The following is a 61,605-nucleotide window of genomic DNA, read 5'->3' on the forward strand; positions in this document are numbered from 1 at the left end:
ACCAACACAACTACGCATACATTGAAGTTGCGGTCCGTGGTGACAAAATCACCACCATTATTGGCTCCAGAACCACCTTTGAGTTTTTTTGTTGTTGTTGCAATACTCATTTATTTTTTTTCATATTTAGCTTTAAACTCTATTATATTTTCATGCACCTTTCATGTTTAATTAGTAGTTTAAGAAAATATATGTGGAAAAATAAAAAAACTCATCAGGTCACGCAATTGTTTTCCAATGATTTATATAATTATAATTCACATGTCTATTTATGGACTTTGTAAATGGTTCAATAGTTCCGGCCATTGTTGCGATCAAAAGCAATAAAATTTTTAATTTATGTTGCGAATTTAATCTGAAGAGATAATTTTATACTGTTATACGTGAAGGACCGATTTCTGAGGAGACGTGCATGGCTTTTTCTTCCATTTCAGATGTGGCGTATATAATGTAAGAATTCAGCGGTGTAATCAATACATTAATTGGATGATCCATTGAAATATTTATTTATTACTATACTCTCTCCATTTTTAAATATAACAAAATTTCAATCCATTCACATAGTTTAATAAAATTAGTTATTCCAAATAATTATGTCTGAAATTAAAATGTTGAACAAAAATTCATTGTAATAAATATTTACTTTCTTCCTAATTTAATGATATTAGAATGATATCCATTTATGAGGGATAATTTGAAAAAAAATGTAATTGGTGCTTCTTGAAATTTATAATTGCTTAAAATAATAATAATAATAATAAAATAGAATAGTTTTCTCTCATATTTAAAAATGAGGGAGCAAGTCTAGCTGATTCAAATGCGGCTAAGTTATTTCTCATTCTCTGAATTAAGTTAGCAAAGTCTCCTATACCTGCTAAGCTACTAATGACTTATCGGTTTCTGATTCTTTTCCACACTCTGCGCGCGCGCGCGCGTATATTAAATATACATGTAGTGGTGTGTGCTTCGACTGGTTGAGAGATCGAATCAAATCAGCTTATTATTGTGAGGTTTCGAGTTCAAGTTCTAGAATATTTAGCATGTTGAAAACATTCCTGAGGTACTTGTGAGATTACCATTGGTAAAAGCAGTCCCATATAGTGAGATTTGAATTAGTTTCAACAGGTGGAGATGATAATACTCTAAAATTTTTAGGATATTAAACAATAAAATATTTTTTTTTATTATCGAGGAGTGTTTGGTTCAACTAATTAAAAAAGTTGAATCAGTTTATATTGAAGTGTCAAGTTTAAATCTTGAAATATATAATCTCGTTAAATAAATATGTTAAAAATATTTTGAGATATTCATGAGGTCACTGATTGGTAAACACACGTCATAGTTTTCAATCCTCCATCAAAGAAACAACTGCACGATATTGTAATATTACCTATTCATGTTATCTACCTTTCTTTCAAACTTTTTTATTTCAAAACACTCCAAACCTCACCCCCTGTTTTGAAAATGAGAACTACTCATTTAATATGCTGAAAATCTCATGAATTTGTGAAAATACATTTAGGTTTTGCAATTTTGTAGGATTTGTTTATAAATAAGTGTCTTATATGGAACCTATTTATAATTTTCCCAAAATCTAATGTAATTCATTTGACATCAAATTTAACTCATATAATGTATTGATCGTAACATTGAATCACAAAACATTATTTAAAAATAAGTTATTCATTTATTAAAAAAGGAAGAATGACAATTAAATTTTAAAGAGACTAAATAATTCAAGTCTCAACCAATTCTAAAGTGCAACAAATTCCCTTAGTTCTTCAATAGTAAAAAATTAATAACTTTAAAAATTTGCAAGTTCAACTCCCAAATTTGGAATCTATTGTGATGCCTTTATAACTTGTTTTTCAAATTTAACAAGAAATAAACGTTCATTTTTAAAGTTGAAAAATATTAAGTCCTATAGCTTAAGAGATCTGCAAATTTAGTTACTAATTTTACAACTTTATTATGTTACATTTGCAACTTATTTTTTAAATTTTAACATAGATTAAAAACGTTCATATTTAATTGAAAAATAAAAATGTTTAATAAACAATACTTATTAAATTTCAAAAAAAATTATAAATTCTTCATAATAAAATTATAAAATTAAGAGTTGAACTTAAAATTTTTTAGAATTGTTAGACTTGATATTTTATCATTAAAAGACCAAGAAATTTTGTTAGCACTTTAAAATTGGTTGGCATTTAATTTAAAATAATTGATTTCACTTAGAACCTAAGTACCGTTCTCCTTTAATAAAACAAAGAGGGAGAATCCAATTGAAGTAATTAATTGACAGAACTGTCAAGCCAAAATGATGGGGTTGCCAAGTACTATGTCTTTGATGTTGAGGACCTCATGTGGCACCTCAATTTCATGGATGATATCATCTTCTCTATAAATTACCCCAAGTGTTCTGCACATTTTCCAAAACACCTCTCTCACATCTCTTGGAATTACACTTCCTTCTTCCTTCACCACTAATCTCTGCAACTCTTTCCTTTTCTCTTCACTCTTCCCCTTTATCTTCTTCTTCATCTCTTCTTCACTCATTGCCTCACTCCCATGAATCAACCTCAAGCCAACTGAGTTCACCAGTTTCCCTTGTTCTTTCTCCCTCTGCAAGCAAACACACGCAAATCTTAATTATTCACAAGAAAATTGACAAATTGTCAGGAATAGACAGCGACTACCTAAAAAATTAAGGGGGGGGGGGAGAATAAATGAGTGAAAAGTGGTAAAAGAATATCATATCTTAATTTAAAATCCCAAAACTCAGGTCTATATATAATCATCTTTCTCATATTAGTTCAAGGCCACTCAAACTTAAACATCAGAACAGAAAAGGAAAAAGACTCATCTAACCTTGTAGCCGTTGACATCGTTGAGGTATCGCCCATATAGACTAACAACCTCTAAAAGGTAATTCCATTCGGCACATTCAGTGATAGCTTGTGGAAGCTTGGCTCCGAGAAGGTACCCTACTGACATGATAACTGGTCCTAAGGCCATTGAGGTAATTCCATTTCGTTCATATTCTTCTATGCTTGGCACACACTTGCTTCTAAGCCATTCTGCTTCCTTTAACTCAGACCGCAATAAATCCACCCACTGAAAACAAAGTAGACATTCACATATGATTAGCAAACGCATTATTGAATGATGATAACTAAACAAGAAAAATGGATATTATTGAGATCATGATTATCATTACCATCTGAATCAAGTGGTTCAACACGCTATGTCCTTGAACCTTAAAGGCTTGGGTTGCCGTCTCAGTTATTGTTTTCTTGAGTACTAAGAATAATATCTTTACTGTCTCAGAACAATTTTCACTGTTGACATCTACGTCCCACCTGTGCGGTTCGACGTTAAAAACACAATAATCTTCAACAAAGTAATAATGCAGAGAGAAACTTTGACGTACGTACGTACTTGTCCATTAACTTTATGAGGTTCATCTGTTCCTCTTCATTACTCCAGACATCGAAGAAATCATCAAACACACCTGTGAGAAGGCCATGCTTTGCCCATGCTAAACGTGCTTCACGGAGTTCGGGGGAGGGCAATGTTGCTGCCACAGACAAGAAGGAATAGACAACATTTGCTTTGGAAATTGGAAAATGTAGCTTTTCCATTCCACTCTCCCTAAGCCATCTGATTATTTTGAGATATGATATAATAATTAGTGATAACAGTAGAAGGTTGCTTGGAAGAAAAACCACAAACACATATAATCACGTGGCCTTGGCCTTTGAAAAAACTACATGTTTTAGCGTATGAAGAACTGTTCTAAAGAAAATAGAAAATAATTTCTTAAATTTTCAATGTATATGTGATCAGCTTTGGATGCTTGAAAAAGATATTCACCTGTTAAATAGCTCGATTTCTTCAAAAAATAATAATTGGCAGTGATTGAAGTTTTCCGCTCCCAGTTCCAGGCATTCTTTACTTGCAAGGTTCAAAGAACTGAATAAGAAGAGACGTAGAAAAAGAAGTGATTAATTGATATAAGTAACTCAAGAAGCTCCGATCCCATGCATGTGGGTACGTGGCATCAAGATATAATAGAGTAAGTTGCGACATTGTGATGTACCTATATGAAGATTTCAAAATTCTCTTTTGATCCACCTTGTAGTGCTCTATAGATCTTCGGTGTAGCATCAAATCCAAATAAGCGTGATGAGGAAAACGTAAAGCAAAAGAAACCTGAAATTTTGTGATATGAAACTTTTTAGTTTTTCATATGCAGCACATTATGGTCGATCATAATTCTCGAAATGTAGATATATAAGTTGAAAACCAAAATAAAATTTGAGATTACTATGTTTGAATACCGCGTCATCATGATTACAAGGTTTATGAGTATTTTTTGAGGAAGCGGACAAATATTTCTCAAGAAAGTGTCCTGTCCAGGAGTTTAGTTCCTCCAAAACTGAATCATTTGAATGCGACACTATTTGTGAAGCCTTATGTAACTCCAAAACACACTCGACATCCTTCAAATAACCCTGAAGGGTATTGCAGAATTTGCTTTCTGAGAACCTTTCAAGTACGTCTGAAATACACAAGTATCAGGTTTAGCCATTTCTTTCATATCGTTAATTTTTGAGCCACAAATGAATTTGTGTCAAGAGAGAACAAAACCTGAAGAAACATCATATCCATGCAAACGCAGTGACCGAAATGCCATGGCACATGTGGTGGGCTCTAAAAATATATCATCATCTTCTCGTTGCCACATTCTGTTTAAAAATCAAATAGAAAATTGAAATAGATTAATTATATTCTGTAGTCTTCTTTCTCCTGACAATACAAATTATTTTCATGTTCAAGCTTGTCGTTCACACAAATCAAATTTGGAAACTTGAATATTATTATATTACCTCCATATATCATCCATTAAATTTCCAATTTCCTCATTAAAATGTCGATCAATCCCCAATTTTTCAAGACTATCAACCATGTGGAGTCGAGCATATGCATCAAAGGGATGTATTGTTGGAACTGAATAAAGAATGAATTTACATATAAGCGCAACAAACCTTAGTCTAAAAATCTACTTGATGTCAAGAGAAAATGAATCCAACAAAGTTTGAATGGACAAATTAATTACCAGCATTCCCAAATTTCTCCAACAATGAAGCCAGATAATTAAGACAATGTGCATTGTTAATATGAGTATATGCTGCTGCACTGGTGGCCGGAGAGTTAAATAAAGATCCATTCTTTCTCTGAAATTTCAGAGCCATTTCCCAATTCTGGGACTTCCCAAGTCCTTCTGAAATGTAGGCTACATATGCTTTCCATCCTTCTGAGTTGCTTCCCCAGCCACTGTAGTTTGTGATATGAAAGAGCTCATGTAATATATATTTGCTTTCAGATTCTTTGAACGAAATATGACTACTACGCAGGAAATTTTCTGTAGGAGCGTTCACAGAGAGCATCAAGATGAGAGGAAAAAGGTGCGTACCTTTTGAGCTCCAATTCTCGCTGTTGGATCAGTTTCTCGAAGCGTTTTTCTCCAAGAGAAACATTAAGATCCAACTTTTGGGCTTTCTCGAGTAAATGAGAGAAGATAATGTCAAATCCAATGGGTGAATGTTGCTTACCATCAAAAGCTGAAGCAATGTTGGACTCAATATATTGAAGTCCTTCAATAACATAGAAGATATACAATCATTATCTTCAAGTACAACATATTTTTTTTTGGGAGGGGGGTGTTTTTGAGGATTCTGTGGCCTCCCAATAACATGTGGACCCACAAACCCTTTTTTTTTTAATCTCTCTACCTCGACACAAGTGCGGAACTGCGATGCTCATCGGGTAATGAATCAGGACGATCCATATTTATAGTGTTTTTTTTATTTTATATTGATTAAAATAAAAATTATAAAAAATTTGATGTTAAGTTTGGACTACTATTTAAAATATATCTATCTAGAATATGTAAAAATTATAAAAAAATTAATATTAAATTAAACCTTTTAAGTTAAATCCAGACTAGATTGATAATAAATAAATTTATTAAAATCTATTATTATTTTTCATAGTTTTTTATTTGAATAAAAATATAAAATAAATATTTTAAATCTAGTCCAAATCTCAAAAATTAAAGTCGTACATCTAAAAGATAGAAGATAGATTAAGAATATATATAACTTAGGGTGTGTCTAACCAAATGATTTAAGTTATTTTGATAAAGTAAACTATTCTCAAGCATATTTAACATAAAATGTTTAATACGATATCATGAGCCATTCGATCGGGGACCAAAACAAAAAAAAATTGAGAAAAAGAAAAAATTGAAAGAATGAAAAGATGAAAAAAAGACAAGAGATTCAAAAAGAAAGAGAGAAGAAGAAATTGAATAGACTTGAGGCCTATAAGACTAAAGAGTAGTAAAGATAATATTTGAGATAAAGAAATCAAAGTCCCATATCTTGAAGATAGATTAAAAATATATAAAACTTAAAGTGTATTTAATCAAATGGTTTAAACTATTTTGATAAAGTAGACTACCATCAAACATACGTAATATAAAAAGTTCATGTGGTTTTGATGTCAATGATGAGCACCGTAGCCATAACCTTCCAAATGTACTCGGAAAGAATCTAGCTATATTCATTAATTAGATACTTAGATTCAAAGATAGATGAAGGAGGACAGAAAGATGATGATATCAATACCTCCATTAGTTTGTTGTTCACCAACACCCCATTGCTTAAGTGCAACAACACAAGCCAAAGTTGATAGAAGAGAGTCTTTGGTCAATAACTCATTATGATCAGGAAAACCCCATGATCCATCCCTGTGCTGGTTTTCTAATAACCAGTTCAAGGACTGAGGAAATAAAGGAGCTTGTGGAGAAGAAGGTGATGGTATCATTGCTACCCAAGCTGTGTCATAACTTGATACAGACAATTCAACCTTATCAAACATCTTTTTATTATTTCTTTATTCCTCTCCAACACCTGCATTTAATATATACAGTTCACCATTTTATTATTTTCTTAAAAACTATTTGGCGTATTATTGAAATTATATCTACGTAGATATATACAAGAAATGGAAAGGTTTAATATTTTACGTTGTTAGATCTGCTCTGAACTTTATCCTTTGCTATGGATCCAACTGAAGTTGCTGGGACATATATGTAAATACGAAGAAAGGCATTAGGTTTCTGTAATGATGTAAAGGAAAGCAAGAGGAGGAGGAAGAAGAACCTGGAAAAACCGGAGCAGGCAAGTGAGGGCGAGAGAGAGACATGCTCGTATGTGCAAACATCATAAATCTATTTTTCGTAGGAACAAAAACAATGTGTCTGGTCCTCTCTCTATCTCTCACTTATCGATATATATAGGAGACACAGAAAGAATTTCTTTGAATTTGTATTCTTTATTCCAGCCGATAAAAATATCAAACCTATGGAGCCTAAAAAGACCTTGTAAGTTGTAACGTAGTTTCTTCATCCACAATATTTGAACCCCCAGTTTTGCTTAAAAAACATTGAATATTTCACCCTGAATACAACCATATGAATATGTTAGTTGTAAAGTATCGAAAAGTTTTGTCAGACATATGGTCACATAATACGTACGCAATTAGATCTGACCTTCAACAAAGAATTAGAAGGTAAATCATCCACATACCTGCGGGTTAATTTGTTGAGTTTAGCAAGTTAATATTTTTAATCGAGAAAATGGAACCACATATAAACCTGTTCTTTGTGTAAAACTCGGTGAAACTGAAACTCCCTCTTGACTCGTTCAAACTCGATGAATTAGCTGTTTTTAAACCGGTCGAGTGAGTCAAAGAGATATGGTGTATAACGTACACTAAAACTTGTGGATTGAAAAAATATTAAAAACATGCAGAAAGTAACATTTTAAAAAAATTTACGAACAAGCCCCCTATTTTGACGGTCACAGCTTGTAATTTTCTATGTTGAATCATAATTCAAATTTTAGACTTGAACGATCCAAGCCCTCTGGATTGAGAGCAGAGTGGAAGACGAAGAGAGGAAAACAGAAAAAACAGAGAGAGAGAGAGTGTTAGAAAAGTAGATACTATGAGTCGAAACAGTCGGCTTTCAACTCACTGGACTGATTTACTTCTTTGACCATAGGAAGAGACAACGTTATAAAGGGTTGACCATATATTGGGTAATTAAGTTAAAGCAAAAGGTCATCCTGACAGTCAAATACTGTGTTTTTTTCTCGTGTGCAACTTTATGCAATTATATAAGAATGTTTTTTCTGGTCCACCACGGACTTTTATCCCCGGTTTTATTCAGTCAGAGGCGCATCTCCATCTACAGTGAAATTCCGATAACGCCTTTTGGTTGGAAGTTATTCTTATAACCTTTCTTTTTCTTTTATTTTTTTTAACGAGCAAATTATCTCTGATTTTTAGATTCAATAATATCATAAATTTTATATTTATTTATTATGTAAATTATTGTCTCAACTTTTAAAAATAATGTAATTTGACCTTTATCGTTAATATAAGTTAATTTTAATTATTAGTTGACCACAAAATGACTTAAAAATTACAAAACATGACCAAAAAAATTTTTGATCTTTTTTTTGTAATTTTCTGGATTCTTATCTGTAATTTTTGAGTCTTTTATTATAATTTATTGGTTTTTTTTGTAATTTTTGATATCATTTTCTATTATTTTTTGTCAACTAATGGTGAAAGTTAACTTTTATTAATAACAAGAGCTATATTATACTATTTTTAAAAGTTGAGAGAATAAATTGCATAATAAATGAGTTCAAAATCTATGATGCTACTAAATTTAAAGTTCAGGAGATAACTAGCTCATTTATCCTTTTTTTTAAATATTTTGTTACTCTTAAGCACGTTAAACTTAAAAATATAAAGTGTCTTGTTTTATTTATGAACCTATCACTCATATGTTAAAATTAAACCTTTATAGTCTATCCAAAAAAAAAACAATTAAACCTTTATAAATAAAAAATATGCTAATATAGTAATAAAAATAAATTTATATAAAAATAGAAAATGTCTGTAGTTAAAATCAAGTATGTTTAATTTTAAATTTTAAAAAAATGAAGAAAGATAAACATGACAAAAAATACTACTAAAATAAAAAAAACACTAATCTGACGGTGATTATATTTTACAATTTATTACTTTAATACAAACTGAAAATATAGATGCTTTATTTTATTTCCAATAATTCTATTACCTGGTCCAATTAGTAAGGGTTTGTCTTATAATTCATAAGGTTATGAGATCAAATCTTATTTCTGATATGAAAACCTTGTTAGTGAAAGATTACCTAACTCACCTAATTTTTTTTTTTAACCAAAAAGACGGAGTAAGCATTTTGATTATTGAAAGTCTGTATAAACCCTTCTTTAGAAAATACATCGCCCGGGATGATGGATCACTAGTCAGATGCATTCAGTCCGCCTTCTAGAAAGTCCCTCGCCAACTATCCCATGCAGTGATGTTTAAAACGTGCCAACATTTTTATCTATTCTTGCCTTCTAATGCTCATCCTATTCAGTATATAAGCCATCATAACTAACTAGAAAAGACGTGACGTGACTAACTAGAAGACATCGCCGAGAGAATTATTGCTTAGATTCTGAAAATCATGATTAACAACACTTGGACTCTTCCCCAAGTTATCATAGTAAAGCAAAGAACCTCAACAAAAAAAGAGAGGTCATTCCTGAAAAGTTTGTTTGAAACATATCTTTCAAAAATTTTAATGATTTCCAAAATAGTTTGTGGAAAGTTATGCACGAATCTGTTTCAAAAGTTTAGAACAATCAATCACATTGAATTCGAATAAAGAAATTATGCTTCAAGAGAGTTAGAATAACAAAAGAGGCGAGGCAAATATCGTATTCAAGTTTATCAAATCCTTTTGGCACTTTAATGCAAAAAGATACTCCCTCTATTAAAAAATGTAAGGTATTTTTAATTAAATCTTATCTCCAATAAAGTAATTACATATTTTAAAATTAATTTTATCTTTTTATATTTACCCCTATTAAACACCCTATAATAAATATAGAGTTATTATCAATAGGGACACTTTAAAAAATAATAATAATTACACCTCGAAAGATTAAAAATGTCTTACATTTTTAAATATTTAACTTCTCAAAAAATGCTTTATATTTTTGAATGGAGATAATACTTTACAAATGTAATATATTTTTTCTTTCATTATATATAAAGTAGATCAACTTTAGACTTGTTAAGAGAGAGAGAGAGAGACTTTAGACTTGATCAAGCATCATGAACAACCTTTTGGTTTTGAACTTAGACTTGATAATGAATCATGAAAAGAATACGCGGCATAATCTTTTTGTATTTTAAGTATGGGGAGAAAATTAACCAATCTAAACCATCGTTTTATTAGAAGACGTACATAGAATAACATGTCATACAGTACAGGGATTATTGCGAGTTTCTCACGATATCAACATGCGATTATTCATGCACTAAATGACTCTCTCAAAGAGGACTTTTTCAATGTGAGAGTTGATAGTGTGTGGATCACTGTGAGCTGCATAGTAAAAGCTTTTGGTCACTGTGAGGAATGTCTTCTTCATGTTGAGATCCATGCCATTAGAAGACAGCACCAACTGCACCAGCTCTTGCATTTTTGCCCCAATTTCTGGGCTGCAGATGACGCTTGTGTTGGCCTTGAAGCTTCCATTATTGTTGTTTTCCTGATAATTTAAAAAAAAAAACACACACACACACACACACACAAGTGAATTGTGGCATGCATGTATTACCATTAAAAAGATATGATAATCTCATTTGTTAATGATGCTTAATGATCGAAGTTGGTAATTAAGCAATCACCTTGGTGCTCTGGAGAGAACGTAGTTGATGGCAGAGTTGATTAGACACTTGGACCAGTCTCTGGTACTGAGGATTGAGTTGTAAGTCATGAGAAAGTTGGTAACCACCATTAATATTGATCATGTTCACCAACAGCTCAGCTTCTCCTTCCCACTTGTCTCCTTCGCTCTGCCATCCCAATAGCCACTTTTTCCACTGCATGCATTCAATGGATCAAAGTATTGCCAATTAGTCAATCCTGTTTTTAATTATTATCATCGAAAGTTGATGAATAATGGTTTCGTTAACAAGAGAGAACCTACTGCATCATGAAGAATATCAAAGCTAGCAGCTATTGAGCTCTGAGATAAGCAATGCAAAGTTTCTATCAAAGTCCTCAATAACCCCTCCCTGCTCCTATTTCTATTCAGCCATCTGCAACGCATACAAGTACGTTGAATAATGATTTTATTAAGTCGAGTGGAATTATATATATATATATATATGAACAGTGAGTGTAATTACCGATCATTTAAGGAGGTGCTGCAGTTATTGAATTCTTGCACAAAGGCTGTTCTTTGTTGTAGATCACGATATGTGGATGAAAGAGTGTGAATAAGAGCAGAAGTTTTGACCCATGCAACTCGTTCTTGTGATCTCTCGGGCTCAAATATGTTGGCCACAGCCAGAAAATATGCCAAAAGAAGTCTTTCTATGCTCAGTCCTAACCCTTGTAATCCAAATTCTGAGTGCCACCTATAACAAAATATTATTTATTTATTAGAAAGATATTTCCAGTATTAGAAATCAAGGGAAAGCAATTAGGCTTTCCTGCTTACTCTTGAATCCTTTTCCATTCTCTGCGATGCAAGTCTTGGCACTTGTTAAAATCTAATTTTCCAAGTTCAAGGTTATTGTTATTGCTGACCTTATGCAGCCTGCACCAAAAAAAAAAAAAAAAAAACTCATCTTTTCAACTTGAAAACAAACTACAAGTGAGTTGAGTATAAAAGTTATGGTAGAATATCTGAAAAACAAAATTACCTGTAAAGGGTTTTGGAGATCCAGACATCATCTCCACCACCATATTGTTCCAAGTAAAATCTAGTCTCTACACGAGGAAGACTTGCGTACCATGGAAAATCCAATGCATAACTAACCTGTTATTGTTAAATAAAGAACTTAACGATTGAAAAATACAAATATTCTATATCTTCATATCATTTTAATTTTTTTTTCGTGGTCAAAAAGATTTAATCCAACAATCTTCATGACTAATTAGATTCACTATTGAGTAAACCTGACAACAACGTAACATATATACCTCGCCAGGTAGATCTTTGGCTATGATCCATTTATCAAAAATCTGATTAGCAGCTCGTTTCTCAGTCAAGAAATTGGATGCAAAGTTGTTGCCTTCATCAAGAATAGTCTCTCCTGGGAATTGAACTTGAGTTGCTCTGTAAAAATTAAACATCACTGATGCCCCTTCATCTGTTTGCCCAGGGAAGCAGTCAAACCCTCCATCTTTCTCAAATGTTTTAAATACATCTATTCAGTACCACACCAAACCAATGTCATTCATTAGCATTTTTCTTTAAATTCATTTTAAATATGATCATATATAGATATTTATAGAGAAAAATTAATAACTAATTACTATATATATTTGTAATTAATTTGACAAACGGTATTATTACTTACTAGCTGAAACATCGTAGCCGTTCAATCTTAGTAACCTGAATCCCATACATGTATCGTCTAGATCTGGCAAATCTGAGTATCTTGTCCATCCAATGCCTCTCTCGTTCCAATTTCTGAAAAAGTACATTGTTAGCCAGCATTGGTCAGAATTCTTTACTTATATTGAATTAGACTAAGAGTACGTACACATAAATCTTTTAAAATAGATCGTGAGCCTATGTGTAGATAATAAAATCCTCAGAACAACGTAACTCTTGTTAATCGAAAAGAAGAGGTAGTTATACCTGTGAACATAATCCAAAATCTCTTTTATCTTTGGTTGAAAATATCTTGCAATTCCCAAGCGTTCCAATCGATCAACAATCCATAATGGCTCAAAAAAATCTACGGGGAAAGAATCTGGGGCTACAATTTCAGAAAAATAAATAAATAATAATGTCATTATCATTCATAATTTGATGCCAGGCGAGGTTTATACTAATTAATTTCAGTACGTTGCATAATTAATTATATACGATTCGTAATAGTAACCAGAAAACCACTTGGATTTGTTTGCTCTAGGTTGACACACATACACACCTCCGCCGTTAAAGTTCTGGGCGACGTTGTTTAAGTAATTGAGGCAATGAGGGTCTTTGCTTTCGGCAAAAGCAAAAGCAGTGGAAGAGGGACAGAACAAGTAAGAGCCATCTTTGCTTCTCACTCTTTGAAGCTTTTCCCATTGAAGCCCTGGTATTGCTTCCAAGCTGAACAGCAGCGTTGAAGGTACACTATGCAACACCTCCATCGGTATCCTATATATATAAGTTCAAAACCATGAGTTATTGTCATTGTGATTTTACACGCTACTAACACTTTCTTTAATTTGAATAAAGCATGATCGATGGACTATGCTGAGAATTCTCAAATCCTAGCTACCTTGATTCTTTTTATTATAATTAAAAAAAATAGTAGTGGATATGTTATGTACCTTTTGAGCTTAGCATCTCTCCTTGCTAGTATTCCCTTGAGGGTAGGGAAGTCATCGGGCAGATCAATTTTCAAACTTTGTCCCAAATCAAGAAGTTTTGGCAGAATCACTTCAAACCCACATGTCATGTGCCCTGTGTTTTCTGTTTCCAATCTGTTTACATTCTCCTTAAAGAATTTAAGCCCTGTATGTATAAAACAATTGCATATATATAAAACATTTGAATATAAATTTCTCGAGCGTTTAATATACATGAATCCAATATATATATATATATATATATGAATATTGATCATTCAGCTACCTTTCTCGACTTTTTCAGGATGAACGTTGTAGTGTGTTAACGCAATAACAGAAGCTAAGGTGCAAATAAGCCTATCATAAGCCAAAAATGTATGAGCATCTCCCCAGGATCCGTCTGGAAGCTGATTGTCTATTATCCATTGAAGAGATTCTGGGAAATGGGGTGCCCCACTCCCATTCACATCTTCTACCAGAGCCACCAAAGATGTTGTATAAGCTGAGGGTGATATGGTCTTTTCCCCTTTACTTGACTCTAACTTCATTCTAATGGCTTCCACTCTCGTTCTGATCTCCTCATTCATTACAGAATCCTTTTTCAAACCGAAACGGCATGTGCATGACACCAAAAACTCACCATAAAGAACATGCATGGCATCAAGATTATATTATGGAGAATAAATGTTTTAAACTCCACGTACCTCTAAAGCTTCCTCATCTTCTACTTTAACCTTAATCCCATTCCAATTACATGTTGGAATTGTCAATCCTTCAGCTTGTGACACTTCTGACGAAGTTATCTTCTCAGCTGATATGCTACTGCTTCTTCTTTCTCTAAAATCTGCTATGAATTCAGAGTTTTTTGCTGAAACGATGACTCTAGCCTTCAACCGCGAAACCCCTATAACAGCATAAGCGATAATACTATGTAAGCTTTTGTAGAGGAGGATAGATTCGCGTGTGTGTGTGTTTGTATTCTTAAAGTGATCGTACCATGAAAGGTCACGTTAGAGGAATGATGGATGGGGAGAGAATTAATGGGGCAAGGAAGAGAGTGGTTGGATAGGTGATGAATGGTGGAGTGAGAAGCCATCAGTACTGTTTGCTTATTCCTTGTGGGACGTTGTTGTAGTAATCCTCTTCCAATGAATATGGTTGTGGCGATATTTGATGCATTATTTATAAGCACGAGAGGTTGGCAATTATGTCAAGTTTGTACAACGGTTTAGTTTATTTAACATTTATTTGATGTATATTGTAAAGTAATAATGTAATTCTAAAATGAGTAAAACTGAAAATTTTATGTAGCGTACTTTAGATGGATAGATTTGACTTATTGTAGGTTTAAAATTTTACACTTAAAATTTCTTGTATTGTTAATTTTAAAACTTCCAGATTCTAATATAAAAATCCATAAATTTAATATTTTAAATTATGACGGAATTTAACATAATGAAGAGAAGGGTATTTCAAATAACAGGGATTTAGAGAGTATTACAAATTATGAAGTAACGATGATAGAAAAAGAATTTGGAACTGGAATTAAATCCAAATGTATATCCATGAATTTTTTGTTGCCCAAACAAGCAGTCGGTTTAAATCAAAATCAGCATGCATCCAAACGCAACCACTAGTGGCAAAATTGGTTATTTAACTTTTAGACTTTTAATTAAAATATTTTTTATAAATTAATAATTATAATATTACTATTTTTAGGATACATTACGGGGGTTTCAACTTTAGACCTTCACTTCCCACCTTGTATCCTCAGAACTAGCCACTAGTGGCAAAATTGAGATTAATTTTGTACTTCGGTTCACTTTAAAAAATAGTATTATAATTAATTTCATACGCCTCTGATTAAATAAAACAGGAAATAAAAATCTCTGTGGGCAGATATGGCCCACGTTATTTTACTAATCGTCGTCGTCATCTTCAAATTCTCTATCACAATTGCATAAAGCCGCACTAAAGGATGAAAACGTTGGAAAGAAAACAAAGTATTTGACTATTACGTTAACTTTGCTACACCCAGTGGCCAATAGTTCATAGCATTTCTTCTAACTCCATGGTCTTCTTATTCAAACAAGTAATTTCCCTTCTTCCTTTGTTTTTTTTTTTATTCTCTCTATTCGTGTGCGACTCTGCTCTCAAACCAGAGGGCTGAATCGTTCAAGTCTCAAGTTTCAACCGTGACTCAACATAGAAAATCACAAGGCCTGTGGCCGCGAGAATATTCAAAGTATGGTTTCAGTTAAACTCCATCCTTGAAATTTTATGTGCTTGGGTTGCAATCTCACGATAAAATCAAGAGAGCAAAGCGAGGGAGAGTATAGGCCTTGGATGCTTTCTACATATCCTTAGGATGCTCAGTTAGAGGCATGAAATCATCAGACATATTCAACGTATTTTTAGTAAGCCAATCTGTAGATTAGTTTCCTTTTCTTAAAGTATGCATCTCTTGAATCTCATTTTGATTTATTTACGGTAACTATAAGCTTCATCTAATTTGAAAGCTTACTGTCAAATGAGAGCCTATGAATCCAGAACGATGGGATGGTTGAGAACTACATCTCTGATGTTAAGCAACTCATGGGGCATTTCCTTTGCATGAATTACATCATTTCCTTTGATAAATCACGTGAAGTGATTTGATCATTTTCCAGTGCACATATTTGATTTCAGCTGGAACCATACATGCTTCCTTCTGCAACACTAATCTCAGCATCTCTTTCCTAGTCTTCTCAATCTTTCTCTTAATCTTCTCTATCACCTCTTCCTCACTTGCCGTCCCGGCCTTACGAATCAAGCGCATAAGCTTATTGAGTTGACAAATTTCCCTTGCTCTTTTTTTCCCTCTGCACAAGCGTAATCAATCTCATTCGGTTATTGAGTTACAACTGTAGAAAAACAAAAAATCAAGAGTCATCACCAGCTGGTAGCCATCGATGTCATTAAGGCATCGTCCACCGAGACTAATAACCTCAAAGAGCTGTGATTGCTTTCATCACATTCTACGGTAGCTTGTGGCACTTTCTGTCCAACAAGATACCCTGCAGGAATGATAATTGGCCCCGAGGCGAATGATAAAATTTCGTTCCGTTTATATTCATCTACACTAGACACATGCCTGCTTCTACACCCTTCTGCTTCCTTAAACATGGACCGTAGTTCATCCGCCCACTGAAAACAACAAATCATACAATAATGCAGCACCAAATGTTACCCATGTTCTGTAATGGTTAAAGTCTGAAAAAATAGCAAGGGGTCTATTTTGATGATTGGTGCAATAAGTTGTATCAAATAAAACAACATCACCAAAATAAGCATAATCTATTAGTATCTAAGGATTAGCCCTAAACACAATTGTTATTTGCTCATTAAAATCCATTTGACAAGCATGAAAAAAAAGATAGATTCTTTGCCAACTATTGTTGAAAATATTTTAATAAAGATCCAGCTTCTCCATACTTCATTTCTCGTTACCTCTTAGCCCTTAAATAGCTTTTGACATCCTCTCTTGTAAACCCCATATTAGCTCTACCTCCAATTTGCCTACTCATCAAATTAAAGGTAGCTTTTTGTTGAAGCCCAACATCATTTGCAGTTTCTATTTTATTGTCTTGAGCTTCACCTATTTTACATTGGGACCATAAAAGATGCAATGAATTTGGAGGGTGCAAAGAGTGATTATGCTTACTAACAAATTCATTTCTCATTACCTCTTAGCCCTTAAATAACTTTTGACATCCTCTCTTGTAAATCCCAGATTAGCTCTACCTCCACTTCCTACTCATCAAAATAAATATAGCTTTTTGTTGAAGCCCAACATCATTTGTAGTTTCTATTTCCTTGTCTTGAGCTTCACCTATTTTATATTGGGACCGTAAAAGATGCAATGAATTGGGAGGATGCAAAGAGTGATTATGAGCACTAACAAATTCACTCTCCATTTTCCATCCATAAGTTTTACAATCATGTTTGCTTTGCAATCCATTCTAGTATATGCACAAAGATGTTTCATTTTATAATCTCGTTTGTCTGGCTTTTGCACTCCCTCCTTACTACAAACATATATATAATAAGCAAGGACAGACTCATCCCTCTTATTGTAAGTCAAATTATACTTTCTAACATTAAAGCTCATTTTACCTCCATGGCTAGTCCAAAATTGATGTGCATTGTAACATCCTAAAAATTAAAACTCCTATTAATCAAATTAATTAAGGGTAATTAAGTGAGATTAATGTAGTATGTGGACAAACAGGACTAACGAGTGCTTTATGTTGTGCTTTCAACCTTTGATACGAGTTAGGAGCGAGGTTGGGTCACCCAAACCTTAAAATGAGAGAAAAATAAGAAAAAGTGGCTTTGTACCATATGCCATGACGTAACAAAAACATGAAAGAACCCTCTTTGTGCCACATATCGTGACGTGTGTGACATGCACTGTGGTGTATGAATAAAATATGACCGTAATAAGTCACAAAATAGACTAAAAATAGAGGGAGATAGACAAAGGGTGATGAAGAAAACCCAAGTTTTATGAAGACTTGAAAGCATTTTAAAGTTTGCAATCACTTAGGGTAAGTTTTCGAAGCCCCATTCTTCCTTTCTCTTCCATTTTATAGATTTTTTAGGTAAGGTTTGTGTTGGAAAAATAATTTTTGATTCATAAAGGCTATAGGTCCAAATTCATTAATTTGAATAGAGTTAATAGGAGTTGTTTGAGGTATCTAAACCTAAGATTTAGGAGTTTGCAAGTTTTAGTAGTTGGGAGGGCATTAATGCCTAAAAATTTGAAATAAATGGAGAAGTTGGAATTTGTTGGGAGCCATTAATGATGGTTTAAAAGTTTAATTAAACTCATGAGAGCTAAAGGGAGTTAATGAGCCCAGTAGCTAAGCTTAAATGTTAGACATAAAGGCTTTGGAATATTTAAAGTATCAAAATAGGAAATTAAGAGATTGTAAATGATGTTATTGATGATTGTGGATTTGATTAACTGTAGATTAATTATCCCTAGTAGTAAATTTGGCTTAACATCAAGCTTTGAAAGCAACTATTGAGGGATAAACCTTTGACTACTTAAAGGTTTGAGGTAACTAAGGGAATTTATTTTGTGTAATTATGTTTTAATTAATTTGAATTCCTATGTAATTTGTTTTCAATATATAAAGTAGAAATTTCTAATTGCCATTATGAAAGATGTTATGGCACAGAAACCGAACAAAAAAAGGCACACTCATTTATTCACTAAAAATTAGCTGCCATTACACTGAAATTGTGCCCTCTTTATACTGTCATTACCAAGTAAAAACAAAAGGATTAAAATGGAGGTTACACAAGTTACAAATGGATTTTAATGCTGTTAAATGTGGGATGTTTCTAAGATGTGAATGAAGCATTCATACTTTCATTTTTGCAACTCTTATTTCTATTTCATCCTCCTAAAGTTCGACAGAACTCACCCTCTAGTCAAATTTGGCATCATCGTAAATGTAGGAGGATAGATCAACAATATTAAAGGTGGTAAACACTCCATAAGAACTAGGTAACTCTACCTTATAAGGATTGTTGTCGATCTTTTGCATAATCTTGAATGGATTATCAGCTCTTGGGGACAGCTTGGCATTTGATTATTTAAGAAATCGCTCCTTTCATAGATGTATCTAAACTGAGTCTCCCATGTTAAAAGTTTGATACTTTCGATGCTTATCACATTGAGTTTTGTATCTCAAGTTCTGCTTTTATATTCATTCACAAACTTGTTCATATAGCTTCTTAATTTCCTTAGCCCTTTGGTCAACATCAAAACTATATTGTCACTTATCCAGTGAAGGGGTCAAGTCTAACGAATTAATGGGATGAGTGTCATCAACAACTTCAAACGAACACTTCCCATTTGCTTGGTTAATAGAGTTATTGTAGGTAAATTCAACTTGAGCAAGAATGAGTCCCACTGCTTCAAATTCTTCCCTATAAAACTATAAAAAAAATTGCCAAGAACCTTGTTTATAGCTTTAGTTTGACCGTCCATCTAGGGATGACTAGCGCTGCTAAATTGGAGTTTAGTTCCTATCTTCTTCCATAGCGTCTGCTAAAAGTGAATGAGAAACTTCATATCACGATTAGAAGTGATAATTTTAGGAATGCCATAAAGACGAACAATCTCTTTAAAGTATAAATCTGCTACTTGAACAGCATCATTGGTCTTCTGACATAAAATGAAATGAGCCATTTTTTAGAAACGATCCACAACTACCATGACAGAATCTTTTTGCCTTTGAGTCCATAGTAAACCTAAAACAAAATCCATGCTCACATCTTCCCAAGGTGCTTTTGGAATTGGCAAAGGCATGTATAACCCTGTATTCTGACCCAAGTGGCAAATTATGCATCTCTGTATATACTTATTTACATCCTGTTCAAGTCAAGGCCAGTAAAAGTTTTCCCTCACTAGGTTGACTATTTTATCTCGTCTAAAATGTCCAGCTAATCTACTGTCATGTGCTTCCTAAATTATGGCCTTTCTTAAGGAACCCTATGGAATGCATAGGATTTTGCCTCAAAATAGAAACCCATCATATTTGTAGAACTAGTGAAAAGATTGATTTACAATTGCTTCCCATACTCTTCAAAAATTAGGATCATCCTGGTACAACTCTTTAATAAGTTCAAACTAAACAACCTTAGCCTGCATTGTTGTAAGCAATATATGTCATTGGCTAAGAGCATCAGCTACAGAGTTTAAATTTGTAGCCTTATGTTTAATAAGGAATGGATAAGACTATAATATTTTACTCCAATGAGCATGCTTGTAGCTGATCTTTTGTGAAGAATTCAAATACTTAAGGGCCTCAAGATTAGAAAAGAGTATGGTGATTTTGTAAGTTATGATATAAATAAAAGAAATGGAATTATGTGTTGTGTCATGATAATGAGGAATTTACAATAACAAATTGAAAATGATAAAATGTGTAATGGTATATGTATGTGATGAAAAGATGAGATATAGAGGTATGTGTTGATCATTGTGATAGAATGATGTGTATCTAGATATTATGCTCATATGTCATACTCAATGAATATCTGTAAATGAGCTTGCTATTATGATTGTACACATGTAAATATATGAGCATGAGTGATTACATAATCGTATTGATGGGAGTTCACCTAGGGAGGGGAGTAGTGATAAAATTCACGTGGTATTGGCTACTTATCATCAAAATTGAAAGCTAGCCTGGCTACTTGCCATTGGAATTAGGAAGTAGCCACCATCCCACAGTTTGTTAAGGGATTAGAACCTAACTATCTCTACATGTTTGTTAAGGGGACTTGCTTAAGGTTTATGACATCTTAGGGATTTGAGAATGAGGGAAGCCATGGTTTGAGAGTGAGAGTAGTAACTTTAGCCCTATTACTCCTCATAATTGGTGAGTTTAGATAGTGCATTCTTACAGATGGAGCCCTATTTGATTTATAGCCCATAGTTTCAATTGAAAGATATAAGGTTAGTTTGATCATGCACATTATTCGACATGCCAATTGTTAAATTTATAGCAAGTCATGATATTTAAGTTGGTCATTGTCACATAATTATTAGTATTATGGCAATATGCCTTATGATTTGATTTACGAAGAGGTGAGATTATGATGATTTATATGAAATTACATTAGATATTTGTGAATTTGAAAGTTATGTGATTGTATGCATTATATATAATTTTTTTTAAATGTCAATTAATACAATTGCATAAGGTAGATAAACCTTAGTTATTGAGTGATTATACTCACCCCTCTCTCTTAACATTTTTCAGGTTCTAGTTTGATTGTTAAAAAGGAAAAAGCTCTGAAAGTTTAGGGATCTTATTCTTATTATAAATCATCCTACTTTATATTTTTGATGTGTAATTTATGATGATTATGCAACTAGGATCATATTTTGATCTTTACTTGCACTTGTGATTTGCATATCACTGATTTATTATATTTTGGAGCCCTAAAATTATTGCATAATCTAGAGTAAGTTCTCTATAAAGCCAAAATACTAGTGTAAGTAGAAGGTTATCTAAACAATTGCATATGATAACTATTATGTTAATTTATGAGGGTTGGACTCCCCTTTATGTTTTTATGATTCAAGGGATTGAGTTGATAATGCGATTTAATTGTAATTGATTGGCTGTGGTGTGTTGCATGAGTTCATTATAATCCTTTGAGTGTGGTTTAAGGGTTAGTGTAGGCTTTTGACACTTGAATTATGAATTGGACATCTTAGTTGTGTATTATAGGGTAAAAGGAGTGAATTTTGAATTAGGTGTCCAACTTTTGATGAAAAAATTGATTTGGGTTTTAAATTGGTACTATTAGTTAAAATTAGGAAAAAGCTCTCTATAAACATCTAAAGCACCTTAATTAGACATTGAATGAAGAAACAGGGAGTGTCAGAAGTTCGCCCCCAAAGCTGTCTTATGATAGCAAAATTGTTATCAAATTCGTGCAATGCATCGTGACATATGGCACAGAGATAGATGACACATCTACAGTGAGCCATAATGCATCATACTGTATTGTGCTTAAATGTAAATTTTATACTCCAAATTCAAATTTAATGAATATCCCATATTTCTATAAACCTTTCGTACTCTGATTTGTGAATAATAAAGGTATATTATGGTTTTGAAATTTAAAAGGAAAAATTAATCATTTAATTCTTATAGTTTTGACCCAGTTATAACACAGTTCCTTAACTTTGACTCTTTATAGCTCAGTTCCTAAAGTTTTGACTCGATTATAAATCAGTCCTTCAACTTTGCCTATTACAATGTAGTCTCTGAAGTTTTAATCTCTTAAATATTAGTCCCTACATTTTCTAAAAAAATATAAAGATTAAAAATATTTTAAAATTTTAATATTTATAATATTTATAAAGATTAAAAGGGTTTAATAATTTAAGATATTAGTCATAAATTTTAAAATATTTTTAATCTTTATAATTTTATTTTTTTTAAATATAGGGACCGATATTTAAGAGGTGAAAACTTCAAAAACTAAATTGCAATAGGCAAAGTTTAGAAATTGATTTGCAACCGAGTTAAAATTTTAAGAATTGAATTATAATGAGTCAAAGTTTAAAAATTAAGTTATAATTGAATCAAAACTACAAAGATCAAATAATTAATTTTTACAATTTAAAAACATTGGGATCCCATTCTTGCAATTTTTTTCAAACCCCGGTGATTCTTTTGGGACTAGTCTCTTAATTACCTTAATTTTGGAGTTAGTAGAGATTAGTAAGGAAGATTTTACATGCATCACCTAATCTTTCAAACTCAAGACCTATTATAGGTGTAAATTCAATATCCATCCGAGTAATCTACATGGAAATCAACATTAAAATTACATTTAAATATTACACAAAGGCTATAAAACGAGAAAAAAGATTATAAATATGCACAAAAATTGTTAAGAGCCATAGTCGTTCAATACTACTCATCAAAGTTTGGAATATGAACTTGCAGCACCTACATTTAGACAAAAACACACTACACACTACAAATGAAGTAGTTCAAATTGGCAAACCAAAAGGGATAAAAATATTATAAAGTATTTGTTCTTAAAATATTTTTAGAAAAATATTTAAGATTTGAAAATTATTAACGGCATTCTGGTAGAAAACACTGGTTTCAAATCTTTTCTTGAAAATGACCAAACTAAGTTATTTATACATTTGACAAGAACAATGCTAGAAGATTTCAATAATGAAGACACTGGACTAATACAAACTTGATCAACACAATAAATATAGCCTAGAGAAATCTTTGAAAAAAAAATATAATTAACACCATATGTTAAGCTCTAACAATGAACAAAACAGTAACTAATACACCCAAGCACCTTTAACAGCTTTTACCCACGGTCTCAATAAAAACTTTAAAAGATAAGTTTTTTCTCATATTATAACCTATTTACAACATTTTTGCACTGATAATCCTTAAAAAAAAAAGCTACAAAAATCAAGCTTGATGCCTTCCACATACTTTTGTAATGTTTCATGTGCTTGGTGACTCCCTTAAGTGTGCTTCTTCTCTACCAATGTGATGACGAAGATGATGAGTTTAACTTAAAAACCATGAACAACTAGGATTGAATGTTAGAATGAATAGCTAGGATCTGATATGCTAAAACGGCGAACTTTTTCTTGATGAATTGTTTCTAGCCATTAGATGAAATAAATGGCTGTGATCAAGTGCATCGAGGGGAACATCACCAAAAGCACATCAAACGCCCCTCTCCCAACACGCACAAATGCACGGCCCATCATCTTCATCTTCTTCTTCGTCTCTTTCTGTCTTCATCTCATCTCTCTATCATCCAGAACACACAATTTGATCATCAGATATCTGAGCATATTCCACCATCATGTTCCACTCACCATCCCCAGCAAAACCTCACTAATTTCATCTTCATCCATAGCCAATTGAGCTACGCGATACACTCCATAATAGCTGCCGTGGTCGACACTCTGAAGATTGCTTCTGAGTCTTCTCTATTGGAGTTTATGCATGGCTAAGTTTTCTACTCTTACCTAGTTAGTGGAAGCACTTTTGAACTTCAATTTGTAAAGCTTCTTGACCTAATTTCACCTAAATTTCGTTTGTTAATCTGGAGCTTATTGGCTATTGCTTCTGATATTACATTTGAAATCTTCTAGTTATATTGTTAGCTAGGGGAGGAATTTCGGTTGATTAGATTATGATTCAGTGTGTACTTCATGCTCATTGAATTTCTATGATTAATTTTCAATCCCTTGTAGTATTTGATTGCCTATTTAGCCAGTATGTAGTGTTAATTCTTGATTAGGATTAATAACTTGTTAGCTGAATAGTTAAATTCTTAATAAGACTTAATTTAGCCACTGTTAAAGCAAGGTTAGGCTAAATTAGAGTTCAAATCAACCAATTGATCAGATTTTTAAATAATTAAGTGACTTAATATCCCTAACTGGCCACTAGGGAGATTAATAACTCGATTATCACTTAGGAATAACCTAGGTTTTTAGCTCAATCATAGTTTAAGAAGGACTAATCTTTAGAAGCAAGTGTAGAGTGTCACATTAAGTAGGTGAGATCCATTCACTCGTTAAAAAACATGAAACATACTTTTAGTATTTTTGTTATTTTGAAATTTTCATAATCCTAACTTAAAATCAAATAAAAATTATCCTAAATCTTGTTAAATTCGATATAAACCCTGAACTGAATCTATGTTGTTTATTGCATAATTCCATTTAAAGTATAAAGTGTCCACGTGAATATAATTTGGGTTGAACATTAATTACATTAGAGTTTAATTTTATTGAATTTGGAGCCAACACTGCTAAGACTTGCCATCAGGTCGAAACTTCCAAGCTTTATTCCAATATTGAGAATGCCTTCCAATGTCCAACTGTTGATGGTAACCTTAGTCTTGGGAGGTATATCGTATCCATTGAATTGACATATCTCGCTATTTTCTCTTGGGAGTAACAAAACGAGAGGTGGGTGTAACCTTAAAGTTTCAAGAATGACTGCAGTTAAATATTTCAACTGATGAAGTTCTGACTCATCCACGTTTCCCTTTTTTCCATAGACTAGTCTCAGTTCTTCTCGTGCCTTCCTCATTACTTCTGGGTTTTACCATTTCTGCCATTGCCCACTCTGTTGTTGTTGCTGTTTCAGTTCCACCCAGAAACATGTCCTGAAAAAATATGAAAAAATTACATCTGGATTTTACATAAGAGAATTTATTACCCAAAGTTCCATAAAATTTATAAAATACTTTTAAGTCTTAAATCTTGCACATTTACAGTTTGGGTTAGAGCATTTATAATTTTCAAAGGAAAATGACAGCTTGTATTAGCAAGTTGTAAATGTCTTTTACCTAATTGTAAATGTTCTTTTTAAATTGTAAATGTATAGGATTTGGGACTTGAAAGTATTTTGTAAATTTTATGAGAGCTCTTGATAATAAATTCTCTTTGGAGGGACCTAGATTTAATTTTTCTCCAAAAATATATGCTCAATGATTAAGTAGTCAGTCTCTATTTCATTAACAGGAGGGTAAAATGATACAACAACATAATTAGTGCTTCATTAAAGTTCAAAATTAAAGTCACAATCTTTTGGAAACAAAACCACAGCCTAAAGTGAAAATTATTGGAAAACGATGGGAGATAGTAGTCATAAATAGTTACGACGATCTGATAAAAATATATGAAATGATTTTTACACGCTACTAATTATCACTTTCTTTAATCTGAACAAAGCATGATCGATGGACTATACTGAGAAGTCTCAAAACCTACTACCTTAATTCTTTTTATTGTAATTAAAAAAACATTATTGTAGTGGCTGTGTTGTGTACCTTTTTAGCTTAGCATCTCTCCTTGCTAATATTCCTTCCTTTGAGGGTAGGGAAGTCATCAAGCAGATCAATTTTCAAACTTTTTGCCCATGTTGGCAGAATCACTTCAAACCCACATGTCATGTGCTCTCAGGTTTCTGTTTCCAGTCTGTTTACATTCTCCTTAAAGAATTTAAGCCCTATATATGTTTAAAGCAATTGCATATATGAAACATTTGAATATAAAATTCAAGATGGACGTTGTGTGCTAACGCAAGAACAAAAGCTAAGGTGCAAATAAGCCTATCGTAAGCCAAAAATGTATGAGCATCTCCCCAGGATCCGTCTGAAAGCTGATTAATTGTCTATTATCCATTGAAGCGATTCTGGGAACTGGGCCCCCGCACTTCCATTGACATCTTCTACAAGAGCCACCAATGATGTTGTATAAGTAGAGGGTGATGTGGTCTTTTCTCTTTTATTTGACTTTAACTCCATTCTTATTGCTTCCACTCTCTTCCTGATCTCCATGTTCATGACAGAACCTTTTCTAAAACCAAAAAGATACATGCATGACATCAAACTCATTACCATAGAGAACAATTGTAATATTCCAGGAATTTAAAATATATATTTATGATAATGTATTTTGAGTATATTTTTACATATAATTTTGGGAAGAGGAATTGGCGGTTCAGTTGAAATTTTGCGATCTTCTTTTCATGAAGTTTTGGGTTCGAATCCTGCTTGCCTGAAAGAGAGATTTTATTTTTCTGAGTTATAAAATTACCAAAATACCCTCTAAAGAGAGTAATGGCATATCGGATATTTTTTCCTTCTTCCCTCTTCATTTGGTGCTGTCGGATGAAACCTAAGGGGCAGGGAGACAAATCTGAACCCTCTCGGCATCCCTTTCCTTCGCCTTCACCCACCACCGTTTTTCTCTCATTGCCGTCGTGGTGACCGTGGCCGCGACAGGATCCTCCTCTTCCTTCCGTCCCCTGTGCTTTCCCCTCTGTTTGTGCTGTCGTGTGATGCATTCAGATCTTCCCCATTCATTCTCTGCTCTATCTCCTCTCTTCGCCGTCTATCAGTTGATGGTGTACGCAGAGGCTGAGGGTCGCTGCTGTTCTGGCATTTTTGATTGCATCATGGCTTTCTTTCTTTTTTTTCGTCCTCCCCTGATTCGCGTGACCGAAGATGCTGCTCCTTCCTGCTGTATAGTGCTCGAGCTGAGGTGGGGAGCTTCATATTCTTCACTGCTTCGCTGATGTTGTATGGGTGTGTGTTCTATATGTCTAAAGTTATAATTTTTCCCTTCCCTTCGTTCCATATTAACTCCTTTTGCAAGTCGAACTTCACCCCCTTCTATCTTGGTACCAATTTCTATATAGTTCGATTTCCTTGGCAATAGAAGAATCATAGCTCTTTCAATTTTGGGCATAGTGTTTTAGAATTAGGAATTAGAAATCTCATTTTGTTCAGTTAGCAAAGAATGCACACTTTGTGGATCAGAATTTGAAACTGCTTCTGGACGTTCCTTCATGGTGCCGTGATATATTTTGCAAAGATACGAGGCTACGAGCATACGCTCTAGTGTTTTAGCTGACTTAGACTAAATGTGTATACAAGCTTCGGATTGCTTTTGAGTCTCAACAAAAAACAAAAAGAAAAAAAATTGGAAATCTCATTCTTTTAAGTCAAGTAAAAGAAAAAAAAAATCTGAAATAAAGGTTATTTTTATAGAGCTGTTGTGGATTTATTTTTGTCGGGGAATTGACTTTTGTTGAAAGAAAAAATAGAGAGAGCGGATTTGTGAAGATTGGAACATTTAAATATTGGCAATGGAAATTTTGGGAAGAAATTTGAAGAGGAAAGAGCCTAGTATTAGTTTGAACTTTAATGCATTTTAGGTGTTCGATAAAATTTGAAGAGTTGGATTGGAGTAATTTAGTATTTTCAATGTATCAATGACTAATATTATGGATTTAGGTTCTGTTTTTAATGGATATATATTTAATTTTGATAAAGAAATGAATTTACATAGGTGTTTGGAAAATATGTGGAAAAGAGGTTGGTTGTTGTTTGGTTGAGAATTTGTGGACTATGATATTGTTTCATGATTTGATTGTGTTGTTTTTTGATTTGATTTTGGGATGTACTTAAGTGTTTAATGAAACACGATTGGTCTGTGGTAGCAAATAAAGTGTGATAAAGGAGTTATTGTTGATTAAATTGTTTGAGGCAATTATTTTTCAATAATGAAGGATTAGAAATAAAATGAAAGAATTTTGGAAAAATATTTGATTGATAATGCTGGATAAGTAAAAGTTGTCTATTTTCTATGAAAATACTTGAAAACTTTGAGTATTGTTTACATAAGTATTTTATATATTTATTGATTAAACTCCACTTGTAATTTTATTGTGAATGGTTAAAATTGACTTTTTTTTCAATTCCTCTAGATTATCTTGGATTGAAAATTTTGAATTTATAAGTGCATAAAAGATATGACAATGGTATTACTTTGGATACTAGAAGTTTAAAGAGCATCATAGGTGTAAGAGGGCTAGTTAGAAGTAACTCGCATATTTGGAAATGTATAAAGTAAGTAAATATCATCGTAACTAATTTTTTCATAAACTTATTTTTCTAAAATGTTATATTTTTATGTAGATTATTTTAATAATAATTATATTAAGTATTTGATATTTTGTTATTTAAATTTCTTTATCTTGTGAAATTATAAAGTGATGATGAAGAATAATTAAATTATGGCATGTGTTTGCATTTTTCCTTATGAAGTATACTTTCAAGATTAATGAAATTATTTTTTATTAGCTTTAGATATTTTGGTTACTCCGTACATGCAAACATGGACATTAGTTATAAAATTTTATTCTAGCAAGTTTTGATACTTAAAATTATTGATGCGAGTTTGATTTTGAGAATAAAAATTAAATTTTTAATAATAATAATTTTCTCACATATTTAAAAATGAATTTAAGAGGACTTTATATAGAACACTGGTTACTAATGGCAATTTCGTTAACTCTTGACTCACCATGACTAAAAACCTAGCTAGCTTGGTACTAATGAGCATAGTAGTCACATTTGATATTCATGAATATTGCACTCATGTTTGTTATTTGTAGATCTAGTGTTTTCGTTTGATTTCATGGCTTCAAGGCATGTTTAGTTAGTATTATTTTTGTGGACTGTGTGTCTACATTTATTTCATAATGCAAGCTATATTTGGTCACTTACCCTTGTAGACTATGTGTCTATATTTGTCTTTGTGACATAAACTGTGTTTGATTATTTATTCTCATAGACTGTGTATTCATATTTGTCTTCATGGCATAAGTCGCGTTTAGCTACTTACTCTCGTGGACTGTATGTCCACATTTGTTAATTGTTTTGATAAGTCTCTAGAAACATGAATTTGATTATTTGATGATTTCATACCCTATTGGTTTTAATTAGAAATGTCATTGTATTTATTTTTTTTTCTTTTTGAGATTAAGTGATAAGGATATTTGATATTATAATTTAATGATTCAAGGTTTTATTGTAAGGCCATATACAATCTATTGATTCCAAAATGTATTAAACATTTTACAATTTTGTCTCTTTAATTTATATAATCATTGTAATTTATTCATTTTATTCTTTTAAACATTATTATTGGTGGGATGTTATTCACTAAAAAATATTTTGACCTCAGATAAAAGTTGGACCTATATCTATTGTTAATCACAAAGAGCTTTATCGCTGAATTGAAATAGATGAATTTTTCTAGACAAATCTTGATCTAAATGTGAGCTTATGGATTATTTTTATAGTTTGTTTATATACTCTTCTTTAACAATAGATAGAATATTGACCTATTGTATGCGTTGACTATTTGTTGTTGAGAAGCGGAGCTCCTTGTGGCTGGATTGTTATAAATTTATTTTTGTAGAAATTTCTAAAGGTTTTGTCGAATAAAAAAATATGATTCTTTTTGTTTATAAAAAAATGGTAAGAATTTATAATATTATTATTAACGAGTTCAAAGTATTAAATTAGAACTTTCTTGAACTAAATCTTAAGGAATATGGGTTTTACACGCATATATTATGCCCATCACACCTTATTTTTGGGGCATGATGACAATATGCATGGCATGCATCAAGATTATAGAGAAGAAAATGTTTTGATCTACCTCCAATCTTCTTCATCTTCTTTCTTAACCTCAATCCCATTCCAATTACATGTTGGAATTGTCAAACCTTCAACTTGTGAAACTTCTGACGAAGTTATTGTCTCTGGTAGGCGACTACTTCTTTTAAAATCTGCTCTAGAATCAGACTTTTTTCGCTGAAAACATGACTCTAGCCTTCAACCGCGAAACCCTTATGAAAACATAGGCAATAATACTATATATGTAAGCTTTAGTAGAGAAGCATAAATGCTTATACACACACACATTCTTCAAGGGATAATGCATGGGAAGAGAATTAATGGGAGAAGAAAAAAGCATGGGGAGTTGAAGAAGGACATGAAAGAAGAGAGTGGTTGGATTGGTGATAGATGGTGGAGTGGGAAGTCACTGATGATGTTTGTTTCTTCTTGCTGGGTGGTGGTGTTGTAATCCTCTTTCAATGAATATGGTTATGGCCATATTGATATTGATACATTATTCATAATCACAAGAGAGTGACACGTTTGTAAATTATATTCCCTTCATCTTAAATTATAAGACATTTTAGAGGACATTTTGTCATCTCAAAATACTTAAAGAGAAAATTTTTTTGGGTCCTATTAATAAGTTATGTCATTAAATTTTTATCATAAATTTTTTTGTTATCCTCCATTTAATATTAAAGAGAGAAAATATGTTATTGAAATGTTTATATTTAATAGAGGTGAAATTGAGAGCTTATCAAATTTTAAAACAGAGTTAATAAATTTTAAAGTTTTTCTTGATATTGGTGAAATATGTTGGAAGTAGCTTATAAATAGGATCAGGAAAGTATAAGATACTTTGAGAAAATTAAAATTTCATTAAATAAACTTATTTCGATGTTACCCTTTCTCTCCCTCTATTTAATACTAATTAAGTATAAGTTTAATGTTATTAAATGAAAGGCATTTTTGGAAGTTTATATTTTTATTTTAAAAATATAATATTTTTAAGTGTATTTAATAAAATTTACTAATATGTGAGATTTTGTCTTATAGTATCTTATAATTTTGGATGAAAATAATAATTATTACCTGAGCTATCCTTAGCCACCGAAGGTGAAATTGATGTTATTTTGTAATTGGGCACTTCGCTTCATTTAAAAACTAGTTTTATAATTAACATATAATTAAAAATGAAAAAGATGCACCCTTCACATTTCATCTAGGTATAATTTTAGCATGGTGTTTGGTCAAAAAAAAAAAAATTTTAGCATGATGCATCATCGCAACACCAATTCCTATTTCTTTCTTTAAAGGAAAACAAAATCAATGACACAATGACAATAAAATTTCTTAAATTATATAAATAATAATTTATTTTTTCAAATATCATAATTCTACTAAAATTTTTAAGAATCTTTGTGTTAATAAATTTTAAATTAAAAAGATCATTTTACCTTGATTAATAATTTATAATTTCTTGTTCAATTCTTGTAATTCTTTGAATAAAAGTTGTTATTCCTTAAACCAAAATTGTGATTGGGGTTTGTTATTAAAAAAATGACAATTAGAAACCCTCTAAAAATATTAATTTTAATTAAAGACCATAAGATTTTGAAATTTAAGTTAAGAACAATGATCCTTGATTGGGATAAAAAAATGTAATTTTTAGGGTGATATTCACTAAAGCCACTTAGGATTCACCAACCCAACTTAAAAAAATTATTAATGTATATTGTGAAAATATGAAATCTCACTTAGAAATTAATTGTTTAATAAAAAGAACCACTTGATAATTCATTAACCCGACTTGAAAAAAAATTCTAACGTATATTATGAAAATATGAAACTTCACTTGGAAATTGATTATTTAACAAAAAATCCCAACTTAGACAAGTCGCTTTTTGCTAGACAATCAATTTTCAAGTAGGGTTTCATGTTTTCACAATATACGTTAGCAATTTTCTCAAGTTGGGTTAGTGAATTTTCAAGTGATATTAGTGAATCTCACATCAAAAACTATATTTTTTTTATCCCAATTAAAGACCATGGTCTTTAACTAAGATTTCAAAATGTTATGATCTTTAATAGTGATTAATGTTCTTAGAGAGTCCTTAATTGTGATTTTCCCTTTGTTATTTTCAAAGCTTGTTTTTTAGTAATAAAAATTACACTTGATAAGTTGTAATTTTTTAGTCAATTCTTACGATTTATAAAACAAAAGATGTTATTCCTTAATAAAAAAGATGTTATTCCTTATTCAATTCTTATGATTTCTTATTTAATTCTTGTGATTTATAGAACAAAAGTTATTTTTTAAGTAAAAGTTGTGATTAGAGCTTGTTATTTTCAATAAAGGTAAAATGATCTTTTAATTTTAGAATTCATATACACAAAAGTCCTTAAAAACTTTACGCTATATTTGGATACATATGAATTTGGATTTGAGTCAAATCTATTGTTTTGGAAATTAAACATGTATGAATTTGAATTTGACCCAAATTCAAATTCAAGTTTTACCTCAATCTCTTTATAATTTGAAATCTTTTCTAAACCCCATGTTATTTCAAATCCTAACTTAATCTCTTTTGTAATTTGACCCAAATCCATAAAGGTTAATCAACCCGCTAACAGTAATTGGACTGGACCGTCGAAGTTGACAGAAACAAGCCGCCACCATTAACTAGGACTGGACGACCAACTTTTAATGGGATAAGACTGACGCAACCATCGAGATCAGACGATTGACTTTCATTAGGACCAAACTAACGGCCACTACTGGGATTGGATGGCCAACTTCTACCAAGACCAAACTGATGAAGAAGATAGGGACCGAAGGTCAACTTCTACAAGATTGGATGATCGACTTTCACCGAGATCGAATAGACAACAACAACGACAACCAAACAGCCAATTTCTATAAGGACTGGACCGACGGTGACCACTAGGGCAGGACGACTAACTTTCAATAAGACTGGATAAACCATTGGGACTGAATGGATGGCGACTACAAAGACCAAACAGCTGACTTCCCCTAAAATTAGACCAATAGTAAAGATTGGGATCAGACGACCGACTTCCACTAGATTGGACCGACAGCAACCACCAAGAATGAACAGCCTACTTCCATCGAGACCAGACCGACAGAGACCACCTAGACTGGATAGCCAACTTTTATCGAGACCAGACCAATAGCAACCATCAAGATTGGAAGGTCAATTTCCATCAAGACTGAACCGATAGCAACCACAGGAACTAAATAGCTAACTTCCACAGGGATCATATCGATGATGACGATGAAGACTCGACGGCCAACTTTTACTAGGTTCAATCTCAATAGAAGTTGGTCGTCTAATCTCAGTAAGTCTGCTGTCTGATCCTTGTCATCTTCATCAGTATGATCCCGAAGGAAGTCAAACGTTCAGTCTAGGTGGTCGCCATCTATTTGATCCTGAGGTCGCTGTCAGTCTAGTCGCGATGGTTGCCATCAATCCAGTCTCGTTAGAAGTTGGTTGTCCAACCTTGATGGTCACTGTCTATCTAATCCCTATTAAAATAGGTTGTCTAGTCTCTGTTGTCACTATCGATCCAGTCAACTAGTTGATTCCCATCATCGCCATATGGTTGGTCCTGGTGAAAGTCAGCTATCCTGCCTTGATGGTTGCTATCAGTTCGGTCCCTGTGGAAATTGACTATTCGATCGCCATCATTGTCATATGTCTGCTCTCGATGAAAGTTGGCCATCTGGTTTTGGTCATCGCTTTCAGTCTAGTCCCTGTAGAAGTCAGCCTTCCAATCCCGATGGAAGTTGACCCTCCGATTCCCATTGTCATCATTAGTTTGGTCTCAATAAAAGTCAGCCATCCCGTCCCTGTGAAAGTCGGCCGCCCCTGCTCAGTGATCTCCATCAGTCTGGTCCATATAGAAGTTGGCCATTTAGTCCAAGTGGTTGCGATCGATCCGGTCCTAGTGGAAGTCGATCGTCCCTTCCCCATGGTCGCCGTCTGTCCGATCCCTGTAGAAGTCTATCGTTCAATCCTTGTTATTGTTGTCATTTAATCTTGATAGAAGTCAGCTGTCTCGTCCCCATCATCACCGGTGCTATTATCCCAATCAGCTTTAACTGTCTAATATTAGTGGAAGTTAGCCATTCGGACCGTCAATTTTAGCCAATTTTTTAACTTTCTTTTACATTCAAATATAGAATTTAAAATTTAAAATTTTATTTTAAATCCAAATAGAAAAATTTAATATTATCATTTAAAATTTTTTATATCATCTAAACAAAGAATTGAGAATTTATGAATTTTAAATATGAGATTTTCAATATAAAATTTTAAATTTAAATTTTTAACTTAAATTTACATATCTAAATGCAACCTTAGTTTCAATTAGTTAATTTCATGTAATTATTACTCAATAGCATGTAATCGCCAATTGGCATATCTCCCCTCTTTAATTTGTAGACGTATCGTGATGCGCCTTATATTGAATAAAACAGAAGAATAAAATCTGTGTGGGCCGAAATGGATGGAAAGCTACCTTGGGGTGCCCCACCTTTTTTTTTTTTTTTTGGTTAATTATAATATAATGATCATTGTCTCCGTATTATCTTCAAATTCTTAAGGGAAAATTGGCCATTTGGACCAAAAAGCTTAAATACTTGGACGTAAATAAGTTCCAAATGTATTAAAAAACCAAAAATATTAATAAAAAAACCCTTCCTTTTTCTGCACTCATCTACCAGAAATCCAGAATACATATGATTGAAGATTCCGGAACAGATCAGTACAAAATAAAGTTTATTTCTGCATTTAAGACTTTTGCCCAAATATTTGAGCCTCCTAGTCCTTGTCACGAATTTTCCCTAGCATTTAGTATCACCATAATGTTGGTCAAGAGGAGCAAAAAGGTGCATAACAGATTATAAAGAGGGCAAAAAGGTTGGAGAGGAAGACAAAGTATTTGACTGTCACCACCCACCATGAACTTTGCTTCTAATTTATGACGTTCCTGGCTACTTCCTCCCCTCTTCACTCCCTTTAAATCTTTAAATAATAATACAATATATATAATATTTTATTTCAGGAAGTAAATCAGTTTTGTGCGTTGAAAGTCCACTGTTTCAATCCATAGTCATAAACAGTACTATTTTCTCTCTGCATATGCGACTCTGCTCATCAAACCAGAGGGCTGAATCGTTCAAGTCCAGAGTTTGAACTATGACTGAGCACAAAAGACCAGAAGAGATGCAACCATCAAAATATGAGTCTACAACCTTAAAAAGGTAACTTACTATTTTATTTTTAAATGTTGGTTTATGTTTTTAATTTAATTATTTGGTCAAAATTTTATGACTTCACACATATCACGTACGTCGGAACTAGCATGCAAGCGTAATCTATCATGGGATCTTAAAACTTTGCCTGCATGGCTCAAAATCAATTTGCTTCGATGATTGGATTTTCTTTTAACCTCCCCTCTAAGTGTCAAATATTGATTAAATTTTCTCGGTTATTCTTTTCCTATGAATTAATGTTAATTGGTTTGTGATGCATTGAATTTGAATTTAAACCAAATCTCTCATCTGAATATATAAAAGTATATGGATTTTAGATTTGATATTTTTCTTATAACTTCTTAATTTCAATTTTCCTCTGAACTCTAGGTAGTTGAAATTTTAACCACTCTAACTCTTTCATTTTTTTTTTCATGTTTTCAATGTTAATGTCTCCATTGTTCTTACTTTTTCTCTCATCTCTCACCGATTAAATAGTAAAGATAAGCTCTCTTTTTTTCCCTAATCTTCTATTTTTTGCTTTGAATATAAGCTCATCTCTTTTCTATCTTTAAATTTTTTTCACAATAGTCAAATAAATAATTTTAAATAGTCAAATAAATAATTTTAAATACATAATCTTAAATTAAAAATTTAAATTTAAATTTATCAATCCAAACGTTATCCAATAGTAATTCATATTTGTTTATCTAATCTGGTTGAATATCTGACCAAGACGATATTCTGTTCAAATAGCTGACCTGTTTGGTGAAGAGAGAACTCACTAATATATTTATTTCATTTTGATTTATTTTTTTAATACTTATTTCGATTTTTTTCATAATAATACTTATTTCGATTTAATTACGACAAGTTTACGAACCCTCAGCATACATATGAACCAATTAGTGAACATTTCGGTTCCTTTCAATGGACCACCAAAGAATTATCTCCTTTTTTATCGTGCCTAAAAAAAATACCCGCCACTGCTATATATGGTCACTTTCATTAGAAAGGTCCAAGTTAGCCCAAAAAATGAGGTCCAACACTTAAGACCCGTTTGTTACAGGAATCTTTTTTGGGCCAATTGTTACAGGAATCTTGGCTCATAAAATAATAATCATGTCTCCATTTTTATTTCTTATCTCATCCATGCTTAGTTGCTTGTAAGAAATATGGAATGGTCTTCTTGAAAATATAAATTATCATATTTTTAAGAATGGAGAAACCTTTGAAAATGAGAAGAATCATGTTACCCACCTTAAATCCAATATATTTTTACCAAAATGGTCCTGTTAATTACACTCATCTTTTTTATTTTTAATTTTATTTATTATTTTCTCTTTACAATATTTTTAATCTTATAAAAATATTTTTTAATAATTTTTTGAATTTAGTCAAATTTTAAATTTGATTCCCTGTGTATCATATTTATATATCTTTCTTAATTTTTACATTTACAAAGTAAAATTTAAATTTTAAAAAAATTTAAGCACATTAATATATGTATGCGTGTAGGTATGCATAAATCTCTGAAAAAACTTTTGAACGAAAATAAAAAAAAAGCAAGTTCATTAAGATAAGAAAAAGGTAGTTGTTACCTCATTATCGTAAGGGTATTATGGTCTTTATATTTTAATTTATATTTAAAAAATGATATAAATAAACTCTATTTCGACGTAGTTAAATATTCCACCAAGCAAATTTGTAGTCATGATCATTCCATTCCTTTCCATTTTCCATCATTCCATTTTTTTCCATTACCTCCTCTTCCAGGAACCAAATGTCACCTTAATATAATATAATGGTCACATTATAAAAACAGTTGTTTATTTTACTGCTGGAGTGGTAATTGAAAGTGTGTGTAACAAGGAGTGCACGTGAGTGCTGAGTGATTATATTATTCAACTTGGATAATAAAGCTAAGGGTGACATGCAATGGGAACTAGACACAGGTCATTCTTCCTTCTTACTACAGCACCAAAGTGCTCAGTCATGTCCAACTCTTCATGATTTTGCTCATCAGGAAGCTTCCAATCAAAATGATAAAGCAGATTTGCAGCCATCAGTTCTAAAATTGGGAAAGCAAACGATATGCCAGGACAAATCCTCCTTCCTGCGCCAAATGGAATAAACTCAAAGTTGGTTCCTTTGAAATCGATTGAGTTGTCAATAAACCTCTCAGGTCGAAACTTCTCAGCTTCATTCCAATGCTCAGGATGCCTTCCAATGGCCCAACTATTGATGATAACCTTTGTCTTGGGAGGTACCTCATAGCCGTTGATTTGACATATCTCGCTGTTCTCCCTTGGGAGTAACAAAACGAGAGGTGGGTGTAACCTTAAAGTTTCAAGAATGACTGCAGTTACATATTTCAACTGATGAAGTTCTGATTCATCCACGTATCCTTTTTTTCCATAGACTCTTCTTACTTCTTCTCGTGCCTTCTTCATTACCTCTGGGTGTTTTGCCATTTCTGCCATTGCCCACTCTGTTGTTGTTGCTGCTGTTTCAGTTCCACCAAGAAACATGTCCTAAAAAAATATCGGCTCAATGATTAAGTAGTCAGTCTCTATTTCATTAACATGAGGGCAAAATGGTACAAAAACACAATTAGCGCTTCATTAAAGTTCTAAATTAAAGTCACAATCTTTTGGAAACAAAACTACAGTCTAAAGTGAAAATTATTGGAAAATGAAGCGATAGGAGATGGTATTAATAAATAGTTATGATGATCTGATAGAGAGAGAGAGAGAGAGAGAATATGTATTATAAACTTATAAGACTGACCAGGATGACAGCTTTGATGTTGTCGAGAGTCAAGGGGATTTCAAGGTCATTCTCCTCCTGAATCCTGAGAAGAACATCAACGAGATCCTCCTCTGCTTCTCCCATATTGCCTTCCTTCTTTTCCAAGTGGTCGCTGATGATATTGCTAAGCATCCTATCAATATCTTGACGAGCTTTTTCGACTTTAGCTTTCATCCCACTAAGCGCACGAAGGAATTCCAACGAAGGATAGAGATCATAGATTGAAAAGCCACCTGCAAGCTCTATCATATACATTATAGTCGGCGTAAAATCTTCTATGTTTTCGGTCTTTCGACCAAAGGCTGCTTGAGCAATTATGGAACTCGTGAGTGGGTAGAGTTTCTGGGAGAGATTCATGACAGAACCGACATGTTTAGAAATATCCTTCACTAACGTAGAAATTGCCTCTTCCCTTATTCTTCTAAATGTCTGGACCCTCCTGGCAGACAAAAGCTCTAAAGTACAAATCTTTCGAAGCTGCCTCCAATAGTTTCCATAAGGAGAGAGGGCTATGTCTGTGCTATTATAAACCAAGATTTCGCCGGCATAAATTCTGGGTCTGTTGGCGAAGATCATGTCGTGGGTTTTCAAAACCTCTTTCGCCACTTCTGGTGAAGAGACTACAAAGTGGGACATCTGTCCCAGTTGAAGGTGCATTATGGGTCCAAACTTAGTTGCAAGGTCTCTAAGAGATCGGTGGGGTAGTGATCCAATCTGATGAAGGTTTCCTATGAGAGGTAGTCTCCATGGTCCTGGGGGTAGGGCTTTGAGGGATTTCTTAGAAGTTGAAAGCTTGTGTATCATAAAGATGAAGCACAAAAAAGTGAAGAGGATGGAGTATGTGAACTGAATCTCCATGATGATCTGTAGCTATGAAAATGGCGGGGGGTGGTTGACGTGTGGAAGAAGATGAAGTGACGTGGCTTTATAATGAGCCATCGGATGAATAGTCTTCTATTATCAAATAAATAAACGAAAAGGTCAGATCACTCTTGTTATAGTTTTTTTTTTTTTAATACAAAACCATAGTAAAACCGTGCAAGAAGATCCAAATCAAAAATTCAGGTTGTGTCAGAAGTCAATAGGCTTCTACCGTTCGTTAGTAGTGTATCAAAAAAGCTAATTTCAAAATGATCTCTTGAAGCCTTGTGGACTAGAAGATCGGCGCACTAGCCGGCTTCTCTGTAGACATAATCAAATGTGATCTCCCAGTTCCTCATAGTGATGCTTCTGATATTCCTAATAATTGTTAAAAAAGGATGGCTATAATTGAAGTTACTATTAATGAGGGACAAAGTCTTTGTATATAGAATCAAAGTAAACATTCATTCTGAAAATCTTAGCATCCCAACACATGTTGAGCCCTCTTAGAATTCCTATAAATTCAGCTGCTGTGCTAGGTTGATAACCTAAATTTTTAGAAAATCTCTTAATCCAGTTACCTTTTTTATCTTTGATAAGTCCTCCACAAGCAGCTACACCATTATGTTTAATTAAGCCATCCACATCCAGTCTAGCCCACCCAAGATTAGGAAGACTCCATCTAGCTTCATGTCTGGTATCGATTTTATTCAAAAGGTCAAGTTTGGATTGAAGCTTCATGTTGTTGGTAATTTGGTGTGTACTGGAGAAAGCAATATTGTTGTTCAAGCTATCATCTTTAGAGTAAACTTTGTTGCATCTAGATTTTCAAATGTTCCAACAGGCTTAGGCAAAAGTTTCTTTCAGGGCAATCTTCGTATAGACAAACTTCCTACTTTATTTTTGGCATTCCGTAATATCTAATCCTACACATGAAGCGAAAAGAAAATATTATGTTTGGAAGAATTAACCAATTTTTCCCATACCTCCCTTGCATTATAACAGTCTCATAAAATATAAATAGAAAAGTCAGGAGAGTGGGGCTCTTGTTATAGTTTAAATTATTTATTATTGTTAAATGGTGTAGCTCACTTGCGAATTCCACACGTATAGAAAATTAATGTATCTAATAACCTTTGAAAAAGAAAGATCACCAATGAATGGTTCACATGAGCAAAAAGTAACGTCAAGAGAGATGTGGTTCTCTGAATGAGAGATTAAGAAAAATATTTCAGTGAGTGAGATTAGTTAATATTTCTTAGAAGTGATTTATCACACAAATAATTTTCACATATATAATCCTTAAAGGGGTGAATAAATAAAATTTAATAAGTAAAATAATATTTATATTTGGGTTAAATGGTAATTTGGACCTTGAACTATAAGTTTCAAGGATGATTTGAATTATAAACTTATATTTAGGATATTTTAAACTCTAAAAAATTAAATTTAAAGCAATTTCGACCCTACCATTAAAATGAGATAAATGTTTGTTACTTTTTGTAATTGAAAATAGCTAATTTGCCTCTCGACACTTGAATTAAAGAGGCATTAGATTTTTTTTATCGGGTTTAATTTTGCAAAATTGAAAAATTAATTTTGTATAGTATGCTTATCCGAAAATCTTTAAATTTGGTGTTTCAGAATTTAAATCCCTTAACCATGTTTTAAATGCCCATTAACAAGAGGATGTTTTCTGGTTTAAAAAACCAAGGCTAATTTCTTAAATGTTTTAAAGTGCCAACATTTAGAAACTCTGAAATAAAATCGCATTATGTGGCTTTAGGTTTTTAAAACAGCTCCTTAATTGTGTATAAAGGCCAACTGGAAGTGCAGTTGCTTTGAATCTATGAATACCTAGATACCCTATGAGTTCAGTCTTAGCTCTTGAGATTTCAAGACAATTCTCTCCTTCTCCTTCATGTTGAGTTGTGTTGTGTGAGTTAATTTTTATAACTTTTTGCTATTATGTGGCTCTGACTATTTTGCAAGATGAATCTGTTTAATCTTGGAGAGTTGTTATAGGAGCAAATTAATGTGGTGGAATAACTCTTAAGGACAATATTCTTTAGCATGACTCAGCCAAAAATTAAATTTCCTGATAATTGCAACATTTAATGCATAATCTTGAAATATAATTCTAATCTACGTTTTCTTCCTATTTTTTGATTGAAATTTAAAAGTTAACAATGCTACAAAAATTCAATCATTAAATATATAATATTTTAATCCAATAAAATTGGTCCAATTGATAAAAAGTTAGCTTGATGTCTCAGAATGATGTGGATTCAAATCAAACTGCTGATGTAATTTTGTTGGTACATAAATTACACTAAGCCATAAGATGTTTTTATTTTCTGACCTCGAAGAGCCTCAAAACAATCGCATAAACTTTCTATTTATTGAAAGAAAAGATATAATTTCTTTTTTGATAGAATTTTTGTGATATATTCCATCTGGTTTTATTTATAATGCACTTCTAATAAAAAAAAATTTGTATCATATTATTGCCTAATATCTAGCTAATAAGAAAGAAAAATGAGTAGGAAAGGACATCGGATGGGAAATAATATGGACAATAACAATGCTCATGTCCCCACAACTTTTTCTTTCCCTGTAAAATTTTAAAAACATGGAGATTAATATTTTGAAGAGAAAAATATCTTTTCAAATTTTCCCATATTTTTTTTTCATTTCTTGCCTGCATTTTACATCTTCTAAGAGTAGCAATGTTTTATATTAGATGGAAAAACAAATTGATCTTTAAATCATAAATTTAGAAGCATCTGAAATCCTAATTAAACTTATTTTTGTTGTAATATTTTTCTTCAGCTTTTTAAAATGATACAATCTAGCCCATAGTATTAATAAAAGTTGACTTTGACCGTTAGTTAACTAAAAAATAATAGAAAAGAACCTCAAAAGTTACAAAAAATGGCCAATAAAAATTTTATGATCATTTTTTATAATTTTTGAAGTCATTTTCTATCATTTTTTGGTGATCAAATTAACGGTCAAAGTCAAATTTTGTCAACAACAAGGATCATATTTCACCATTTTTAAAAGTTAAAAAAATATTGCATTATAAATAAGTTTAAAATCCTCAACACTCTTAAACCTATAGTTTAAGAGTCAATTTGCTCTTCTACCTTTTTATATTTGGTTTTATATTAAATCTTTAGATTTTTTTCTTTTACCCTTTTATATTTGGTTTTATATTAAATTTTAGATTATTGTATGTTTAATAGTTTTAGAAATAAAATTAAAATTTGATAAATAATTTTCAATTTTATTTTTCCACAATATGGAAAAATATTAATTTTTAGGAGGTGGCGTGGCTTTATAACGAACCACTGGGTTCTATTATCAAATAAATAAACAAAACAGCCTGGTATCAAAAATATTAATTTACAACTATCATTTTAATTTGTTATTACTGTAACTTTATATATATAATGTAAAAAGTTAAAATTATAGCTATAAAAAGTTGAAGTAATAATTGTAAATTATTAATAAAGTAATTATAAATTATTTGATTATTATAATATATTTTTAATAAGGGTATTATTATCTTTATACTTTAATTTTAAATTATATTTAGGTCCCAAGAAACCTGGCCGTGATTTCTAAATTTTATGAAAATTATTTATAAATAAGTCTACTCTATGAAATATATATGTAATTTTTCCTTAAAGATTTTTTCTAATACTCTCTCTGTTTTTTTTTAAATTTGCAGTCTAGTCAAATTTCTTTCATGTACATAGTACGCCTTTTTGGATCGACTTAATTTTTTCCTTTATAAAAGGATTCATCTGTTTCTTTTGGCAGTAATTATTATATTAATTGATGGACTTTCTTGGCGTAACAAAAACGCTACATTAATTGGTCACGTGGATGGAGTATGGAGTTGATTATTTTTCATAGTAATACAGATGCTTCAAACACTGATTGAATCCGAAATAGGGGTTGTTTCAGATTTGAATTAGCTAATTAATTGGTTAGTCAAGATGAAGGCGTTCAAATGTGATCCCCTCTTCAAACATGAAAATAATATTGAATTTCGTGATTTATTTATTTTCTAAAATAACCATTGTTTTCTTTATCAATGATGGGCTATGAGAAATTAATTATTTCATAGGAGCTAGACAAATGCTTTAGAGTCTAGACGACAGGTCTGGTTGAATTCAATGGAGGTTTTGATTTATTTATATATGGTTACTCAAATCGAAACTGCTCAGGGCCCCAAATAGTCAAATGTCCCCTTCAAGAAACCAGCTTAGTCAAATTATAAAAACTGTCGTCATTTCTTTGCTTAATGAAAGTATTATTCAGGCCAAAAACAATTTTAAGAAATGATTCAGTCAAGTTTGTGAATTTAATTTCTAGTTTAATTATACTCCCTTTTCTCCGTTACTATTTAAATATATATATATATATATATATTGAAAGTTATTTCTCATCGTCCTAAATACAAAACTCATTTTTTAAAAAAATGAACTTTTCATCATTTTAATTGAACAAGGACAAATGCCAAGCAACACTTTACAGTCGTTTAAAAGTCAAACATGAAGTTGCATATTTTGATTTATCATGCCATTCCTATGCACATCCATGTGTATAACAAGAAGTCAAGAACCGATCAGCTCTAATCTTTTTGGGCTCAGCCAAATATTTTAATTGTTAAATTTCTTTTTAATTTTTTACTTTAAAATTAATTATTTTTTTAAAAAATATAAAATCTAAAAAATTAATTATTTTTTAAAAAGGTAGAAGACTCGTATTTTTTAAAAAAATTGTCACCTTAAAGTTTAAAAATAAAATTTAACATATAGTTTAAATATTATTTTCTGATATTTTATAGATTAAAAATAATAAAAATATAACAATGTAAACATTTTTATCTATTTAAGAAAACCTTTATTATAATATATTTAAATATATGATATTTTAATATAAAATGAATTTAAACTTAAAGGATTAATTAATATTTAATATATTTATATATTTTTAAAAATTATTTTTTGGCCAAGTGTTTGGGCCAAGCCTCAACCCTATTGAGCTAGCTATAATTTGGACAGTCAGATTTATTAAGTTTTTTTTTTTATAATTTTTATATATTGAAGCAATTACAAGAACCAGATCAATATCTTCACTGCTAATGCAGTACCCGGCATGCATGAATGTTATTGGATATTCAAGTCAATCTGACCACCAATGAACAAACATATATAATGCTATAATAGTTAGTTCATTGCGCACTTGCGCATTTATGTTTTCCACATCCCCTTTGTAGACCCATCCCAAGATTGAAAAATTAGAGTCATTGTAGTACCTGAAAATGCGACGCGAACGGCGCGAGAGCAGAGGTTTCGGCCTTCAAAAAGGAGACCGGAAAAATGGGATTCGCCACCAAAATTTTAAGAAAAATCTCGAAAAACCGTTTAAAGGTGGATAAGAGTGATCTGTGAAAACAGAAAATAGATTCGGGAGTTGATTGAGTGTAGGGAAGGTGTTAGGCACCCCACAACACCCGTTTGTAAGAACGGTTACCTGAAGTTTGTTGTGCTATATAAATATGATTTTAAAATTATTTTAATTATCCCTTTTATATTCATGTGTTTGATATAAAAAAAATAAGCATTAAGCGAAAAATATTTATTTATTTACGGGGAGGACTTGACTCAGAATTTGACTCTGAGGCCTACGTATCCTGTGATAGGGATCAAAGTCTACGTATTTCGAGCTTTATAAGTTGTTGGTGAAAATATTTTTGAAGAGAAATTAATTAGAAATAATTTACCATTTTGCAAATAAAATAATTTCTGAAATTTTGGTACGTGTGTTTTAAATTGCAAAAAGTGATTTAATTTCAATAATTTTCTCAATTTTTGATTTTTTTGAAATAAAGAAAAGAGTTTTAAAATTATTTTTTATTTCTATTTTTTGATTGAACATTTAATTGTTATACCTGCAGAGCCTTATTAGCTCACACAATAATACAATTATTCTAAATATCTGCGGAGATTTTAAAATCTCTCACAATAAAAGAATTAAATTTATTTATATGTTAGTAATAATTTATTCAAGCATGCATATATATGTTTTTAGAGAATTTTAATCATCATACATGTAAAGCCTTATTGACTTTTACGGTAATACGATTATCCTAAATATCTGCGGAGATTCAAGATCCTCACACCATAAAGGATTAAATATTATATATTTTATTAATAATATTTTAATATGTAATTATATAATTTTCATTTTTAAATATAGCAATCTTAATCGCTATACCTGCGAAGTCATATTGACTTTTAGAGGTCTATAGACATTTAAAAATATCATATGCTCAAATGATATAATTGGTAAATATAATTATGATCTAAATTCATTAATTTAATTAATTAAAATTATAAATTTTTTTAGTTTATTTACAAAATTCATCTATTTATTTACCATATAAATTGTGAATCATGATATATCTGTGGATTTATTATCCTATACAATAAGGTGATTAATTTTAAGTCTCTATGAAGATTCTTAAAATCTCTCACGAAACTTAAATATTTAGTATAAAAAAAAGAACTGATTTCAATAATGGGCAATATATACAAATTAATAATCGTGACATCTGCGATAACAAGCAAGAAGAAATTATGCAAGGCATATAAAAGAAGAAATCAGAACACTGCAATATGATAAACGTAAATAGTCACAATGAAAATTATGACTATAACAAAATAAAACTCTAGGGCCACAAGTAGTAAAAACTATCGGTGCAATTATAATCGTTTATCACAATCAATGGGACATAAAATAAATTAACAATTGCAGAGACAGTGAAGTTGGAAATAATAATTTGTGACCCAGAATCATGAAGTGCATTATTTGAGAACTTCAAATAAAATGGCACCAAGAAACCATTAATCTAAACCACCATGAATAATCAATCACAGTTCATTAAACCATGAAATTAACACGAAGCCACTTTCAATTTTCATATTCAATTTCTAAAGTAAAAGTGAAATAATAACAAGTTTTTGGATCCTACTCTGTTTATCCTCCGTTTTTGGATCCCTCCCCGTAGCTTTCTTTACTCTGCTCAATCCTCCTTCTCGTGACTGGCGCAGAGAAGAGTGTGTCTTCTTTTTCGTCTGCTCCTCCTCCCTTTTTATGCTTCCTTTATTCCTCAGTTTTTTGCTCTACATGGTGCTGTTTCCTTTTTTTCTGCTAGCTGAAAGTGTGTACGTATGTTGGTTGCTTGCTGCTCCTTCTGCTTTGTTTTGCTGTGCATGCATGCGTCTGGCTCAAAGTGTTTTCGTGTCTGTGTGGCTATGTGTTTACGTGCTTCCTTTTGCTTTCTTTCTCTGCTGCGTGTGGGCTTTGCTTTTTTTTTTTTTTGGTGTGTTTCATGTGTGATCTGTGCATGCTTGGTTCTTCTAGCTTTTCCTTTTCCTTCTCCTGTCTACATCTAACCGAGTGGAGAGATCTTGGAAGGTTGAGATTCAATCCCCTTTTTTTTATTTTGTTAAATTATTATATTTTTAAAATATAATCCGAAAAAAGGATTAAATTTTATTTTTATATTTTTTGGTTATTTTTGAATAAATTAAAAAAATAAGATCCTAGCTAATAAAGATTATCTAGAAAAGTTAAATTCTGTTAATTTTTTTTTTAAATATAATCCTCAAAAGGATTAAATTTTATTTTTATATTTTTATATTTTTGATTATTTATTATTAAATAAAAAAATGCCGGACAAAATACGGTGTTCACAGTTGCAATTCTAAAAGAAAATTAGATCAGTCAAAAATAGGCTGTTCTCTCATTATTGGTGGCTTTAGAAAAATATTATAAAAGAAACCCAAAAAAAAGAGAGAGAAATTTTAAAATGGTGAGAAAGACGTTATAAAGAAGTCATGTTGTTCTCTTCTCTTTAATTTGTGTCCTATACGTACATGTGTGAAGAGCACCAGATGATGAGTTCTTAAATTTCCACCATGTCTCTCTCGATTTTTTTTCTTTTCTTACGCAAAAGGCAAGCAAAAGCTTCACTAATAGTTAACAGACCTAATAAGGTTCAATCCTGGGTTAATACAAACATCAGGAAATTCATTAAAAATGATAAGGTATTCCTCCTCTAAGTGAACTGTCTTGGCCAGAAAGTTGGCGACCTGCAGACATTCCCTACTAGCATAGTGCAAAGTAACATCCCGAGCTTCACACACAAGTATTCACGTGTTTCGAATATCTGTCTCAAAAGGATGATATATTAGATTATCCCTCCCAATAAGATTCAGTGCATCCAAGGAATCAGTAAGCACTTGGATTTTATCAAGACCTCGTTGCATACATATCTGTAACCCTGTCTAAATACCCAGCATCTCTAAATCCCAGAACCCAGTTGCCTTGAGAATCTCGAACAGTACCTCCACACGCTACATGTCCACTAGCTATAACAGAGCCATCTACATCTACATTGAGCCGGAGATTCCTTGAGGTAGGGGCTTCCAATTCCTGTTACTCGTCTTGTTGGGTATTGAGATGATGCTCTCATGCAGCCTCATGGTTGAGCTGGCTCCCTCGCTTGCCACCTTCAGTTTCTCCTGGTTCTCTCACGATCCAGGGGCGAACCCACGTATAACCTAAGGGGGCCATGGCCCAACCCGACTTCTCCCACTTTAACAACATATACAAGGGAGTATATCGTCATGGCTATGGAGTTTTGGCCCCCCTCCCAATAAAAAACTCCATACCCCATAACCATACACACACATGCATGCATAAATATATGTATGTATCTTATTCTGTTAGTATATTAAATAGATACTCTTTCATTTATAATATTGGACATTTTTTAGAAGCTTTATTTGGTCTAAAATATAGAATATTAGGTAGTTTTAATAAATTTTTTAACTATACTTTTATTTTATTTGTTATTTCTTTTGAAAAAGTAATACATTAGGATTTCAATTTTCATTATTAAGATATTTATATAAGACATTTAATAAGGATACAATCAAAAAGATAAGGAAAAAATAATCATCGGTCCCTATAGTTTTATCAAATTTTTCTTCTAGTCTTTATAATTTTTTTAGTGTTGTCAATTTCTAGGATTTCAATAAGATTGGGTGTTGTTTAATTTGTTCCTTAGCTCCTCATAGTTTCAGTGTTTTCAATCCTTAAAATGCTGAAACTAATAAGGACTGAAACTATGGGGAACTAAAGAACAAACATCACCCAATCTTACTAAAATTGTAAAAATTAAAAATATTAAAAAATTATAAGGACTAAAAACAAAATTTAATCAAAATATAAGGACAAATGATTGTATTTTCCTAAAAAGATATATAGATTTTTAAATTGTTGTCTTCAACTAGCTTTTTTTTTTTGTACCATCAAATAGTTATCAATACCCTACATTTTAGGTTGGAGTTAGCAAGTATAAAATACTCTCTCCGATAAAAAATATTAGGTATTTTTTTAAAAATTAAATATTCAAAAATGTTAGGAATTTGTCAGTCTTTCAAAACATAATTATTATTTTTTTTACAAAAGTGCTTCTATTAATAATGACTTTATATTTATTGTAGGGTATTTAATAGGGATAAATATAAAAAGATAGGATTAATTTGAAAGCAGGTAACTAATTTATTGGAGGATGAGATTCGGTTAAAAATGTCTTACATTTTTGAACAGAGAAAGTAAGTTTTTAAATAAAATATTTATTTTTTTCATTATTTAAATTGCATATATTATTATTGATTAATATTTAAACACATGATTTTACTATAACTATTTTTATTTTTAATTTTTTATAATCATATATAATTATCGTATGATTTTTATAGTTAATAAGATTATCTTTCAAAAATTTTAAAAAATTTAAGACAACAAACATTATTTTTATAAATTTGGTCCCCTCCATTCACATGCTGGTTCCGCCCTTGTCTCTATCTTTATGTCTTTTACTGCACTCTCTCTATAAATATTATTATATAATTATATACACTCACTCCGATTTAAGGAATTTTTATTTTTAAAAATTTTATAAAAAAAATTTATTTTTTCCAGTTTTTCCCTTATCCGCAATTAACACCCATAATTTTTCATGCATAGTTACTCATCCCACATTAACTAATAATATAGGGATAAAAATGGAAGCACATTTCTTAAAACTACAAAACGTTCTACATTACATTATGGACTTAAAAAGTGTGTGTAATTGAGTGTCGGGGTTTCTTTAATTAGTATGAATAATGTAATGTTGCTTTCCAATCTTGGATATTTTTATGATCGAAACCATGCATGATTTAATTAATTAAAACATTTGAGTTTTAAGAAATATTTCATTGCTAGATCTTTATTGAATATTGATTACTGGAGGCAATATTCTGACTCTCAAATTAACTAATGAAAGTTAAGAATGGGAAAAATAAATTACTTAATGCTTGAAACATTCCTGTGTAAAATTTATGAGTTGAATCAAGAGAACCCTCTCTTAGGTGACCCTCATTCAAAATAAGAGGGGATGATATTTACTACATGCTTAGTACACAAAAAACTATTTTAAAAAAAATGAAAAATGTATCTAAAAAAAATTGAAATGGATTTATGTTCAATTTTCTTCATAAAAATATTTTTCTATCTACGAATATTGTATTAATAAGTCCTATAAACACCTAAAATTATTTATTCTTCTCTTATGTGGATTTTAGGCCCATATTTTTTTTTTTTTGCAGAATTTGGAATTAGTCGAATTGTTCATCGTTATGCAGAAAGTGTAGCCTCGTACAGGATTTAGATGCATGCATGATATATAGATCTGAAATGACCCTTCTTTTTATATTTGCGCAGGCATATAATTTAAATTAATTAAATTGATCTTCAAGTTGAGAAGACTGTACGTGGTGTTTGTGCGTGTGTGTGTGTGTGTGTGGTTTTTTTTTTTTTTTTTGGCATTATCACTAAGGAAGCCTAATGTCTTGTTTATACTTTCATCTCCCAGCAGCAACCTCAGATGGAACAAATGCAAAGGACAAAGTTCAGAGTAGACCTAACAATGATGTATAACATGTCATCCTTCCATTTCTTGTATCTCCAATAGATCTAATTAATTCTAATATATAACAATTATTATAATTGTATGTATGTATGTGAATAAGATACGATGCTTGTCTGATTTAAAGAAGCCTATGTAGTGAAATAATTGGGAGATTCTCATTTGTTGAAGGACTTCGATATATTGAATCAAACGTTGCTGCAGCTCATGATGGCAAACAACTTTCTCCAATTGGATTTGATATTATCTTTTCTCATTTAATTGATCAAACCAGAAGAGAATTTCACCCAAAACAGGGAATTGGAACTCCAAAGTACCATTGTTTTTCCTTTCTCACCTTCATACACATAGCATATGTCTCAATTCCTGCAGAGTGTCATGCGTGGCCGAAATATATCAATTCTTTCGCAAAACCTTGGACAATAAAACTATTCCAAGGGCATAAAGATTCAAATGTATCTATCTTTTTTTTTTTAAATCCCATTTTACAAATGTCTTTTGATTCAATTTAAGAATATGAAAGAAAAGCATATATGTACACACACTTGAGGTCTTTTATATATTGTAACTGTAGTGGTTAGGTAAGCAAATTAGAAGGATGGAAAGAATATGCAGCATACATTTCAGAAGGACTTGCTTTGACAAGAAGTCACTTATTAATTTACAAGTTTAAGAATATGAAAGAATTTGATTGTAAGAAAAGACAATTGCATATCATATTTCAATAAGTAAACATTCATTAATTAACAAGTATTCATTTATGTTTAATAGGAAGTTATTCGCTAATTGACAAATTCAATATAATATGAAAGAACTTGATTGTGGAAAGGGACAAGTATAGATCATGTTTTAATAAGTACTTATTCAATAATTAACAAATATTTATTTGTATTGAACAAGAAAACCATTCGCTAATTGAAAAATTTAAAAATTTGAAACAACTTGATTGTGAGAAGGGACAAGTGTAGATTATGTTTTGATAAATAATCATTCATTAATTAATAAGTACCTAGTCACATTTAATAAAAAAACTATTTGTTAGTTGACAAGTTAAAAAAAAAGAAACAAGAAAAGAAAAACAAGGGTATTATAGTCTTTTTCCATTTAAAATTATTTTCAAATCATTCTCCTTGCATTGATATTTCAATATCTTTTAATCATTGACTGATATTAAAATATCTTAGTGGTGCTTGAATGATATTTTCACTACTTATGATGATGATGATGATGATGATTATGACAATATATTCACTAGAATATATGATAAGATTTGAGTCAGATACTGCATTATAAGGAGTGAATTGAATATGCAAAGGAATGAAAAAAAAAAAACAACGAATGGAAGATGCACTATTGGCCTAAAGTAGAAAAACACGCCATACTCTTCCACACTTTTGCCCCTACCACACTCAATGGCAGCAGTAGTGTAACACACTTGTCACACTTGGAAAAATGCGACACGGACGGCGCATGAGCAGAGGTTCTAGCTTTCGCGACGGGAACCGAACAGAATAAGGAGTCGTCATCAAGATTTTGAGGAAAATCTCAGAAAACCATTTAAAAGGAGGATAAGGATGGTCTGCGAAAATAGAAAATAGGTTCGGGAGCTGGTTGAATGTTGGGAAGGTATTAGGCACCCCACAACACCCGTTCGTCAGAACGGTTACCTGAAGTGAGAAATATTAATATGGTTTTAAAATTATTTTAATTATCCCTTTTATGTTCATGTGTTTGATATAAAAATAATAAGAATTAAGTAAGAAATATTTATTTATTTACGAGGGAGGACTTAACTCAGAATCTAACTCTGAGGCCTACGTATCCTGTGATGGGGATCAAAGTCCACTAGTTCGGGCTTAAAAGCTTGTTGGTGAAAATATTTTGAAGAAAAATTAATTAGAAATAATTTACCATTTTGCAAATAAAATAATTTCTGAAATTTTGATATATGTGTTTTAATGGAAAAAGTAATTTAATTTTAATTATTTTTCTTAATTTTTGAATTTTGGGAATAAAGAAAGACAAGAGTTTTAAATTATTATTTTTTATGTTTTATGTTTGGGAATTTTAACTGCTATACCTACAGAGTCTTATTGGTTTATATAATAATGTAATTATTCTAAATATCTGCAGAGATTCTAAAATCTCAAATGATAAAAGAATTTAGTAACTTAAGATATTTTTAAGCATATGTATATGTTTTTTAAGAATCTTAATCGTCATACCTGCAAAGCCTTATTGATTTATATGGTAATATGATTATCTTAAATATCCGCAGAGATTTCAAAATATCACACCATAAAGGAATTTAATTTATTTAAATACATCCTTAATTTGATTAATTTAATATATAATTATATATATATATATATATATTTAAAAACTTAATCATTATATCTGTAAAGTCTTATTGACTCATACGATAATACGATTATCTTAGGAGTCTACAGAAATTTAAAAATCTCACATAACTAAAAGATATAATTAATAAATATGATTATAATTTAAATACATTAATTTGATTAATTAATTTTCTAAATTGTGTATTACTTGATTATTTTCTAAAATCATTTATTTATTATAAAAATTGATAATCACTATATCTGTGAGGACTTATTATCCCCACAATGATATGATTAATTTAAGTCTCTACGAAGATTCTTGAAATCTCATATGAGACTTAAATAAATTATTAATTTAGATTATAAAAGGAGAGTTAATTTTAACATATAAGTTTTGCTCTCGTATCTATGAAATCTTATTGATTTACACAACACGAAATTATCCTGAATATCTGCAGAATTCAAAGTCACACAATAAAAGGATTAAATAATATTCACTTTGAATATATTTTAATGTGTAATTATATAACACATATTTTTTTATATAGAAATCCTAATCGTTATATCTACAAAGTCTTATTGACTCACGCGGTAGTACGATTATCTTAAAGGTCTATGGAGTTTCAAAAATCTCACATGATCAAAAGATATAATTGATAAATATAATTATAATTTAAATTCATTAATTTAATTAATTAAAATTATAAAAATGTTTTTATTTTATTTATAAAATTCATTTATTTATTTACCATATAAATTGTGAATCACGATATCTGTGAGGATTTACTATCCTACATGATAAGGCAATTAATTTAATTCTCTATGAAGATTCTTAAAAATCTCACGTGAGATTTAAATATTTATTATAAAAAAATTAATTTTAATAATGGTCTCTAGAATCCATATTAATATACAACATTAGTTTTCATACCTATAAATCTTATTGATTTACACAATAGAGGATCATTCTAAATGCCTATGGAGATTCTTAAAATCTCACACAAAATAGGTAATCAAGATATTTGCATTTGCAGGCAATGCATAATATGAATTTAACATTTAAAGGAATAGAGAAAGAAACTATTTTGACACTTCACCTCTTCTTTTAACTTAAGGATGTATTCTTTAAGGTTTTTTTTAAAAAAATTGGCCTAATGCTCAAATATGGTTTTTTGAAAGGAAATAATGATAGTCGTAGTTATAGCATCTGACAATTAAATAAACAGGATTCATATATCATCACCATCATTAATCACCTAATTTATTTCTCATGAAAATTAAAATCAAGTTGATGTCTTAAAATTATTTGTGCGTGAATAAATAATAGTCCCATATTAAACATATGCATGCTCTTAATTTTTTCAAAATAATATGATTATTTGAATGAATAAAGAAAGCATATGAAATTTTTGAAAGAACTACAAAATTTTAAACAAGAAAGAGCCAAATCAAAGCTATGACATAATTGTGCATGTAAAAGATAACTTATGAAGAATGGAACAAAATTATACCTGACATTGCATTAAGTAGCCTCCATGAAAGGTACTTGATAATGCGGTTGAAGCTTGAGTTGCTTCCATAACCTTCTCTATCACGAACTGCCCCAATATAAGAACTTCAAGAATCTTTCTCCCACCCTATGAAATCACGAAACGAGGTTTGATCCAACACCAATGAAAATGTAAGAAAGCCACAAAGCAAAGTTACGTTCCTCGCTTCAACTGAAAGAAGTGATTTGTGATGAACTTCTACTTACAGATTTTGAAGAGTAAAAGAACAGAATAACATTGTGATGACCAGATTTTACGTGAGAACGAGTCATCAACTCAGTTAGAACTCGGAAGCTCAACTCAGTTGGAACTCGGAAGCTGGAAGTGAGAGTATGTAGAAAAGATGAGATATCAGTGGTGCTGTCCAGTTTCTATTATTTCTCCGTTCTAGTTTTCTCTCTCTCTTCTCTTTGGTCCTCTCTCTTTTTCTGTGTTGTTTCCTCTCTCTCCTCGTGTTCTTTCTTTCCTCCTCTTCTTGGTGCTCTATTTCTCGTGCTCCAGTTTCTTTTGTTCTCCCTCGGTCCTTTCTCGCTCTCTGTCTCCCGCTCAAACGCCCCCGCTCTCTCTCTTTTCCATTTTATTGTGCTCTCTTTTTCTACTTCACCGTCGAGTTTTTTTCTGCTATCCTCCTTCTCTCTTCTGCTCTCTCTCCTTTCTCATCTGTGCTCTCTCTTTCCTCCATGCTGCGTCTATTTTCCTTCTTTTTTCCGTCTCTTGCTGCTCTTTTTTTCATTTTTGTCTAGTTTTTGGTCAGGTCTTTCGCGTCTCTCGTCTCGTCTCTGTTTTTTGTTTTTTTTTTGGTCTCTCTCCCTCTCCTCTTTTTCTGCTCTGTTTCTCATCCATTTTCACTTATGCTCTTTTTTCTTTCACTTCTTTTTCTTCCATTCTCATTCCCATGTTCTTTTTTTTTCTTCACTCTTTTTCCGTTTTGAGTTCGGATCCCTCCTTTTGTGCTCTATTTTCGTGCTCTCTCTATAACGTGCCTCTGTTTCTTCTTTCAGTTCCTCTCCCCCGTCTCTTCTTTTCTCGCTCTCTTCTTATGCTCTCTCCTTTTTATTCTCTCTCTCTCTTCTTTTCTACTACCATCCGCATACGTGCATCTCCAGCTCTGTTTTTCTTTGCTTTTTCGTACGTGCATGCGCTTCTTTTTCTGCATACATCTCTGACTCCTTTTCTTTGCGTGTGTGCGTGCTATGTTTCTTCTCTTTTCTCTGCATGACCGAGCACTTTCATCGTCTAATCTTTTCTGCGTTTTCTCTAGTGTTTACACGCGTTTCTCTATGAAGCTTTTCTGCAGTCTGTGTTTTCGTGAGTGTGCTTTGGTTCTGTTCTTCTGTCTCGTCTTTGTTTGCTACATAACCGAAGCTTTGGGCTCTGCCTTCATATCTTCTTTTTCTGCTCTTTGCTTCTGGCTAATCTTGTGTCTGGTGCTCATTTTCTTTCTACGTTATTGCTCCGTGTGTATCAGCTGGCACCTGAACCGCATAACTTGTGATGAAACACTTCAATCAACGTTTCATCCAGGCTTGTGAGATAGATATTATATATAATATTATATGTAATGTATATATGAAAAATAATATTAAAGCGAGAAAGAGTAACTCTTAAAAGTTGACTCCCATATTTTTTAAATGATTGAGATAATTTGGAGAGAGATTTTAAAAATTTAAGCAAGATTTTAATTTTTTTTGAAAATATAATCCTCAAAAAGAGGATACAATTGTATTTTTGTATTTTTATTTTTTTGTTATTTTTAATGAAACCTAAAAGAAATAAGTTGGAGGGAAGTCCTGCGCTTGTGCAAAAAGGAAGCGGGAGGTTGAGAATAAAATAACCCTGCGTTATTTTTTTTTGGAAAAGATAATTCCTAAAAAAGATGGTAAAGTTTGGTTTGGAGGTGGTTGGGTTGGTTATAGGACTTTGGTTGTGGTTTATTATGCTTTATTTTTATTAAATTGGATAAAATTGTTCAAACAGATAAAATGTGTGACGTGTTCACACCACTCTAAGTTTCGTCCTGACCCACTTTTTGATGAATAGAAGCTCAAGTTCTTTCAAAAACCAAGCCCTTCTATCACTCCTCTTAAATGGTGTGAAGGAACCCTAGAGGGACGTGCAAGAACACCATCTTTGGAGGAGAAGAAAATGAAGTTGGAGGGGATGGCTGTGGGCTCCACGCGGGACTTTGCGTCCAACACAGGAAGCGGAGACTTGCTTGTGAGTCAGCGATATAACGTGAGTGCACAGACAGAGCCAATGACGGCGACAAAGTAAGTAGAGTGAATAATGTTTAATCATGCTTTATTTAGTCACTTTTTATGTGATGGGCCCAACAAAATTTGGCCCATTTCATGTGTCCACCTCCATGAACAAAGCCAGGACAACCATCAACAATACAACCATTTTGCAACCCAATTTTTGGTTCCTCCGTGTTCAATTCTTATTATGCCTTTACTATATTATTCGTTTTGTTTCTTTTGTAATTTTGATATATTTTACATTCAAAGTAAATTATTTTCTCTTTGAAAGTGAAACATATATTCTTCGTGATACAATATGAATATCTAAAATCACATACCTTTTTACTAATAAATAATGATGGGAAAAACTATATACCTTTTCTTTTTTTTTGGCACCAATGAACTCATGTCATATTTGGGATATATTCAATGAGAGAATTTTTAAATCCCACAAGTGATCTATAAATTTAAGACGATGGGATTGTTAAGAACTATGTCTCTGATGTTGAGCACCTCATCAGGCATCTCCTTTGCATGAATCACATCCTCTTTTTTGTAAATCAAGTGAAGTGATCTGCTCATTTTCCAGTACACATCTTTCGCTTCTCTTGACATTTTGCTTCCTTCTCCTTCAACACTAATCTCAGCAGCTCCTTTCTCTTCTCCTCAATCTTCCTCTTTATCTTCTCCATGATCTCTTCTTCACTCTCTACCCCACACCCATGAATCAACCGCAAGCTTATTGAGTTGATAAATTTCCCTTGTTCTTTTTCCTCTGCACGAACATCCACAATTTTATTCAATTATTACTGTGTCACAAACTCACGGTAATAATTAAAAATAGTTAAGAGGAAGGAAAAGATTCACCACCTGGTATCCATTGATATCATTAAGATAACGCCCATAAAGACTAACAATCTCAAAGAGATTATTGTATTCATCACTTTCCACGACAGCTTGTGGAATCTTGGGTCCAAGAAGATACATTACAGGGATAATTATTGGTCCCAAGGCCATTGATAATTCCATTATGCTCATATTCTTCTACACTTGGCACGCACCTGTTTCTGCACCATTCTGCTTCCTTCAACTCAGACCGCAGCAAATCTATGTCTGATCAACAAACATGTATATAATATATATATATATATACTGCATACTTCATTTAGGGTAATGATTGAATTAAGAAGACCAAGTTGAGACTTAGATAATTGTGATCTTACAATCTGAATCAAGTGGTTCAACACACTACGTCCTTGAACTTTATATGCTTGGGTTGCAGTCTCACAAATTGTTTTCTTAAGTGTTACGAATATTATCTTCACCGTGTCGGAGCAACTTTCTCTACTGACATCTACGTCCCACCTGAAGTTCAATGTTGAAAACATATAATCTCATATATATATATATAATGTGCAAAGAGAGAACATCATAAATGGGTTCATCATTGCAAAATAATACTTTTCCATCAACTGTATAAGGTTTATGTGTTCCTCTTTCAGTCCCCAAACGTCATAGAAATCATCGACCACACATCCAAGCAAGCTTTGTTTTGGCCCATGCCAGACGTGCTTCGCGATGTTCAGGGGAGGGTAAGTGTGGCAGCGACTGTCAAGAAGGGAAAGAGGCAGCTTTTGTTTTTGAGATTGGAAAATGTAGTTTCTCCATTCCACTCTCCATAAACCACCTAATTGTTATCATTTACTTATCAGTGATTCACAAACTGGCATTGAACAATGTTTAAAGATGTAATAAACATTTTGGGTTCTTGAGAAAGATCCTAACTTGTTAAACAGATCGAGTTCTTCACGAAATAACAATTGGGAGTGATTGAAATCCTCTGCTCCCAATTCTGGGAATTCTTTGTTAGCGAGGTTCATAGAACTGAACAAAAAGAGCCATAATATATATACGAAGTCAAAAATTATACTAATTCAAGAAGCTCCCATAAAAAATGGAGCTAATTGTGGTCCATATTATAATGTATGTACCTATATGAAGATTTCAAAATTCTTTTTGATCAACCTGGTAATGCTCTATAGATCTTCGTTAACTATCAAATCCAAATAAGCATGATGAGGAAAACGCAGAGCTAAATGTACCTGAAATTAATATAGGAAATTATTTTTTAGGTCAATTGTCAAAAATAACTTAAAATTGTTGAAATTTGAAAACAAAATTAAATTTGTGAGATTAAGATGTGCGTGTGGACACCCTCATTGTCAATACGATTAGAAGCTGGCTTATAAGTATTTCTTGAGGAAGTGGATAAATATTCCTCAAGAAAGTGTCCTGTCCAAAGGTTTAATTCTTCCAAAACTAAATCACTTGAATGCAATACTATATGTGAAGCTTTATGTAACTCCAAAACAGCCTCAACATCCTTTAAATAACCCTGAACGGTATTGTAAAATTTGTCTTCTGAAAAGCGACCAAGTATGTCTGAAATAAACATATATGAGAGTTAGCCAATTATTTTATTATTGGGAGAATAACAGTAAAGTCTTAAAAGAATAAACTATTGATATTTAGGTTTTAACAATTCTTTTTAAAAATGGTTATAAATATGATTCAAATAATTGTAGAGATAAAAATCTCAATTGCAAATTGAGAGTTACATTTAGAATTTAAATGTTTTATTTATAACTAAAACTCTTGTGTAATTATTTAAATTGAAATTTGCAATTTATTTTTTAAAAAATTCATCAAAGATCTAACTATCATTATTTCTTCTTTTTAGATATTAACTGCCATTCTTTATTTATCATTTCATATACACATAATTTTATTTTTTATTAAAAAAAGACACAAACCTGAAGAAACATCATATCCTTGCAAACGTAGTAAACGAAAGGCCAAGGCACATGTTGTGGGTTCTAAAAATATATCATCTTCCTGTTGCCACAATCTATTTCAAAATCAAAATTGAAAAACAGATTAAATTCTGCAACCCATTTTCTTATTTTCCCACAGTAAAAAAAAATTCAATTTCAAGCCTTTCACTCACAGAAAGAAAAAATATGAATAGTTAAACTTACCTCCATGTCTCGTCCAATACACTTTGGATTTCCTCCTTAAAATGGCGATTAATCCCCAATTTTTCGAGACTATCAACCACATGGAGTCGAGCATACACATCAAAAGGATGTACTGTTGGAACTGAAAAAGTTATAAATTTTTGTATAAACACAACACACATATATCAGTCTTAAAAATTGTTATGCATAAGAAATCATGTCCATCAAAGGTTTAAAATTACCAGCATCCCCAAATTTATCTGAGAGAGATAGTAGATAATCGAGACCCTGGGTATTGTTAATGTGAATAAAAGCTGCTGCTGTAGTGGCTGGTGAGTTAAATAAAGATCCATTCTTTCTCTGAAATTTCATAGCCATTTCCCAATTCTGGGACTTCCCAAGTCCTTCTGAAATGTATGCTACATATGCTTTCCATCCTTCTGATTTGCTTCCCCACCCACTACAATTACAGTGTATATATGCTTATCTTTCAGATTTTTAAATGGAAAAAGAAATTTGTAAATGGGATGAAAAAAGATAGACACCATTTTTTAATCTCTTTATGCCCTTGGAATGGTTTTATTATCCAAAAGGTTAAAAGAATTGAATTTGTTATCTCTCTTCCAAGCATGAGACACTGCAGGATCTGATATATGTTAAAGAAGCATTCTGTGCACCAGGATGAAATTAAAATGATACCTTTGGAGTTCCGATTCCCTCTTTTGAATGAAATTCTCTGAAAATTCCCTCCAAGAGGAAGATTTAGATCCAAACTTCTGGTTTGATCAATTAAATGAGAAAAGATAATACAAATCCAATTGAGGAAATTGCTTATCATCATGAGCTGCAGCAATGTTTGATGATCAATATATCCAAGTCCTTCAACAAAAGAGAATGTCCCAATTATTTCACTGCATAGGCTTCTTCAAATCAGACAAGCATCATATCTTATTCATATACATACATATATCAATACTGCATTGATTTGTCGTTCACCAGCACCCCATTGCTTAAGTGCAACAACACAAGCCAATGATGATAGAAGGGAGTCTTTGGTCAACAACTCATCACGATTAGGAAGACCCCATGATCCATCCTTTTGTTGATTCTCTAATAACCATTTTAGGGACTTAGGGAATAAAGGAGTTTGCAGAGAAGAAGGTGATGGTATCATTGCCATCCAAGCTGTATCATAACAAGATACAGACAATTCAACTTTATTAAGCATCTTCTTTATTCTCTCTTTATTCATCTCTGATACCTGCATTTAATGTAATTCACCATCTTATTATTATTGTTGTTTTATAAATAATTGTTATATATTAGAATTAATTAGATCTACTTGGAGATACAGAAATTGAAGGATGATATGTTATACATCATTGTTAGGTCTGCTCTGAACTTTGTCCTTTGCATTGGATCCATCTAAAGTTGCTGGTGGAAATGTAAAAGTACAAGAAACATTAGGCTTCCTTAATGGTGATGCAAAAAAAAAAAAAAAAGCACACACAAACACCACTTACAGTGATCTTCTCAACTTGAAGATTAATTTAATTAATTCAAATATATGCTTGTGCGAATGTGAAAGAAGAGTCATTTCAGATATATATATCATGCATGCATCTAAATCCTGCAACAGTCAACATTTTCTGTATAAACCATGAACAATTCGACTCATTTCAAATCCAGTAAAAACAAAATGGGCCTAAAATCTACCTGGTCACCTAAGGGAGGGTTTTCATGATGATTTAACTTATAAATTATAAACAAGAATGTCTATAGCATGAATTATTTTTTTTTTTTATTCCTACCTTTGATTTATTTGGGAATCAAAATATTACCCCAGTAATAATTCAACGAAGATTTGGAAATGAAATATTTTTAAAACTTAAACGTATTAATTAAATCAATCATAAAAATACACTCCCTCCGGTCCTATATTCTAGTCCCTTTTAACAATTTCACCAAAACCATGAGATGCATTGATTCAATCCCTCAAATTAATTTTATCGATTTGATCCTTTATATTTTTTTTAAAATTATCATATAAGTTCTTGAAATTTTAAAACACAAATTAATTCTCGAAATAATCTAATTTGTAAATTAAAGTATTTTGATAACCTTACATGTATAATATGTAGTTAATGAAAACAAATTAACCCTCAAATTAATTAATTTTTATTAATATATAATCACTTTCAATGTGTGTTTATTCTCTTGTATTTTAAAATTTTAGAGCCTCTGGTTTTTTTGCCTAAATAATTATACTTTTTTTCATTAATATACATAGCTACCATTAATATTCTATTATCCATGTCAATAAATTTTAATAGTATTACTTTTTTTT

The 61,605-nt window shown here is 31.7% G+C and overlaps 4 protein-coding genes across 4 annotated transcripts; all 4 read right to left on the minus strand.

Moving 5' to 3' along the window:
- Positions 1–2,194: 2,194 nt before the first annotated feature.
- Positions 2,195–7,331, minus strand: LOC129316883 (ent-kaur-16-ene synthase, chloroplastic-like). The gene is made up of 14 exons (XM_054961265.1): positions 7,233–7,331; positions 7,097–7,149; positions 6,696–6,980; positions 5,480–5,660; positions 5,123–5,340; positions 4,893–5,013; positions 4,654–4,751; positions 4,344–4,564; positions 4,103–4,215; positions 3,877–3,975; positions 3,442–3,663; positions 3,221–3,362; positions 2,872–3,117; positions 2,195–2,625 (listed from the first exon to the last, which is right to left on the minus strand). The coding sequence occupies exons 3-14, from the start codon at positions 6,946–6,948 to the stop codon at positions 2,311–2,313; spliced, it is 2,229 nt and encodes a 742-aa protein (XP_054817240.1). The 5' UTR covers positions 6,949–6,980; positions 7,097–7,149; positions 7,233–7,331; the 3' UTR covers positions 2,195–2,310.
- A 3,031-nt stretch (positions 7,332–10,362) lies between these two features.
- LOC129316404 (ent-copalyl diphosphate synthase 5-like) lies at positions 10,363–14,666 on the minus strand. Its single transcript, XM_054960809.1, has 14 exons — positions 14,534–14,666; positions 14,242–14,441; positions 13,824–14,133; positions 13,520–13,703; positions 13,129–13,343; positions 12,834–12,954; positions 12,550–12,662; positions 12,170–12,396; positions 11,890–12,005; positions 11,685–11,783; positions 11,371–11,601; positions 11,169–11,280; positions 10,867–11,061; positions 10,363–10,727 (listed from the first exon to the last, which is right to left on the minus strand). Exons 1-14 carry the CDS (start codon positions 14,631–14,633, stop codon positions 10,497–10,499), a joined length of 2,454 nt encoding a protein of 817 aa, XP_054816784.1. The 5' UTR covers positions 14,634–14,666; the 3' UTR covers positions 10,363–10,496.
- A 22,495-nt stretch (positions 14,667–37,161) lies between these two features.
- LOC129316258 (cytochrome P450 71D10-like) lies at positions 37,162–39,075 on the minus strand. The gene is made up of 2 exons (XM_054960586.1): positions 38,166–39,075; positions 37,162–37,909 (listed from the first exon to the last, which is right to left on the minus strand). The coding sequence occupies exons 1-2, from the start codon at positions 39,042–39,044 to the stop codon at positions 37,298–37,300; spliced, it is 1,491 nt and encodes a 496-aa protein (XP_054816561.1). The 5' UTR covers positions 39,045–39,075; the 3' UTR covers positions 37,162–37,297.
- A 17,744-nt stretch (positions 39,076–56,819) lies between these two features.
- Positions 56,820–60,000, minus strand: LOC129316724 (ent-kaurene synthase-like 2). The gene is made up of 10 exons (XM_054961115.1): positions 59,958–60,000; positions 59,501–59,718; positions 59,280–59,400; positions 59,055–59,149; positions 58,456–58,683; positions 57,703–57,928; positions 57,465–57,606; positions 57,232–57,325; positions 57,109–57,111; positions 56,820–57,016 (listed from the first exon to the last, which is right to left on the minus strand). The coding sequence occupies exons 2-10, from the start codon at positions 59,634–59,636 to the stop codon at positions 56,820–56,822; spliced, it is 1,242 nt and encodes a 413-aa protein (XP_054817090.1). The 5' UTR covers positions 59,637–59,718; positions 59,958–60,000.
- Between the last annotated feature and the right edge of the window lie 1,605 nt (positions 60,001–61,605).

The sequence above is a fragment of the Prosopis cineraria genome, unplaced genomic scaffold, assembly GCF_029017545.1.
Source record: "Prosopis cineraria cultivar Desert tree isolate PC_DT_omini unplaced genomic scaffold, ASM2901754v1 PC7, whole genome shotgun sequence".
In the NCBI taxonomy this organism is placed as follows: Eukaryota; Viridiplantae; Streptophyta; class Magnoliopsida; order Fabales; family Fabaceae; genus Prosopis; species Prosopis cineraria.

Coding starts and splice junctions, on each gene's coding strand:
- LOC129316724 (XM_054961115.1), bottom strand. CDS start 59,636: ATGGCTATGAAATTTCAGAGAAAGAATGGATCTTTATTTAACTCACCA. Junction 57,929..58,455: donor TAATCGTATTGACAATGAGG/GTGTCCACACGC, acceptor GATAACAATTAG/GTGGTTTATGGAGAGTGGAA. Junction 57,607..57,702: donor CTTATACAGTTGATGGAAAA/GTATTATTTTGC, acceptor ATTGAACTTCAG/GTGGGACGTAGATGTCAGTA.
- LOC129316258 (XM_054960586.1), bottom strand. CDS start 39,044: ATGGAGATTCAGTTCACATACTCCATCCTCTTCACTTTTTTGTGCTTC. Junction 37,910..38,165: donor ACATCAAAGCTGTCATCCTG/GTCAGTCTTATA, acceptor ATATTTTTTTAG/GACATGTTTCTTGGTGGAAC.
- LOC129316404 (XM_054960809.1), bottom strand. CDS start 14,633: ATGGCTTCTCACTCCACCATTCATCACCTATCCAACCACTCTCTTCCT. Junction 11,602..11,684: donor GAATGGAAAAGGATTCAAGA/GTAAGCAGGAAA, acceptor ATTTTGTTATAG/GTGGCACTCAGAATTTGGAT. Junction 11,062..11,168: donor TTGATATTCTTCATGATGCA/GTAGGTTCTCTC, acceptor GAATGCATGCAG/TGGAAAAAGTGGCTATTGGG.
- LOC129316883 (XM_054961265.1), bottom strand. CDS start 6,948: ATGTTTGATAAGGTTGAATTGTCTGTATCAAGTTATGACACAGCTTGG. Junction 5,341..5,479: donor CGAGAATTGGAGCTCAAAAG/GTACGCACCTTT, acceptor CACAAACTACAG/TGGCTGGGGAAGCAACTCAG. Junction 4,565..4,653: donor TGGATATGATGTTTCTTCAG/GTTTTGTTCTCT, acceptor TGTGTATTTCAG/ACGTACTTGAAAGGTTCTCA.